Source organism: Silene latifolia, chromosome 9, assembly GCF_048544455.1.
Source record: "Silene latifolia isolate original U9 population chromosome 9, ASM4854445v1, whole genome shotgun sequence".
NCBI classification, from domain to species: domain Eukaryota; kingdom Viridiplantae; phylum Streptophyta; class Magnoliopsida; order Caryophyllales; family Caryophyllaceae; genus Silene; species Silene latifolia.
The window spans coordinates 81,240,750-81,312,838 of NC_133534.1; the positions used below are offsets into that span (position 1 = coordinate 81,240,750).

The window sequence follows — 72,089 nt, forward strand, 5'->3', positions numbered from 1 at the left end:
TTTTAATAAAATAATCATAAAAACATGGAAAAATTATTTTCATTAACTTTTCAATTTTAGATCTGAAAAATATAATAAAATTCAACATTAGACGTTTTTCCTAAGTCATAGATTATGTTTTATTAATTTTTCACTAATAATGTCACTATTTATGCTATTTTTCTTCAAAAATCCATAAATCATGCAAAAAGACTTCTTTATAGCCAATTATTTTACACACATCTTGTAAAATTGCATGTGACAACATATTAATATTCTATGACGAGATTCGAAATTTAACTCATATTAACCTATTTTTCACCTAAATCCGAATTTAATAATGAAAAATTCATTTTTCGAGCATAACAAGTCCAAAAATTATGAAAATTTGCAGGTTATCTCAAAATAATATACTCCCTCCCATCCAGACCAAAGGTTACATTGACTTTTTGACACTATTTATGGTTGTAGAGAATCTTTGATATTATTCTTAATCTATAAGAGAAAATATAGTCATGTGAGATCTTGTTTGATTTATCGTCATAAATGCAATAAGAATATTAAATTTTTATAATTTTTAATAATGTATAACTAAAGATATTCACGTTGCAAAATACGTCTCGACAAGTGTGATAAAGTCAATGTAACCTTTGGTGTGGATGGGAGGAAGTATGTGACAACATATCCAAAAATCAATGGAAAATTCGAAGTATAGCTAATTTTAGACCAAAAATGACATTTTTACTCATAAAATCACATTTAAATGCCATTATTGTAAATTATGAACAATAAAAATCCGAAAAATTAACCAAAATATCCTAAAACATTTTAGGACCAGAAATATTAACATGCATGGATTAATTTCGTGATATATCATAATAACACAAATTTTACAAGTTTTATTTGTTATTCTTATAACTCGGAAAAACTTTTAACCAATTTGCATGCAAACAACCGTGGCTCTTGATACCGATTAAAGGAAATGTATATTCATATACATACTAACATACTCATATATGTCGAAATTAATTTGTCATAAAATTAAATGCGGATTTTATGCATGCAAACAATATGAAAAATAGAAGAGAAATCATGTCCTTACATTGGTGATTTCGGTTTAATGGGCACAAGAGAGATCACCTTTCTCTCTTGTTCTTGAGCTTTCCCTTATGGAAGAACAAAGATCCAAGTATAGGATCTCTCCTTAGGATTAATACCCAAAGCTTTCTCTTAATTTAATTAATATTACAAGAACTAGTATAATATTAATTAGTAGAAAATTGAACCAAAAATATTTATAAACTCTTAAATATTTCGGTTTTTAGAGAGAAGAAGAGGAGAATTTTGTTCTCTCTAGAAATTGTATTTTGGATGAGTGAATGGATGAAAATAATTTACAACATTTTGTATATTATTAGGTAAAAATTATAGAAAAACCATCATGGGTTTTGTCTTTTCAAAACCGTGTAAGAGGAGGGATTTTGGGGAGCCAATGCATGGAAAAATTGTTCTTCACAATAAAACAATAGGCTTGCATGGCTAGTGACTAGGGTAATCATCATGCCCTCCACTAATTACAATCAACATATAATTAGCTTAAAAACCCTCTAATTTTCGGCCCACTTGATAATATGGATTCCATATTATTTTTGTCAATTGTCAATATGTCACATGTCATATGTGACATAAATTTGTTATGTAATTTTTAACATATTAAAAATCAACGTATTATCAAAAAATACGTCACATACAAAAATCGACTTAGTAATATCATAATTACTTGTACCAAAAATTTTACCAATTTATAATTCACAACTGATTGTATTTATAACAATTCATTCAATTTCGATTGTTTCTTTAAACAATAATTTCATCCGAGTAATGATACAATTCAATTACTCAGACCGTATCACATTTAATCACATTTCAATTTGATACGTAAATTTTACTTCCAAAATTCGTCCGTCAATTTTCAAGTAATTTAATTAACTCGTAACATTATACGATTAATTAAATAATCAATTAAGAGTATTGCCCTATAGGTATGACCTAGGGGGTCAATCGATCACCACCGTCGCACGACGATAATGTCAAACTCTAGTCACCAATCATTACCGATATATGTTGACCAGTTGACAGTAACAATATTACTTCCCAATTGTATTCTTTATAATGAGATTTAAACATGTGATCATCATGATCAACAGTCGTGATCGCATTATTGTCGGAGGACACATATTCCAACACTCACCTCCTCGACCGTGAAGATGCTCCTCAACCTCATCAGGAGTCGACTCCTGGAACAACACCCCAGGCGGGTCCACCGGCACGACGAAGGTCTCGGTAAGGCACTGGCGAACTAGGCGCTCGCCCTAGTACCAAACCGGCTCAATCGCCGTCTCCAAGTACAGGCGCAGGGAGCTGCGAGGTCGCAAACGCTCCGTGACGGCAGCCGGCACACCCGTGTAGTTCTCCCAAGGCCGCCCAACAAACTGCACTCGAAACAAAGCTACTCAGCTAACTGGGGGCTTCCTAAGCTACCTAATCATCCTATCTCTAGCTACTTCTATAAAGGAGAAGGGAAAGCAGAAACTTACATCAGCAACCCGAAGCTTGTTCACGCGACGCCTGCAGTCCTCGTAAGTCGACTTAGTCGACTTCTTCCGACCCACCGTCCAACCCCTCACAGCAAGGTAAGCCGAGGGAACACCGTCCGTAGTACCCGAATGCAGAGGAGTGAAGTAAGCATACAACCAAGCCTGTAATCAAACGCAGCAAACACAAATTAGCTAATTTCTTAAAAATTGCCAAAGTCAAAATCAAAATAAAAATAAAAAAAACTACCACAAAAAACGCTTGTACCTCAAAGATGAGGCCGGGACCAACCAGAGCAGGAGCACTACCCGCTCCCACTGTCTCCGGACGCACCGCCGCGTACAAGTACCGGGTGAAACTCGCCAAAGCCGGCGTAATCCAGTCAAACCGACCCAAAGCGTCAAGGTCGGCGAGGAGACGAAGCACCTTGGTCGACAAGCGCTCGCCCTTGTCACCAAAGTACGTGGCACCCAAGAAGTACCATAACCAAAACCGCGCCTCCTCCGCGTCGGCCACAGCCTCTGCCTCCGGGCTCGCCAACGGCGCCGGAGCAACATCTGCCACCCTCTCAGTGAAGTGGTCCTTCACGTATGAATTCGCAATCAGGTACGGGGTGACGTCGGAAGGCTCCGCAAAGCGATGCGATCAAAGCGATGGACCGCAGAGAGGACACCCTCTCCGGTGTCGCGGTAAACTCAATAGGCAGCTCACCACAGGGAAGGCCGGATACCATGGCAAAGTCCTCTAAAGTCACGCCGACCTCCCCAAACTCCATGTGGAACGACGACGTCGTGCCCCAGTACCGATCCAACATGGCGCGTATCAAACACAAGTTCGCCCTAATCGAGGACCTGTGAATGTCCCGCCAAGCGGCCACCAACGGCCCGAACGCTGACCTCTCTATCAACGCCCTCGACCCGGCTCGAAGAACGTCGTAGAGGCCCAAGCAGGTAGAGTAGCCAGAGAAAGTCCTCATGGTGCCGATCTCCTGAAATCAAAAACAGACAACATCAGAATGCCTATTTAGGCTCGACACTTAAAAAATGAATGACAAATTTCAACCGGGGAATGCGACTCACCATGCCCTCGTGAGCACGGTAGGAAAGGTGCCGGTCCAGTCGAAGCAACAACTGGCTACCGTCAAAACCCTCGGCCCACTCTGGCGCCGCCCGTAAAAGCAACCCCCGCGGGGCCGTAACTCGCCTGGCTCTCCAGGTCGCGACCTCAACGTCGTCCTCAGCCGTCTCCGCTCTCCGCCTCTTGTGACCACGAGACTCAACGTGGTGGACAAGGCCCAACTCAACAACCCTGTTGACGTCCCGCAACGTCCGCCTAGTCGCCCGAGGGCGTCGCTCCCTCAAAGAAACCCTCCTCCCGGAGGTACTCGCCTCAGCCCCAGTCTGAGCTCTACCAGCACTAACAGCCCCAACAGCGGGCTCCGCACGCTCCTCGACGGCTCCTGAGGCCCCAACAGTCTGCTCAGGAGGTCTCTCCTCCTCAGTAACGTCCTCCACGACCACGGCGGGCGTGCTAACCGGAGTACTAACCGGGCCCGGCCCGAACAACTCCTCAAAAGTCGCAGCCATGAACCCGGCCTGCTCCGAACACTCTCCTACAACAAAAAAACGTCAGCCGAAATTTCGGCATTACGACGGCATGAAATGGATAAACCCAAAAACAAACAAAAACAACCTGCAATACAAAAAACAAGGGGCAATCCCGCCCCCAAACCACTCACGAAAAAAAGACACAAAAATGACTCGCCCCTCTTTTCAAGCAAAAGACGAGTCAAAACCACAAAAACGGCATTTCAAGACCCATACAAGGTCTGCCAATAACCCAAAATACATTCCCGACACAATGGGGATTTTTCTGCGGCTCGAAAAGGCAATTCATACGCTAATTTGAGCCCGAGCCGGACAAAAATTCAAAAACGACCGCAAAAAGGCAAACGTGATTTTATCACGCTTCAACACGACCTAAATTACCGATAAGGTCCATTTCAAGGCAAACTGACTCAATACAAGCCCAGACAGGCGCTTATTTGGTCAGACGTAAGACCGTCGCAAAAGGCAAAAATTTAATTTTGCCCACAAACATCCAACGAAGGTCCTTAAATGGCAAATACGGGTTTTCCCAACTACAATGCAACCTAGTGGGACCCACTACCCAAGCAAATAAACTTGACATTGTGAAATGAGACGGTTTCTCGCCTCAATCACGTTTTTCGAGCCTAGGGAGCGGGAACGGGGACCAAAATGCAAACTAAAAGCACCCCTATACTCCTAAACAGGTTTCTAACCTAATGCAAACATCAATTTCACTCGAAATTGGCTCAATCAAAAACGCCCAATTCAATTTTTTAGGGCAAAATCCGCCCTAATTCAACTAAGCTAACAATCAACAAATTTGAAAGGATTCAAGAGGAAATACTTACCTTGAGATGACATTTGTTGACAATGGCACAAGTGAAAGCAAGCTTGAAGGTCCTTTAATGGCGATTTTGCGGGATTTGAGGTTGAAGATGAATAATCATCCGCAGCTCAACCTCACGTCTTTTTAACAAGAAATAGGGAAGCCGGCTTGCATCGCCAGGTGGCTCGCGCCTAAACCAGGCCTCCCCTTTGCTTTTCAGCGAAATTTGGGCTTTGGCCCAATTTCCCACAACAAACTTCAAAATTTTCGTTGACGATATGGATGTCGTCATTTCCTCGAAAACAAACAAAAAAAATAGTGAAAATTTAAAACTCGCTATTTTCAAGCAAACGGCGATAAAACCGCCAACTTCAAAAAAAATAATAGCGAAAGTTCGAAAACCGCTATTTTCTCCAAATTTCGAGCAAACGGCGATCAAAACCGCCAATTTCAAAAATAATGGCGAAATCAAAATTCACCATTTTCCTTCAAATTTTCCAAAATAATGGCGAAAATTCAAAAACCGCTATTTCAAGCAACGGCATTTAAAACCGTCAATTTCAAAATAATAGTTGGAAATTGAATTCCACTATTTTCACCACACATGTCAACGGCGACACATAAACCGTCACTTCAATTAATAGTAAAGATTCCAAATTCACTATTTCTTTCAAATGTCAAACGGCGGCACATAAACCGTCACTTCAATTAATAGTGAAGATTCCAAATTCACTATTTCTTTCAAAATGTCAACGGCGGCACATAAACCGTCACTTCAATTAATAGTGAAGATTCCAAATTCACTATTTCTTTCAAAATGTCAACGGCGGCACATAAACCGTCACTTCAAACGCTATAGCAAAACTCAAATTTGCTATTTTCCTTAAAAATTATAGCAAACGGCGATCAAAACCGCCACTGCAAATTCAAACCGAATGGTGAAGATTCCAAATTCACTATTCCTTCAAATACCAGCAGGGGGCTTCCTCGCGGAACCCACTCATTCCAAAAACAGTGATAGTGAGAATCCATACTCGCTATTTCCCCAGCGACATCACGAGTTCGCTACTTTCAAAACAAGCCCATTCGACGCGGCTACTCCCATGGTCCATTAACCGACCATACCACTGGCTGGCGAGCCTTTGTCCGCAACCTTTTCAAGGATACATCCCGAAGATGCCTCGGGTACATTTCCTTACCTTTTCAAGGATACATCCCGAAGATGCCTCGGGTACATTTCCTTACCTTTTCAAGGACGCATCCCGAAGATGCCTCGGGTACATTTCCTTGTCTCGGCTGGCGAGCCTTACAACGCATCGCGGCTGGCGAGCCCTCCTCACATACGCACCATGGCTGGCGAGCCTTTGTCCGCACCCTTCCAAGGACACATCCCGAAGATGCCTCGGGTACATTTCCTTGTCTCGGCTGGCGAGCCTTACAACGCACCGCGGCTGGCGAGCCCTCCTCACGTACGCACCGCAGCTGGCGAGCATTTATCCGCAACCATGCAAGGACATATCCAAAGACGCCTCAGGTATGACTCCTTCTTATGGCTGGCGAGCCTTTGTACGTAGTCTAATGGACTTTAAACGACCCGCACGGACAGTCGACAGACTCTAAACTGTTCCCGACGACAGGTCCTGGACTCGTACCCTCGAGTCGCCTTGGCGTCGCCCTTCCTGACGGCAGGTCCTTGGCCCGAATCCTTTCGAGCCGCCTCGACGTCGCTTGGGTCTTTAGGTTGTAATCTTCGATTGACTTGGGGACTCTACTTTGACTTTCGCCATGTCCAAGCCTCGGTCAAAGTGGGGGCTCAGAGATACCCGATATCTGCTAAGACTCCAACAAACACCCGATGATTATCGGACTACAACATGTTTTGGAATCGCGGCGTTTGATCGACAGTTTGTGTACAACTTTACGTCGGAAAACTTAAAACGATTTCGAAAACAAAACATTTCAAAAATACCTGGAGTGTTTAATGCACGACGACGGGGTCGCAATGACACTAACTAGAGTCAAAACCGACACCGGACCAAAAACCGACTCGAAAATTCAAATCCCGACTCCAACAACGAGTCAAACCGAGTCAAACACAAAAACCAAAATATCTCAAGCCTTCTATACTAAGTTTTCCCGGATTCATGTTGGTCAAGTACCAAACATGTGACTACAAAAACTAGGATAGAACAAATCATGATTGCGTTTGTTGTGATAGTGACAACACAACTCGAAGTGCCGCGACGTAGCTCGCGCCTCTTTGAGCAGCCCAGGTGGCTACGTCGCTCAAAACTCACACAACCACTCATTCTCCTATAAATACCCCTCAAATGCCACCCATTTGAGACTTACGCGAGTGTCTGCCCCCTCTTTTCTCCCTTAAAATTCTCGACTCGACTTCTTAAGTCACAACCCGACGCGTATTTACGACCTACCGATCGTAAATACAAGCCTTACACATTGTTTGGTACCGTCATCGTGCATTAAATCACTTGTCCGACCACTTTGACCACTACACCATCACTAAACTTTTAAAACACTCTTTTACTTACCAAAACGGTTTTAAACCGAGTTTTTTCCGATCAAACGAGTTATTACACTTACGTCGGTCACTCGCCATAACCAAACATGTAAGTATGAGGGTGTAAAAATCCTCTTTTATTATGTTTTTATTTGTTTCATGACTCTAACATGCTAAAACATGCATAACATGAACCAAACCATGGAATAAACGAGCCAAAATTGATTTTTGGTCTGAGGCAGAAGCCCCTTAGGTCGCCAAGAGGCTCGCGCCTAAATGGGGTGCTCAGACCAGAGATCAACCGTGTTTGTTCTCGTCATTTCCCTTAATCCATTTTCATATTTGTAATCGGTTTTTACCATTTCAAGTATTTTCGAAACCTTTTGTTTCATTTCACATGTTTTAACCATAAAGCATTTTTCACCCTTGGTTCTTCATACCATGACGGTTAAATCCGTGTTTCGGTGATAATATTTGGTTAATGACATTTAAGAGGTATTTTAAAGCCTTTTATTTCATTTCTTTACATTTTTCAAACAAACATATTAGTCACCAACACAAAATCATCCTTGGTTCTACATACCATGCCGGATTTTAACCCGGGTACGATGACGAGTATCGACTAATTACATTCAAATGGACTTAAAACAATTAGTCCATAATCATTTTCAAAACTATTCATGTCAAGCTTGACAAATCGAACCCGACACCGAATATTATCAAATAATGATGATTATTCGAGTCTAGTTCTTCAAATCAACAAATGTGGTCTAAACGACTCCTTCAAATCAAACCGGGTTCAAATACCCATTTTCAACACGTTTTATAACGTTTTCTAAAAGGTCAGAACACGGCACATAAACCGTGGGCTAAGCCGCGCCTAAACAGGCTCTCCATTTCTCATTTTCAAAACCAGAGGGAGGCCCCTTACACCGCCGGCTGGCTCGCGCCTCTTATAGCCGTCTGGTACAGGGCATGTTCCCTTCCAGCATTAGTCTAGGACGATCCCGACTCCGGCTAACCCGGATATAGGACGGATCAGATGACTTTTCGATTATTCAAAACCATATTTGCAAAATGCCTTACTAAGACAAATGGATCGTGTTATGCACTCTAAACCTAATACGGTAAATGGATGTTTAATTTCCGTCTTGCATGCAAATCAATCATTAATCCAACTCGACATCTTATACATGATACTTGGATTAAATTAACCGACTTAGAAAGCTCTCACATGTTAGGTTTAAATTATTGGATGCGCATTCATGCATTTAAACCGTTTTATCAACTTTTGCATTCAACCAACCAAGATCGATCAGTAGAGGCGCTAAACGCGGCGGGATTGGGTGTCTGATTAAAGGGCTTCCCAATACGTACCTTCACCTCTTACTCTGAAACTTTGGATAGTGGACGACCTTATCCAGGGCGTACGAGAGTCATTCTAGAGATAGGATGCTAAAGAGGGACGATTTCCGTATCTTTAGTACCTATGTCAAAACGCTGCTTTGTGCTTCGATTTGACCGAGGTATAAAGTGGAATTCGAACGGGTTCCAGGCATCCCACAAATGCTTGGTGGCGACTCCGAACATCTCTAATCGTTTCGAGACCCTTACCGAGACGAAACCGACCGATCTAAAACGATCCGGTCGAAGGCCTTTTTACGCCGCCGAGCGTGGCTTTTAAAAAGACCGCTGTATGTCCACAGATCGGCTGGGCTTGCAGGTGGGCCATGTCCACAGATATGCATTACGACTTATATAATTCAAGTAATGACGAATGACCCACTAACAAACATACACATTATTGAAACTGAGTAGGATAAACCTACCTTTTAGCAATCCCGCTAAACAATAAAGCAATCGGATACAAATGTGCTCCTCCATAAAGTTGTCTTCATTACGATAATAAAATATATAATTACTAACTAATCTAATTAAATTATAATATATAACTTAATATTATTAAATTCAAAATCCCGATTCAAATACTCGCTAAAACCCGTCTTGCTCACAACCGGATACTCCCTCCTTAACCACGGTAGCCACCACCACCTACCACCAGTGGCTACCACCATGGACCACCACCACCAACCATGGTGGCCACGGCCAGCAACGATAGCCACCACGGCTTCCACACTAACAACGAACAACAACACATACGACCCAACCACGGCCGCCATTGGCCACGGACGATTGACACCACCCACCCACGGCATCCCCTGACCACCGTCGCCACCAACAAACACCCACACGACAACAACCATAACAACCACCACGACAACAATCAACAACAACCAACAATAACCCAACCCTTGTACCCTCCTTTAACGCCCATTTCCGACCACCTAACGCCACCCATTCCGCAACCCAAGACTACCGCTAGACTCTCCTCACTTCCCACGACAAGGACCACCCAAGACCTTCCCAAGTGGGCCACGAAAACCAAGGTAAAAATCCGTCTTAAGACGGTCACACAATAACCGCAACAATACCTTAAAACACACGGTTAAACCCCTAAATCCGCGATCAACGGTGGTCTGAGTGGTGGTCAATGACGGGTCAAGGTCGAGACGGGTCAATGGTATAAATTAATTAACATATAAACTAGTATAAGGCGGTTTTACCTTACAATCCCGAGGCGGAGGGACGAAATCTCCAAGTTTCCTTCTTTCTCTCTTCCCTTCTCATTTGTGTGGATTGTGTTGTGATTTTGTGGTGAGGTGAATGGATAATATGAGTGGATAAGGGATATGGTGGGTGTATATAAGGTAGGTGTATATAATACATATGTATACGTATTATTATTATTATTATTATTATTATTATTATTATTATTATTATTATTATTATTATTATTATTATTATTATTATTATTATTATTATTATATAATGGATGCGCACAACTTTCATTAAAAGAAAAATAAAAGTTTACATGAAATTGGTGGGGAGCCGAGAGACAATCTGGGCTCCCACACCCTTAGCAATAGAAAAGCTATGTCTAGTAAAAATGTAAGCGGCCACGCCCCCGCATCCTGAGATACCGAGAATTTCTGGATCCGCTTGAGCAAGGCAACAGCATCCGAACCCAACTCCCCAAGTGAAGAGAAAGAGAAAGGAAGGAAACCATAACCCGCTACCGCGCACAAATCCCCATACTTAGCACACTTTCGCTGAGCAGCATCAGTGACAACCCGGCCAGGCACAAAATCCGTCATCCCAGTCTGAGTCAAAAGAGAAGAACATGTCAAGTCAACGCACACATCACGCCCTCTGTTCCAAGAATAAAGCAATAAATCCGCAGGACGAAGAGAGCCACCATGTCCATCAACCAAACCGATATCAACCTCCTTTCCCGCAGTAATACCAGATCTATAGCAGATGTCGAAAAAAGTGTCCCGGACAAGGTTATGCCGATGTTTAACGCCCACAAGACGGACAAGAAACAGCGTGGTCCCCAAAAACATCCTCAGAAAAAACCCGAGAGCAAGCCGGACAGGGCCTAGATACCGTGAATAACGGAACACCCAGACGATACCCCAAAGACACTACTACGGGTAAGTCCTCCTGTTCATAGTCGACCCAATCCCGAGATAGAACCGCACGTAACCAATCGGAGGAGTGAGAACCTCGCCGAGACCGCCATAAAGCAAGTCAAGCGTGGTGTCAAAGAGAAAACAGACTACGAGGCGCAAAGAAAGAATCGTCAAAATAAATATCTGCCAATTTCTTCATAAGTTTGGGGGCAGCAATTTCACTAGGGTTACCTAAAATACCAGATCCTGTAGTCGCAGTAAACACCTGCGCGACATCATCAAAAGCAGGGCCAGCAGTTATTATTATTATTATTATTATTATTATTATTATTATTATTATTATTATTATTATTATTATTATTATTATTATTATTATTCCGTCTCACACATAACTCATATAAATACAATATAATAATTTTATAAAATATATTTACCCATTTACCGTTGACTAGCCTTTGACCTAGGTAATAAAATACGGGGTATTACAGTCTTATTCAGGTTTGTATCGGTTAGTCGAGTCTTACTCGGGTCGGGTTTTTTCTTGTCGGGTTTAATCGGCTTTGGTATCATGCAATTCGGGTTATATCGGTTATCAGATGTTATTAAGAATCGGGTTATTTCAGATCGGACTGGGACGGTTTCAGGTGTTATGATTCGTTTGTATTTTTGGGTGTCAGACGATCGAACCGGCTGAGTCGGATCGGGTTTTACCAGGTCTAATTGGGGCAGTGGATGGTATTAGAAGGCCGTCTGTGATGTTATTAGATATTGAGGCCCAAAATCCAAAAGCCAAGTTGCAGGATGCACTGTGACGGTAATTGGTGAAGAAGATAGCAACGAAGATAGAACAAGAGCATTACACTGAGTATATTCATTTCTCTAATTTCCGACGATGCTCGGCGTTGGACGACTTACACCGCCACCTCTCTCTGTAATTAGACCCACCACCATTTACAAACACCATTCTTCCTATATTTCCCCATTTTTACAACATAATAATCACACACTTTTCTTACTTTTGGTATGTAACTACTTATTCAACTCATTTTCATCTTCTTGCATTCTTGTTTATTCGGAATCCAACTGGGTTTTGCCTGTTTGCTTTAAACAAATCACCAAAATTCAATCTTTATTACAGTTCGGAGCCACTGGGTTAATGTTGTTGTAATTCATTTGATTTTATTGTCCTTTTGTAGCATCATTAACTTTGTTGCATTATTTTCTCAGAAAACAAGTGGGTTTTGTTTACATGCTCAAAAGGCGCAGCAAAATTCAAGCTTGAGTAGAATCAAGCTAGAAAAACAGGATTTTGATGATGGGTCTGAAGCTGATGAGGATGATTATGATGAATTTGATGAGGAATTGGATGATGAAATAGACGATGACGACGAGTTAATGGTGCCATTTCACAAAATGGATGATTGGCTTAGGAAGAAACCAAAGGGTTTTGGTGAAGGAAAGGTTTATGATACTTCTATTGAAGATAAGCTTCTTGAAGAACTCGAAAAGATTAGAGAAGCCCAGCTTGCTAACGTCGAGAAGCTTAAAAATGAACCTATAATGCCGGAGCCCAAAAAAGAGCTTAAGGAGCTCAAAGGTCTGTAATTTTCGGAACTTGGTGGCTTTTTAATATACTCAATAGTAAATTAATGCCCAAGCTTGGTACAGTATGATTTCTTCTGTAAGAGGAATTCTGGTATTGGCTTCACTTGAGTTCTCTTCGGCTATTGTGCTTTTGCCTTCGTTTTTCAGAGAACATACTTGCTAGATGGATTTAGGCGTTTTTAATTTTCACTTTTTATGTCTTATTGGTTCTTATATTCAATAACTTATGCTTGAATTACGAGGCTGTCAAAATGTCTGAAGAAAGTTTTTCCAAAACGCGCATGGCTGCTCATTCCTTGTACAGTGTTGGAATTGTGAGTTGAATAAGTATGACAATATAGAGAAGTCACCTGAAAGAGGTATGACCTTCTATGGCAGTACTGCAGTGAGGATATGAATTGGGATTTGAGAGAACTCAACTAATATCATGAATTGTTCTATCTGTTTTAATGTTTTATAATAATAGATCCTCAAGCTTGAATTATTCCATGTAATTTGTGTTACATTGATTTTTCCTTTTCTAAAGCGGCATGTTGTAGTATATCAGGTGATTGTTTTTCTCTATGTACAAAACAATTCTCTCTTATTTTTAGTGGATCTAAAAGCCGATGAACTGAATTAAAGTGTAAGATATGGTCGATAAACAGTAGTCTCAAACCATTATTTTGATAGGGCATGTTTATGGAACTTTTACTTGCTTATATACATACCCTTATAGAGTTATAGATCATGTTGCATACATGCAAATTGCTAATGAAAGTTAACACTGAAATGAGTCTGGTTTGCTTGTCCATACATGCAGCTTCTGAAGTTGCTCCGGGATGTGTTCGTGTCCGTATTAGTAACTTACCAAAGAAGAGGAATATCCACAGAGATCTTAAATCTGCTTTTGAAGGAGTCAATGGAATAACTAACATATTACCAGTTGTTTCTGGGACCAAAAAGACAAGGGATCCCGTCTGCAAAGGATTTTCTTTTGTGGATTTCAAATCTCTCGAGGATGCGAACAGGTGTGCCACCTTCTTTTACGATTACTTTCTGGATCCTATAGTTGAGATTGAGTGCAGTGAAACTAACATGCTGAATGCAGTGGCAATTTTTTTTTATTTTTTTTATTTCGTTTCAGTTTCCTGTAAATGACCCCCAAAAAGTCAGCTTACCCGTATCCTGGGACGCCCCTCGATGTAATAAATCCGCTAATGGCTAAATGGTATCTTCTTTCATACAGGTTTGTTCAGCTATTCTCAGGCCAAAACATTGCGTTTGGTAAGACGGAGAAGCGTATAAAGTGTGAAATTTTGAAGCAGCGTATTGCTAATGAAGGATCAGTACATGGACACGACAGCATTTCTGAATCAAGCAGCACCATCATAGAAGAGGATAGAATTCAAGTTGGTGATATTGGTGAACATGATCCTCAATTGGACTCTTGGGAGGACGACGATTTTGATGAATCCAATGAAGACTTTGAGGACGGGGAAATCGTGGGGAATATCAAATTGTTGAATCTCGTGGAAAAGAGTGATATTGAAAGTGTGGAAGCAAGGCTTCTAAAGCAGTCCTTTGATGAATTGCCAACCAAGCCCAAAGAGAAGACTGTGCGTAAAAAGAAACCAGCCCTTAAAAAACCCGACAACCCCACAAAAATTAAAGTTCCGGGTTCTGCAAAGAGGTAAGATTCAGAGGCGCATTCCAGAATTTTTTATTTTTCGGAAAGTCAACTGGATGATTTCCAGGGCCATTCCCATTTTAACATTTATTTTTTTAACAACAATGCAGGTTAAAAGTGCATGAGAAGGCGAAATTAGCAGACGTCTACTCAAGATATGGAGTAAAACAAGAAGCCTTAGCTTCCAAAGAAACGTAATCTTTCACAATGTAGGATTGTAGGAGTATTTTACAATGGTGTAACATTGCCAAGCGTGATCCTTGAATGAATATCTTCACTCTTTCTTGCGTGTTAGATTAAGTCTCTGCTAGATACACTCGTCGCAATGGTATTCATTATCGTTTCTTGTTGTCATAACAGAATCAGTGGTCGTTTCAGTCTTTGCGACCATAAATGTGTAATGTTCCTTCAGAATCCGATTTCTGTAAATTACACAACTTTTTAAAAGGTGATCTCAATTCGCAATGTCGTTATGTGTCCCAGATGTAATGCTATCATCAACTCATCTAGACATTTCGGTTCGCATCTGGTCTGTTTGGTAATCATTTTACGTTGGGGAATATTGGTCGGTCAGGCCGGGTGGTTTGAGTAGTCCTTGCTGTTCTGCTTTACATTTTGGGCTAGGTTACGTCATACTGGGTCGATTTTGATGTCTACTCCGGGTTGAGGTCATTTTTTGGGTATAGGTCACTTGGGGTTGATGGCTTTTTTTTTTTTTTTTTTTTTTTTTTTGGCAATTAGCAAGATAATAAACCGTTCCTACAAAGTTCGGGAAGATCTAGCAAGATAATCAAGACCCTTTGATACCCCTATACGTTATTGGGTTATTTAAATAATAAAGATGCTATTGAAAATGAGGGTAGTTGCGAGCAAGTTTTTCCATTTGTACTTGTTTTTAAATACTCTACGTATTCTATTTTGGAATCTATCTATCTATCTATATTAATAAAGGAAACATTTTCCGAGCAATTCTAGAGACTCCAACATTGTCGAACTACCTAAATTTAATAGATAATGCTAATTAAATCTAAATGGAAAAAAAGGCTGGAAAAAAAATCTTTTATGTCAATACCAAACGTGTAGTGTACAGTGCATCAATCACTTAGGTGGCATAAATTATTCAAATTAAATCTTAATTGGAAACAAAGAAAAAATAAATAAAGAAACTCAAACGTAACGTACAGTGTTACAACCAGCACACCATTGCAGTTCTATTCCCATAATAAGACTGTACAAAAAAATTATCCTATAGCCATTGCAATTCTATTCCTAATATAAGACCTTCACTCTCAAGCTTATTCCCAAGTCCAATCAATCTCCTGCATAACATAAAATTTGTTTCATGTTAGGAGAATTATACACACTATATATATATATATATATATATATATATATATATATATATATATATATATATATATATATATATATATATAGATCTTTTTGTATGTCAAATTCCACACACCAACTATCCCATATCTCATAAATCTTCTTGTGAATAACCTTCAACAATGGCACCATCCAAATCTAGGTTTATCTTGCTTTTCTAATATTCATCATCAGTCATCACATTGATATTAAATCATTGCTATTAATTGCATTTATTTTCTTTGTTTCAGTGCTTACGCAACTATCAACGAACTGAACGAAAGCAAGACAAGTGGAAAAATCAAGGCCCGTGTTTCTCGACTTTGGGAAGTAACGAATCCTTATGTTCAAGGCCATCTAATCTGCATAGATATGGTCCTTATAGACGAAGAGGTATGTTGAAGAAACTCTGAACGTAATATTAATTTGTGATTTATTATTGATCTACTGTAACTTCACCTTAACTACTAATTAATCATAATTGTATACTTACACAGGGCGGCTACGTTCATGCAACCATATATGGCAATTCTCTAATTGAAAGGTTCCGTTCAAGACTTACTGAGGGAGATGTTTATGTGATGAACCACTTTGCTATTGAATCGAACAAATCACTATATCGTGTTGTCAGTGAGAGCAAGATTATGTTAAAGTTTCAGTTTAGCACTTGCATTAAAAAGATTGCATCTGGAAGTTCCATAATTCCATGACACAGGTTTGACTTTGTATCATTCAACACTTTAGAACAACGCCGACTCAAACCAGAAGTTCTCACAAGTACTTCCTAGCATATTTTCAGCTATTAATTATACTTTCTTAGTGTTATCTGTATTTTTAATTTAAACTATTCTCTTTAAAAAGATGTATACGGAGTTTTGATGAACGAATCTGTGGAGAAGGATTCAACCGCTATTGAAATCCGAGACAAGAGGTATCAAACAATCTCATTCTTAGAATTGAATTATATTCCGTTTTACGAATTAATTAACTTCTCTAATCTGATTTATGCAGTGAGAACATTATCAAGTTGAAGTTATGGAGACACTTTAGCGCTGATTACAACGAACAAATGAAAGAATACCGTGGTCAGTATAACATTATTATAGTAGTGACTTCTACTTTTTACTTAAAGGCTACAATATGGGTAAGCAATTCTCTTTGCCATCTTATGGCTTTTATCCTCTTGATCTTAATACACAGTTCGCTGACCTTATTCTTATTCAATGCACAATAAAATATACTCATAGCTTCTATGAAGCTTGACACTTCCTCATCAAGCAAGGTTTACATTAATCTAGACTTTCCAGAGATCAATGAGCTGAAAAGCCTATTAAGGTAAACAACAAAAACACGTACAATGTTTCTGACTATACCTAGCAGAGTTTGACCTTTGTTAATTATTTTTTTTCCTGTATATGGAGAAGAAGGAAGAAATATTTTTGAGAAGAAAGATATCTCAACAATTATCAATCACTGCAAATTACCATATGAGAAGGTATCCTATCAGTTAACCGTATTCTTCTTCCTAATTATCATGATTTACGACAGGAAAAATAATCAAACATTATATACGCAGAATGAAATTTGCTACTGCCAAGCCACAATAAAGGAAGTTATGGGTGAATTACCTTGGTACAATCTTTCATGTCCTGATTGTAATAGGAAGCCCAAGACAGTGAATAAAGGCTTCTTCTACGAGTACTGCACCAAATCTGTAGAAAAATCATTGACGGTGTAAGTATGCATTTATCACAGTCAGCCCAACCATAGCACAAATCTATAGCTTAAACTAATTCACTGAATTCGTGTAGGTATCGTCTGGAGTTATTAGTTAAAGACGCATCTGGAGCAACTATTCTTACTATGTTCAACGACGAAGCTAAAATGATGGTTGGTCAAGATGAAAACACATTATTTGACTCCCATCCATAACAGGTACACCAATTTTACTATGATATGATGTCCTCTCATCAAGAAAACTGGTTTTGGTATTTAATCAACTCATAAAATTTATTGTTTTGTACAGGATCCCTCATCTGAGGATTATGATTTCATCCCAAGCTTACTTTGAAATATTTTTGAAGATAAAACTTTTGTTTTCAAAGTAAAAATTGATAAATTCAATCATCAAAATAGAAAGAAGAATAAGCAGACATTTGCTGTCATGAAAGTATTAGACAACATCTCATCTGAGGAATCAAATATGGACAAAAGTGCACAAATACCTACCCACAAACGGCAACTTAAATATATCTCATCAGATGATGAAGGGTCAAGCACTTCAACAACCACGATTAACCGCAAGAATCGCAAGGTACAATATATAGTGATGTATAACCAACTTAATTGTATACCTATCGTTCACTAAAGTCCTTCTTACATTAATTTATGTACATGCAGGTACAAGATTAAAAGGAAGAGTACAATGACGCATAAGGGGAAGGATGAGAAGATAGTTCGCCAATATAGTTTTCGCTTATTAGTATTTTTATTACTTATATTCATAAACTCTAGAAAAATAAGACTCTTTTACGTAGAGTTGAAATAGTTAGTATTTTAAATAGTTATTCATGTTCTGGCAAAATAAGACTCCTTTTTATGTAGTATTCAACCCATTTCAATACTATCAACATTTTACTTTACTTACTATGAATGTTATAATATCTCTCAGTTACGCAAACCGTATATTTCTCAACTACTTTCCGTGACTATGATTAAAATCAACTATAAACCTTACCAACTCATCACTTATGCTTCCGGCGTCCGTGTTACCCTATCCGTGCTTTTTCTTCATCCTTGACGTAACAATAAAACAAACAATTAATCACCATGAAATGAAACGGAGTGCTCAAGTATATCACCATCAACACACGACAACTAAAATAACAAAAAGGAGTAAATGCCTTTCACAAACTGATTGTAAAAAAGAAGAATCTTATTTTTACTCACCATTACATTCCTTTCTTGCAGTATGAACAATATAAGACTATAATGATTTAATTCTATTCTTTATGGTAATGGAGATACTGCCCTACTCCAACACCACATTTCTTATCATTAATATCTGTTGAAGTATAATAAAAACATTACAGTTTAACGGGTAAAAATCTATCAAATTCTGCAAACTTATATGCACATACGAAGTCTACCTTGCAACCTCTTCAAGACATGAAAAGAGCAGTGATGAATTCAGGAAGAATTGACCGATTCAAATTTCATTTGACATAAAATATAATTGGAATTTAATCTCAATAAGTAGATTACACACACACAATTACTTTTCTGGAACTGATTGTAAATATGACGAATTTTAGTTCAACTCATACTCGCATCTTCATAATATTAGTATAATAGAATCCTAACCTAACCCCTACAAAGCTACATACACTCAAACTCTCCTACTCATAATATTAGTTTAATAGAATCCTAACCTAACAACAACCGTTTCTGCAAAGCTATATATACAGATGGGGTCCACCCTTCATACCCTACACGAGTTTCACATACACATTGCCTTATTCAGGTCAACGAAGAAAAAAGATCATGACTGATAATTTCCCTTTGATTTCGAATTCTAAGGAGAATAGAAAAAACCGTATGCTACAACAAAGACTAAGAAACGACAAAGATTAGTTCATGACAATCATGACCATCATACCTCAATGACGCTGTCTCAATCAGACCTTTCTACACAGTCAAAACAACCACAAGCTTATCAGCATACCGCTAGCAGACGAAATCGTAACCCAAGTCCATTGAATCTCTCTGAACCAACAACTGTAGAACACCAAAAATATATAGAGTCAGCACGAGAGTAATAAACGGGTTCGGAAAAACAACTATCTACACATGCCAGAGGACCAAGTGTGGATTTGGGATACCAAATACAAGACGAATCCATGCAGCTGCACGAAGATAATCAAGGTGTCGAAGCTCAAGACACAGGTAAGAATCAAACTCTATAGCTATTATCAAAAATACAATAGCATAAAAACAGTAAAAGATACATAAATAATACATGCTCAGGATGTTCGACGACATATCCATTAACCACAGATGTTATTCAGTAAGAACAAAGGGACATACAAAAGTTACCAGTAACACTCACAGGGAAACGACAACACACTCACAACCAACCCAACTTGGTAACTCAGAAAGTGGATCCAGAGATGCTAATATATACACACGAACAAGAATATGGTAAACTTGCTATTTCAACCGAAATTAATAACTTTAAAAGAACCATTAAATTGTTTAATAGTCTTTTAATCAGAGAAACTTCAAATATATAATGATTAATGAATACTGACCGTTATTAGTATTACTTCTGATTTGTAGACATTGACACAATACAAACAAGCACAAAATACCTCAGCTTAAGCCAGCCGAACTATTTTTGTAGAACATGTGAGGCAATCATGTGGTATGAGGAAAGAGTGAAAAAAAGCAGTACCATGGCACAAATAAGTTTCAATATGTGTTGTAGGGAGGGAATCATGCGACTATTGAAGATAAAAGATCCGCCAGACTTTTTAAGAAACTTATAGGAGTATAGCCAAGATTCAAAATCGTGAAAGTTTAGAGAGAACATACGAATGTACAATTCTTCATATGCTTTCACGTCGATGGGTGCGAAGATTGACAGATCCGTCTATAACACACCATGCCCCTACACCTTCAGAATCAGCCCCTACACCTTCAGAATCAGCGGTCAGAAGAGTCACTTCATTGGATCTCTACTACCAGTCGGGGATCGGGCACCCTCCTTTTTGCAACTTTATATCTATGACACAACATCAGAATTAGATATGCGTGCGAATGCGGTCCGGAAAGACACAAGCAGAATACAGCTAGACAAAAATATTCTCTCTGGTTTGAAGAATATGCTCGACGAGACCAACCCGCTTGCAAAAACATTCCGCATGGCACAACAGAGGATTAAGGAGGACAAGAATATTAGTGTATCCATAAGAATACTCGGTCATAGAGACAGCAAAGCCATCAAAAACACGGTGTATAACAGTCTGACTGCATCAGAAGTCGCTGCTCTCATTGTGGGCGATCTAGGAGGAGCCAGTGCTGGAAGAGATATCATAGTTGATCACAAGGAAAAGGGTTTAAAAAGAATAAATGAGCTTCATCCATCTTTCATGGCCTTACAGTACCCTCTTCTATTTCCCTATGGAGAGGATCGTAACCTTGTTGACATAGAGTATTATTGTAACACCCCCCATACTCCAAGTGCCTTACCAGGACCACTCAGGTATAAGGATGCCACCATCTCGGTTACCCGAGGCATGATAATCATAAGACAATGAAGAAACATACTTTATTAAATAAGTTTAAGTGATTACATTATAAAACCAAAGCTAACAAAAGGAATTACAAGGTTCTCATACGGTCTACACTAAAACTATCAAAGCTACTAGACTTCGTCGGACACACAAATGAAGACTTCTAACTGCCACGTGATGACTCATCCCGGCTATCCCATACGCGTCATATCACACTCGCTCAATAATCGCTCACCACCCCGAATGGATCACCACGCTTTTAAAACATTTAAACGGGGTCAATACTAATCACACAATTCAATACATATATCAACAATAAGATAAACAGACAAATTAACTGTCACACACACACACACACACACACACACACCAACTCCCATCGTCTCAATACGATCGACCGTCCACCGGACCAGCCACGCCAGCTGGGGGACCGCAGCCGTTCCCACCTAAGCCCCGCTCATCATACGAGCGATAACCCCGTCCCATTAATGTGCACATCCCCTTTCGTGGCGGGTTCCACGAAGGGCGAAACTAGGGCGTGAGATCACTCCCGCAAGTGACCCCACTCGGTAGAGAACGCATCTCGAGAACCATCACAAACACAACCACAATCACAATCACAATTACAATTACAATCATCATATCAATCAACTAACTACAAGACATCACCAATATCCCATTATGGGACTAATACTCGAGTAGAAATCCTACCTGGATAGCACAACACGCAGACGGTATCTACAACTGTCTCAAAACGCCTCTTCTATGAACTCTCCTCCTACCATACAACACATAGATACTACTATTCAATTACTATTCATAAAAACCCCCAATTCCTAAATTAGGGTTTCACTAATCTTAACAAAACATTATATAAATTACATTAAAAGCTTACCCTCGACGCAAGGAATCCAACGACACAAACTACGATGCAAACCGACCGTCCGAACTCCGGGAATTGTCAAGAACGCGATTAGGAAGAAGACAAGTTGCTTTCTCTCTTAAACAGGTTTTAGGTTTTGTAAAAAGTGATTTAGAACAAAGACGAATTGGTTTAAATACCTTAATCGCGTAATTAACAAAACCCGAGAAAACTCCCCGTAAAACCGGACACTCGATCGAGTACCCAAGGTACTCGATCGAGTACCCCCTACTCGATCGAGTACCCCACTACTCGATCGAGTACCCAACAGTCGAAACTATTTTATTTCGCAACTTGCCCTTACTCGACAGAGTAAGGGCTACTCGATAGAGTACCCCAAGACTTATAAATACGGAGTATTACAGTCTTCCCTCCTTAAAAGGAACTTCGTCCCCGAAGTTCAACCCATACATAAAAACAACCATACTGACTCGACCAAGACACAACAACTTAGCTAAGGACTCGAGAACTCGACCGAACATAGAACATGAACTCTTAACCCCCATTCTACCAACTATGTTTACTTCCACAACATGACTCACTATATCGTATCTACCACATATATATCTCTCACGACACCAACTCCACACATAATCAACTACCATCCTCTAATGCTGTTAGCTCCATAATATCATCAACTATCAACATCAACTATCAAACCCAATACCAAGACACTCATAGACATCAAACGGGATGTTACATTCTACCACCCTTAAAAAGGAACTTCGTCCTCGAAGTTTACTCACACTCGCAACCTCATCATCCAACTGTCAACATTATATAAAATATTCCCCCACTCTGAAGCATCACACTACTACGAGCACGGCCATGGCCCTTTTATAAGTATTGTCCACAAAACAAATCCCTCCTTTACGCTACGCTAACACTCTACTTCCAATTATATTACCGCATGCACCACCATGAAACTCTCTTTTATTGCATCCTACTCCTCTTAAGACAAATGTTACGTCCTCGTAACTCGCTAATACTAAACCCTTAGCTATATTATCTCATTATCCTCATCACCACCCTATGTCAAAGATAACTGCCTATAACCTCATTTCCATAATCACTCCTATTTCTCAAGGCTCTCTTACTTCAACAGTTCTCATACTTCAAATCAATCTGCACACCCCTAACCTATACCATAAGGCTCGTAGCAAAATCACCATACTAACTCTCCATTATTACTGCCAACAACATACCTCTCTACGTAAGGCACTTATCTCCCAGAAGCATAACTCACGGTCCGCACTCGTTACGTACACGCACACTAGATCCTCAAGTTCTTTCTTTCATTACCGCAAAATTCATACACAACTTAACATGACACTAATTTCCCCAACACCCTACCCTCACTGTCTCATCAAAAAATTATGAACTACCTGCCGCTTTCAGATCATTACAACACATGTTCCACGAATCATTTTCCATTACCAAGTCTAACGATGTCTCATCTGAAAACAAGATCAAAATTACCGTAACAACCTCTCACAACCGTGTCCCATCAACAGATTATCACTATCCCATGACAACAACGAAACATATACAACTCTATTTCACATCATACTCTACCTCATTCCCAACTTAACTCGGTAAAGAAAACAGAGTAAGCAAGACAACCGTCTATCAAAGACAAATCGAAACTCGCAGAGAGCAACATCAAACAAAACAACAATCTATGTATAACTGGTATGCACTTTCGAAACTCGAATCATAATCACCCCGCCTACTCCACCACAACCGGTGACGGCATCACAACGCCGCCACCAACAGCCACACCGTAGTGCGAAAATACCCGCATCACAACACTAAATATCGAGCCCGGATCACCACCCGAGGCACCACAACCACATCGATAGACATCACAACTACATACGATTCCATAAATACTGCCTCGGAAATAACCTTTCGGACAAGGAAACTTACTCCAATCCACTTTACTCTATCACAACGCAACATATTATATGAAATAACAGATAAGCATCTCATGAACATCATCTCTACCATTTCACGGAATACACGTGTGTTATTAATACACATAAAATTATAACTAGCCATGTCAAATTAATCAAATTATTACCTTTTTGGATATCATTCAATTAAACTACCGTGTCCAACATATATATATTACAGAACATTCATAAAATAGCTTTATAATTATCACACCATACCACTTCTTGTGAGGTCCGAACCTCACACAAACATTTACACATATCATAGACCCGTAATCACAACCAACTAGTCAATCCCGACCACGTAAGTTACCACTCAACAAAGGTTACCTGCCGTCCGAGCTTAACTCGCATGCCCCTCATCACATTCTTCCATTCGCATCACCAAAGACCTTCGCCATACATAACCATACAACTAACACTCATTATGAGAAACCACCTCCTAAGACTATGTCTTATACTTCCTGACAACCATACTTTTATCAATTCAGTCTTTACAAAATCAGCCTCTTTAGAATTGCCACTTTTCTAATATACACTTTTCCTTAACCACTAGTCAAAGACCATAACACTACCACTGTCCGGACATCAAACCTCTTCACTCATCTCTAAATATCATGATTTCTTTTCTATCTTTGGTTAACATCCCAAACAACGAACATCGAATCCATGAACAAAATTATCTCAACATTCTTCCCAATATTTTCCTTAATTGAATCATCATCCATTTCTCCACCAAAATCTCATATCATGCAGATATTCTTCTAACTTCTTACTTTCCTTAATTCCTCGAAACTCATTATCAATCATGTTGTCCTGAAACTCCTATATAACCTTCAGCTAACATCTTCGTGATACTATCACACATTTCGATGATTCCTTACCTTTACATCACATAACTCCGGTGAACATTTTCCTCAGCTTACTTTTTATCCTTCTTTTCTCTTTACACTCAATAATACCAATTTAATAGCTCAACTCCTTATTACTTCTATCTAACCCTTTTGTGCACCAATTACCTTCTCATCGCTCCAAAACTCAAATCCCATTATTTTATATCGATATCATCTCCCTCTTTCTTACCACAAATATTCTCTTATTATGTCATCAATCACCCTTGCCACTAATACATCCATAGAATCAATCAACGTTCTTGTTCAACAATTGCATCTCCTTCTTACATCTCTAGAAATCAAAATTCCTTTCATACCGCCAATTACCCAAGGAACTCACACAGTAGTTTCATCTTTTAATAAACCTCCCAAACTCACTCACTGTCTATAAATACACCTCGCGACATGTCTCCACAAAGTTCACTATATATTACTCTTCTCAACCCCTTTAAACGAACTTTCACTACCTAAATCCATAACCCACACGACTCCTAACCATTTCCCTCCATAACTCTTTACACATCTCAACCCGCCACTATCCACATTCTTACTTTCAATCTTTTCATTCTCACGTTCATTATACTCACATCATCCCTTGTCTATATTCACTTATTTCTACATTACTCAACACACAATCATATCACTCATCCCGTCTCGCAAAACGTGCGCCTTGCCTCAATAAACTATACCAATCTTCCTTTTCTTTTTCCACCATCTATCATAATCACTCATAATTCATGTCCTCCCCACCGAACTCATACTCATCATAGTGCCACTCTTTACAACATAAGATTGGGTAACTTACGCTTCAGGACCAACACATACGTAAAACAATGCATAAAGAAGTAATACAACACCTTTGAATTAAACGTAATATGCAACGAATGTCAAAAGACAAACATACGACCAAAATACGCATATGACCAGTGTAGACCCCACTCGATCGAGTACCATAACCTACTCGATCGAGTTGAGGCTACTCGATCGAGTGCCCAACATGCTCGATCGAGTGCCCCGACTCCAGAACCCAAATAGACCTTCTGATCTCTGACTTACTCGACCGAGTAGCCCGGCTACTCGATCGAGTGACCCCACACTCGATCGAGTGCCCTAGGTACTGATCGAGTGCCCGTAAACACGATTCGGTCAAAATAACGACAAGTACCCACTCGATCGAATCAAACCCACTCGATCGAGTCATGCAGACTTCGTGAATACTACCCGCATGTTATCTCACATACCCTAACGTACTATGCATTCATTATTATTTCAACATGATGATTACAACTACGCATTCAAATCTGCGCGACTCCTCATACAATCAACAAAATAATCTACTTCGTGTTATTAAGTGCCACGTTATAAACAGCCATCATGCTTTTCATCCAATTCGTTATACAAAACACATATCATTGAACCTCTATTCTTCATGTTACTACTTACCAAAAGTCAAACATTACCACCTATCATGCTCATATAACATTCAACTTTCAATCATGTATTACTCGCATGTTTTAAATTTTCATAACTTTTCATAACACAAACCACACCCATACACTACAAATCCTATTTCCATGTTGCTAATACAACAACATTACAAATCCACTTCATCACACATCATCATATACGAACTACATTCTTTTTCTACCATATCATTCATCATTCTCATATACTTTTTCAACGATTCCAACCAACATGTCAACCAACTATCATGCAACATACTTTCAACAAACCATATACAACACAATTAACATACACGTCACACATATACCCACGGACTCCACGTTCCCATACCATGTGACTGGCTTAAGTATCATGGGGCCAAGATTTTGAAGTGAGGGCGCCTACTCACCCAAAACCTAGCATCAGCCGGGGCTCCCATTACACATACACCAGGTTCATTTTATTAGACTCCCTATGTTCATTATGTTCATTTGTTACAGGTTCCAAAATCGTCGCTCTGATACCATTTGTAAAACCCCCCATACTCCAAGTGCCTTACCAGGACCACTCAGGTATAAGGATGCCACCATCTCGGTTACCCGAGGCATGATAATCATAAGACAATGAAGAAACATACTTTATTAAATAAGTTTAAGTGATTACATTATAAAACCAAAGCTAACAAAAGGAATTACAAGGTTCTCATACGGTCTACTGACTAAAACTATCAAAGCTACTAGACTTCGTCGGACACAAATGGAAGACTTCTAACCGCCACGTGATGACTCATCCCAAATATCCCATACACGTCATATCACACCGCTCAATAATCGCCACCACCCCGAATGGATCACCACGATTTTAAAACATTTAAACGGGTCGACTAATCACACAATTCAATACATATATCAACAATAAGATAAACAGACAAATTGAATCCACACACACACACACACACACACACACCACCAACTCCCATCGTCTCAATACGACCGTCCACTGGACCCGACCACCCAGCGGGGGGACCGCAGCCGTTCCCACCTAAGCCCCGCTCATCATACGAGCGATAACCCCGTCCCATTAATGTGCACATCCCCTTTCGTGGCGGGTTCCACGAAGGGCGAAACTAGGGCGTGAGATCACTCCATAAGTGACCCCACTCAGCCGAGAACGCATCTCGAGAACCATCACAAACACAACCACAATCACAATCACAATTACAATTACAATCATCATATCAATCAACTAACTACAGCACATCACCAATATCCCATTATGGGACTAATACTGAGTAGGAAATCCTACCTGGTTAGCACAACACGCAGACGGTATCTACAGCTGTCTCAAAACGCCTCTTCTATGAACTCTCCTCCTACCATACAACACATAGATACTACTATTCAATTACTATTCATAAAAACCCCCAATTCCTAAATTAGGGTTTCACTAATCTTAACAAAACATTATATAAATTACATTAAAAGCTTACCCTCGACGCAAGGAATCCAACGACACAAACTACGATGCAAACCGGCCGTCTGAACTCCGGGAATTGTCAAGAACGCGATTAGGAAGAAGACAAGTTGCTTTCTCTCTTAAACAGGTTTTAGGTTTTGTAAAAAGTGATTTAGAACAAAGACGAATTGGTTTAAATACCTTAATCGCGTAATTAACAAAACCCGAGAAAACTCCCCCGTAAAACCGGACACTCGATCGAGTACCCAAGGTACTCGATCGAGTACCCCCCCTACTCGATCGAGTACCCCAGCTACTCGATCGAGTACCCAACAGGTCAGAAACTATTTTATTTCGCAACTTGCCCTTACTCGACAGAGTAAGGGCTACTCGATAGAGTACCCCAAGACTTATAAATACGGAGTATTACAATTATGAGGATGTGAATAAAAAAAAAAGTCAGGCAAAAGAAAGTGTGTAACAATGAGGGAGTATTACGCTTATCGGATACAACAAAGGGTTAAAGGAGGGTATGCTTTGCTTCATGGAGGGAATTTACTACACAAATTTATTGTCGATTGTTATTGTGCAATTGAAAGTGAAAGACTGTTATTCATAAGATATAACCAGCCATCTCTACGTTGTGACCTGCTAAACAACATTTGTGATGCTGTTAGCAAAGGTAATTATGTGGGGGCGACGGTTGGAACCAGAACAATACTACCCGCAACATTTACAGGATGCGCAAGGTATATGCAACAAAATTATCAGGACGAAATGGCAAAGTGCAGGTGGTTTGGTAATCCACATTTATTTATTACCTTTACTGCTAATCCAAAATGGCCAGAAGTAGAGAGTATGTTAAAATACATAAAAGGACAGAAGGCTGAGGTCAGAGCAGATATTGTAGCCAGGGTATTCAAACTGAAACTCAGACAACAAATGGACTATGTAAAAAAGGAACGTTATTTTGGAACGGTAGTTGCAGGTAAGCCTTTAACTTAACCTGCTCATTTAGCACAAATCCTAAAACCGTATATTTTACAAAGCACCTAACTGTTATTGTATTAAATAAATTATTTGTTAACAATTTTATCAATGTAAGGTATCACTGACGCATCACTTCTCTGTCCTAAACAGATGTATATACAATCGAGTTCCAGAAGAGAGGGCTACCACATGCACACATACTTTTATGGTTAAAGCCAGAGGAAGTGGACCTAACCACCCAGTTCATCGATAATATTATTTGTGCTGAAATACCAGACAGAGAGAAAGAACATGATCTATATAAAGCCGTGTCTCGATATATGGTTCATGGACCATGTGGACGGATGAACCCTAACTGCTCGTGTATGATCAATAATACGTGCAGTAAAAAGTTCCCGAAGAAATCTAATCAGGAAACGGTGATAGATAATAATGGCTACCCAATATACAGAAGGCGAGAAAATGGCAAGTACGCTACATTTGATTATAAATTTCACCTTTAATAACAAACTTCAATGTATAAACATTACTACCATTTTCCTCAGGTACATACAAAAGGGAGACCACCGCTTAGACAATAGGTACGTCGTGCCATACAATCCGGGTTTTCTTTTAATGTTTAAAGCGCACTTAAATGTCGAATGGTGCAACACGGCTCGTGCGATTAAGTATCTCTTTAAGTACATTTTCAAAGGACCAGATAAGGCAACTATGGTCCTGACATGAGGTCTAAGATGATGAGATTAAATCATATCTCGATTGTAGATACCTATCAGCCTGCGAAAGTGCATGGAGAATCTTCGAGTTTGACATTTTAGAGGGAAACCCAAGTGTGATACGATTACCAGTGCACTTGGAGGTAGAACAAGTTGTAGTGCTAAGGGATCATGAACATTTAGAAGTTGTTATAGAACGGGCCAGTGAGAAGGAGACAATGCTAACAGCATGGATGACTACAAATACTCTCCATACGGAGGCAAGAGCTCTAACATATGCACAGTTCCCCACAAAATATGTGTGGAACAAGGGGTGGTTAAAAAGGAAGCAGGGGATGAGCATATGTTGGATTGTTTTTGTGCATTCCACTGATGGAGAGCGTTATTATCTTCGTTTACTTCTAAATATCGTCAAAGGTGCCCAAAACTTCGAGGATGTAAGGACAGTGAAGGACCGTGTGTACCCAATGTGGGTTAATATCCGTATACTACCCCTTTAATTGTAGGACTATAACGTAAAATATACATGTGAATATAGTCATAAAACATAAAAACGATAAGGAACAAGCAATCAACCTCGGGTCCTTGATGAACGGCGTAAAGAACAGAAATCAAACCAGATTCCCTCCTAATTGTTGCACCCAAGACCTTGTCCGAGATATGCCCTTGTGCTAGAACAGTGTTCTCCGATTGCCTTGCAATATAGGGAGAACTGATGTGAGTTTGCTTGAGATGTGAGATCTCGGTTTCTACAGAGAAAAATGCTCTCTCGAAACCCTAGTTTTTTTACAAATGTTTTGATTAGGTTAGAAGGGAGGAGAAACCCTCCCTTTTGTTCCCTCTCACTCGGCCGGCCATGGGCTACCTAGGGAAGTGGGCTTCCACTTCCTTTTAGTCTTGGCTCATGGTCTGGTTCGCAAAATCGCTAAAATGTATATGACGGGTTTATATTATAAATCATTATCGGTTATCGGAAATTAAGGCATCAGCTAATAATACGAGTTAGCTGAATTATTAATACGTGTCCGACAAAACAGTATTGTATAATTTATTTTAATATACATTTAATTAAATATAAATCACGTATATTTAATTTTACGAATTAACTGGTTAATTCGCCTTAGCCCATGATATTTAATCCGTATTAAATATAATATCTCAACATCACATATTTGACTAATTACTTAGTCAAATAACTCGACTAACCGGTTAGTCAATTTTGGCATCTACATGACAAGATTTTCATCTTGTCACATCTCTCGAACGTATCCTATAGGTGTGACTTTTAGGGACCAGTTGATCACCGCCATCCGTATGACAATAACGTCAAACTTATCTAGCAAGCCAACCGTTATTGATAAACGTGGATCAACTGATAATAATACCAAAGTATGCCCTTTGATCCTTTTAGAGGTTTATAAGTCCTTGCACTAATTGTTAAGGACACCAACCCCAACAAGCTCCCACTTGTCCGTACAAGTGTATGTGCAATGACGTTATCCGCACTAACCGGAGGACACAAGCTCCAACAAACTCCCACTTGTCCGAACAAGTGTAGGTGCGATAACCGATTCTCATATTCATTTAAAATCTCTCCCACTCAATGTAAAACAATTTGCAGATCTGGATCCACAAAGGTCGTATTTTACAATCGATCCGTATCTAGAGTGGTTTCCCCGACTAGAGAGTAACTTAACCGATAAAACGAATCCGTATCCGAGCATGGCCATGCATTTCGATTCTGACTCCTCGAGTGGCCCCGAGAAATATCGAGTACCTGATAAAGGCTGAATATTTCCTTCAACTCGACTCCTTCCGATCTAAGCACAAAGATGAAATGACCCAGAAAAAATCTACTTGGCCCCCTGTTACGGATGACCGTGAGATAGAAACCAAAGTCACCCAAAATCTGCCGTAGTCTCAAGAGACAAATCGATAGTCTAAGAATCGACTCTTAGGATCACTATGGAAGTCCTATCCACGACCGGGCAACGAATGTTATAAAACATTTAGGACTCCACGTCGATGTCACAATTGTGTCCTACGAAATATCCGTATAAATCGCCTCTGTGATTGGTCGACAACCCGTTGACTTATGGCTCGTTGAACCCACCATCAACCAACGTCACGAGAATAATTGCCGAGTTATCACTCATGTGGGTAATTAAGGACTAACAAGATATGATGTTTGTTCAATTCACTTTGTGGTGTTCAAAATTGTCGTACAATTCCACATGAAAAACAAAATATATATATAAAATATCAAAACGATGATGTCGTATAGAGTACAAAGGAGAATGAATCTGATCCATAAAAGAGTACTACAACTGAGGAACACGTTTGATTCCCATGGAATTTACGTGCCCTTCATGCTTATCTTGTCGTAATGCTTTAGTGAGAGGATCTGCTATGTTATCATCTGTAGCAATCTTTTCTATCACTACTGTCTTTTGCTCCACGTAATCCCGGATTAGATGAGCTTTCCGTTGTACATGTCTAGACTTGTTGCTAGACTTTGGCTCCTTAGCTTGGAAGATGGCACCACTATTGTCGCAATAGATGGTGATCGGGTCATTCGAACTAGGCACTACAGAGAGCCCATGTAAGAATTGACGCATCCATATCGCTTCCTTTGTTGCTTCGACGCGGCATAGTACTCGGACTCGATCGTAGAATCTGCTTTAATGCTTTGTTTCGAACTCTTCCAGTGATCGCAGCGCCATTTAAGAGTAAAAACGAATCCCGACCGAGATTTCGAGTCATCACGATCCGTTTGGAAGCTAGCATCTGCGTGTCGGTTCTGCGCATAGCTTTTGTTCGCCTCCATAAGTCAAAGCCCAATCTTTAGTCCTCCGTAGGTACTTAAGAATGTTCTTGACAACAACCAATGTGGTTCACCTGGTTCTTTGTTGGAATCGACTTGTCATACTCAATGCATATGCCACGTCCGGACGTGTGCATATCATGGCATACATGATTGATCCTATTGCCGAAGCATAAGGAATCCGTGTCATGCGCTCTTTCTCTTCCGGTGTCTCTGGTGCCCGAGACTTGCTCAAATGCACCCCTGGAGCCATAGGAAGGAACCCTTCTTGGAGTTAGTCATGCTTTGAATCTCTCTAGGACTTTGTCTATGTAAGACTCTGATCGAGAGATAACATCCGTCGTGATCTATCTCGATAGATACGGATGCCTAGAATTCTTTGTGCCTCTCCCAGATCTTTCATCCGGAAATGGTTTTTCAACCATACTTTCACCGAAGTTAAGAGAGGTATGTCATTCCCAATCGGGAGTATGTCGTCAACATACAATATTAGGAAGACAATCTTGCTCCCACTCGACTTGATATATAGACATGGTTCCTCGACCGATCGAATGAATCCATTTTCTTTTATCACTTGGTCGAAGCGATGATTCCAACTCCTTGATGCTTGCTTAAGTCCATAAATGGAACGCTTAAGCTTGCACACTTTCTTAGGATGTGTTGGATCGATGAAACCTTCGGGTTGTACCATGTACAACTCTTCCTCCAAAAAGCCGTTTAAGAAGGCGGTTTTCACATCCATTTGCCAAATTTCATAGTCATGAAAAGCGGCGATCGCTAAGATAATCCGAATGGAACGAAGCATGACTACGGGTGCAAAAATCTCATCGTAGTGCAAACCTGGCACTTGGGTGAAACCTTTAGCAACTAGTCGTGCTTTATAGATATCTTGTTGACCTTCCACGAAATGCTTTATCTTGTAAAGCCATTTGCATTGAAGGGGACGAACCTTAGCAGGTAAGTCAACAAGATCCCACACGTTGTTCTCATACATGGAGTCCATCTCGGATTGCATGGCCTCAAGCCATAGCTTTGAGTCGAATCGGTCATGCCACCTTTATAGGTTGCGGGTTCACTACTCGTTAAGAGTAGAACGTCATCTATGTCATGTTCCTCGACCATACCGATGTATCTGTCCGGAGGAATAGAGACTCTTCCCGACCTCCTAGGTTCCTCTGGAATATTCACCGCAGCCGGGATTGAAGGAATTGGTTCCTCCAATGGTTGCTCGGTGTTTGGTTCTCGGAATCTCCGACAGTCGAAGGTTCTATCACTCTTTGCATTCTCGAGAAATTCCTTCTCTAAGAATGTCGCACTAGCCGCAACAAAAACACGTTGTTCGGTTGGCGAATAAAAGTAATGACCACGTGATCCTTTAGGATAACCTATAAAGTATGTCTTGACCGATCGCGGGCCGAGCTTATCTTCATGTCTCCACTTGACATAAGCCTCGCACCCCCAAACCCGTATAAAGGACAAGTTAGGGACCGTTCCTTCCATAGTTCATATGGAGTCTTGTCAACAGACTTTAGACGGACTTGGTTAAGTATTAGAGCGGCTGACATAAGAGCATAACCCCATAATGAATCCGGTAAAACCGTGTGACTCATCATGGATCGAACCATATCAAGTAGTGTTCGATTTCTCCGTTCGGACACACCATTCAACCGTGGTGTTCCAGGGGAGTTAACTCGTAGGGCAATCCCACAAATCCTTCGGGTGTTGATCAAACTCGTGAGAAAGATACTCGCCACCACGATCCGAACGCAGTGTTTTAATCTTTCTACCTAATAGGTTCTGCACCCTATTTTGGTATTCCTTGAATTTCTCAAAGGATTCACTTTTGTGCTTCATTAAGTAGACATAGCCATATCTACTCAAATCGTCCGTGAAAGTGATGAAATACCTATAGCCTTCTCGTGCGGTGATTGACATAGGACCACATACATCCGTGTGTATGAGCCCTAATAGGTCGGCAGCCGCGCATTCCAACACCTTTGAAGGAAATCCGAGTCATCTTACCGATGAGACATGATTCACACGTGCCAAATGATTGAAAATCAAAGGCCGAGATAGCTCCATGTTTGATGAGCTGTTTTTCGCGCGTTCTCATTAATGTGTCCCATACAGCGGTGCCATAGATACGTTTGATCTTTGTCACCAACCTTTAACTTTTTATTCATTACGTGTAATATTTCGTTGGTCTGATCTAAAACATAAATTCCATTCATGGAGACTGCCTTGCCATAAATCATATTGTGTAATGAGAAAATGCAAGAATTATTCTCTATTACAAATGAAAAACCAAGTTTATCAAGCGCAGAAACCGAAATAATGTTTTTGGAAAGACTAGGTACATAATAGCAGTCATATAATGACAACTCAAATCCGCTTGGAAGTGGATCACATATGTCCCCTTGGAGATGGCAAATACTACTCTTGCTCCATTCCCAACACGCAGTCCACCTCACCCTTTACGAGGGGTTCGATGTTTCGGAGCCCCCGCACATGATTACACAGATGAGAACCACAACCAGGATCAAGTACCCAAGTTCCGTAACTTGCGTGGTTAATCTCAATCATATGAATAAAAGTAGAAGAGAGAGAAGACATACCAACAGGTTTAACACGACCCGCCTTTAAGTCCTCATGATAAACAGGACATGTGCGTCTCCAATGCCCAGTCTTGTGGCAATGATGGCATTCCATGTTTTCACTCTTGCTCTTTGTCATGCCCGATGAGTTACTCGCCTCACCAGGACCACTCTTCCCCGAACCCGACTTCTTGAACTTCGCCTTACCTCATCGTTAGGTTTGCCGGAGCTTTGCCCTTACCTTTCCCTTTGTTTGACACAACGAGGACATCCTGTTTCGAGCTCCCACCGCACTTCATGTCCTTCTCGGTCTGTACGAGAAGGGAGTGCAGTTCATGGGGAGTTTTCTTCAAATCATTCATATAGTAATTCGCTCTAAATTGCGAATAACCATCGTGGAGTGAGTGAAGAATACGGTCGATAACAATATTCTCGCCGATGTTACGATTAAAGGTCTCCAACTTCTCGACATTCTCAATCATGCTGAGAATGTGTGGGCTAACCGGTTGGCCCTTCTCGAGTCTCGCATCAAAGAAGCGAGTGGTATGCTCATAGGTCACGATTCTCGGTGCTTTCGAGAATTCCTTAGTGAGCGTGGTGAAAATCTTGTTTGCACCTTGGGCTATGAAGCGTTTATGCAAATTGGGTTCCATTGCAAAAATGAGCACGTTTTTAATCGCACCCGCTTCCATGACGAAATCGTTATAAGTAGCGATCTCGTTAGCTCCACCGTGGGACCCGGGTGTGGCGGCATGGGCTCAAGTAGATATTTGAGCTTTCCGTCGGCCAGCCGCGCAGATTCCGTAATCTTTGCCGCCTCCCGCCTCCGTTGGATCCATCATTCTTCATCGAGTGGACCGATTCATCCGACTCATGAAGATCCTAAGCCAGGACTCACGGTCCAATGTGGCACTTGGCATTGGGTTATTACTTGAACCAGCCATTTGATGTTTAGCGATTTAAAACGTGATCTACACTTTGAAAAAGAAAGAAAAACAAAACGAAATAAGCAACTCATCGAGGTGATTTAAGTCTATTTTAAAATTTATTTTAAACATGTAGACTCTCGCACTTGCATAATTGATCTCCCTCAAGAAAGACACAAGTGATCCCAAGACTCAATTTCAGTAAATTGATAAGCCAACTGTTTAGCTAATTCTTCCGGAAGAACTCTTGGTCGATAGATTTCCGTAAATCCTATCTATAGTCCACCATGATCACAGGGATCGTTTAGTGACCATAGTGTTGAGATAAAATAGGTCAATCGGTTCCAACTTACCCGACGTAGAAGGGGTCATAGTATGCCTACCGACGAAGAAGGGACTCATTGGAGTTTGACCTATAAAGACCGTTCTCAATTTTGGTTTATACGAGGAAGATCCCATCAACAAAATTATAATTCATTTTAAGTGAACGAATAACTAGCGTCTGTCGTGAATGAATTTATTTGGATGATGGCTTAAAACGTGTGACATGAGAATGTCAATGAAAACTAACTCGTGACCTCTATATGTGTCAGTTTTCATGCAATAATTAGGTGGTTTGGTTTTTAGGCGGAATATGATGCAAATTATCGTTGCGAAAATAAATAAAGGAATGCAAAAAAACGTAAATAAAATTTTCCTAGTGTGGCCTATCCTAGTGTAAGAACATAATACAACTTTGGAATCCACCGTTGGACCCGAAAAGCTTGTCTTGATGTTCCATCTTGATCCAAGTAGCGGGAGTGAGCATCCGGTCTCCATCTTTAGTCTTCTCAAAAATTACAATTAAAATTACAAAATATAAACCTATTTACATTCTAATTAAAACTGTAATTACAAGTGAAAAAACAAAAACGGAGATACAAGATCTCAAAATACAACCAAGACCGTGTTCCATCATTACGGTAACACGTTCTACTAAGGCCACACTAAGTTACAATCGCTTGTAAAAATTAAATACGTAATTAAAAAGCATTCACGGCATTCATAAATTAACGATAAATAAAATGCATCAACTAAAAACAAAACAAATTTATTCATGACATAATTCCGTAATTATGTTAAATTTATCCAAACCACCTTTTAATGATTAAAATTCGTGTGATAAAACCGCTTCTATCATTTAATTTTAATCCATTATAATCCGTCATTTTAAAGACGCTTTAAAACAACTATATGGTACGTGAGTGAACCGATTCACTACTAAGCGAGTGTACTATATCCGTGTAAAGTACATATTGAAGCCAAAAGAAAATTTAAATCAAAAGAAACAAATTTTCAAAGCTGTTAAAGACGAAATCCCTCGATCCAGGGACATAAGTGCTCGATCGAGGAACTACGAGGCTCGATCGATCAACTCGCAAGTCGATCGAGGGGTATGCTAATCAGAGGTGCTCGATCGACTAAACGGTGGTCGATCGAGTACCTATATCAGAAAAACTACTCGATCGAGTACGAGGACAACTCGATCGAGCGGAGGGGTTTTGTAAGCGGTGTCGATCGAGTGCACAAGAAGGACTCGATCGAGCAAAAAGGTTTTGAGACAGGGTCGATCGAGTACAACAGGGACTCGATCGATCAAAAACAAGACAAAACAGCACTCGATCGAGTAGAAATACGCTCGATCGAATGCAAAAGTGGCTGAAAACCTCTGGAAAAACCAAAACCCTCGTGAAAACAAATTTCGAGACAAAAACAATTGCAAATTCGATCAAAATTGCATCAAAACAAATTTGACAATTTACAAAACATGACATATTGTTATAATCTCCGTATAAAACAACAATATGCAAAAACCAAATGATGAAAACGTGTAAAACATGTCACGGTTTCATAAAAACGCAATGTGACCAAATTAAAAAATTTCTTAGTGAGAAAAATATGCTGATGCAGCACGGATTTTTAGACAAAACAAAATCGTTTCAAGATCGTTTTATGAAAAACACATGAAAAATTCACGTGGCCTCGCTCTGATACCACTTGTGGGTTAATATCCGTATACTACCCCTTTAATTGTAGGACTATAACGTAAAATATACATGTGAATATAGTCATAAAACATAAAAACGATAAGGAACAAGCAATCAACCTCGGGTCCTTGATGAACGGCGTAAAGAACAGAAATCAAACCAGATTCCCTCCTAATTGTTGCACCCAAGACCTTGTCCGAGATATGCCCTTGTGCTAGAACAGTGTTCTCCGATTGCCTTGCAATATAGGGAGAACTGATGTGAGTTTGCTTGAGATGTGAGATCTCGGTTTCTCTACAGAAAAAATGCTCTCTCGAAACCCTAGTTTTTTTACAAATGTTTTGATTAGGTTAGAAGGGAGGAGAAACCCTCCCTTTTGTTCCCTCTCACTCGGCCGGCCATGGGCTACCTAGGGAAGTGGGCTTCCACTTCCTTTTAGTCTTGGCTCATGGTCTGGTTCGCAAAATCGCTAAAATGTATATGACGGGTTTATATTATAAACTGTTATCGGTTATCGGAAATTAAGGCATCAGCTAATAATACGAGTTAGTGAATTATTAATACGTGTCCGACAAAACAAAGATTGTATAATTTATTTTAATATACATTTAATTAAATATAAATCACGTATATTTAATTTTACGAATTAATCGTTAATTCGCTTTAGCCCATGATATTTAATCCGTATTAAATATAATATCTCAACATCACATATTTGACTAATTACTTAGTCAAATAACTCGGACTAACCGGTTAGTCAATTTTGGCATCTACATGACAAGATTTTCATCTTTGTCACATCTCTCGAACGTATCCTATAGGTGTGACTTTTAGGGACCAGTTGATCACCGCCATCTGTATGACAATAACGTCAAACTTATCTAGCAAGCCAACCGTTATTGATAAACGTGGATCAACTGATAATAATACCAAAGTATGCCCTTTGATCCTTTTAGAGGTTTATAAGTCCTTGCACTAACTGTTAAGGACACCAACCCCAACAAGCTCCCACTTGTCCGTACAAGTGTATGTGCAATGACGTTATCCGCACTAACTGGAGGACACAAGCTCCAACACCCAACCTACAAGGAAGCATGCTTTGCACACGGCCTAATAAGTAATGATAAAGAATGGCACTAACCCATGGCAGAAGCAGGTCGGTGGGCAATGCCTTCACAACTTCGGGAGTTATTCGTCACGATGCTTTTATTCTGTGAGGTAACGGACGTCCTAAAACTATGGAATGGCAGTTATGAAATGATCTCAGAGGGCATCGAGAGGCAGAAAAGAAGACTCTTCTGTCATCCAAACCTCGAGCTAACAGAGGAAGCCAAAAAATCATATACATTAATTGAGGTCGAAAAAATACTTCTAAGGTATGGAAAGACCCTGAAAGACATTAATAATATGCCTCTTCCAAAGATTGAAGATATAAACGGCTTGGAAAATAAGCTAATTCGAGACGAACGTCTATACGACCGCAAGGAAATGGCCAGTGAGTGGACACATAAGGTGCAGCAACTCAACGTTGAACAATGATTAGTGTATGACAAGGTAACTGCAGCAGTAGAGAATGGGACTGGTGGAGTAATATTCTTATACGGACACGGAGGCACAGGAAAGACGTTTTTATACAGGGCCATCTCAGCAAAGGTAAAATCAGAGGGTAAAATAGTTCTCATCATCGCGTCATCAGGTGAGTAAGCAAATAATTATCATAAAACCTTCAGTATAAAGAATAATTATCATTAATTGCACTTTAAAAACGGTATGTTTAAACTTTCTTAAATTAGGTATTGCAGCATTACTACTACCGGGAGGAAGGACAGCTCATAGCAGATTAGCCATCCCAATTGACTTATTCGACAACTCTACATGTAACATAGGGCAAAAGAACCAACTGGCTGAGCTCCTTAGGGATACGTCATTGATAATATGGGATGAGGCACCCATGGACCACAGGTTTTCTTTTGAAGCAGTCAATCGCACAATGAGAGACATAATTGGATTTAAAGACATAGGAGCTAGATCTAAGCTCTTTGGCGGAAAGACGATTCTACTTTGGGGGGGGGGGGCTTCCGACAAGTATTACCTATAATAACCAAGGGAAGAAGGCAAGATGTTGTACAAGCATCAATTAGTAGATCGTACATATGGAATTAATGCATGGTATACACGCTAAAGAGAAGCATGAGGGTTTCAGAATGTAACAGTGACCCAGAAAAGCGAGAAAGAAACCGAGCATTCAATGACTGGTTCTTAGCCATGGGAGATGGAACGTTAGAAGCCAAGGAAGATCAGAATGACACGAAAGAAACATGGATAGAAATACCAGAACAATACATCGGTAGTAAAGCAGCATTAAACATTGAGGTCGTAGTTAACCAGATGTACCTGGATTTTGCGAGCAGCTATAAAAACGAAGACTATCTAAGAGAAAGAGCAATACTCACACCTTTATTTGAAACTTCCGACATGATAAACAGCCACATGGCAAAGTTGGTGCCGGGTGAGGAGGTTCTCTACCGGAGTTGTGATGAGGTCTGCACGCCATCAACTGAATCCGAAGACCAGTTTACATCTTATCCAACAGAGTACTTAAACCGTCTAAACTTACAGGGGTTTCCACACCATGAGTTAAGGCTTAAGGTAGGGATGCCAGTAATGCTGCTGAGAAACATAAACCCATCACATGGGTTATGCAATAGTACACGTCTGATTATAACTCACCTTGGAAAATTTATAGTCGGAGGGAAAATAATAACGGGTTCAAAGCTGGGTGAAAAGGTTCTTATACCAAGGATAATAATGACTACAGCGGACATAAAAATCCCATTCGTACTTAAAAGAAGGCAATATCCCCTAAAACCCTGTTATGCAATGACAATTAACAAGAGTCAAGGACAAACCCTAACGCATGTAGGGATCTATTTGCCAAAACCCGTGTTTAGTCATGGCCAGTTATATGTAGTAGCTTCAAGGACGACATCCCCAGAAGGTATACAATTCTTCATCGACGATTCAACCCAAGAGTTCAAAGGTCACACGAGGAACATCGTCTATAAAGAAGTATTTAACAATCTACAATCTCTATCGTGAATAATCAATGCTATGCAGATTTATTATTTGGGCGGTCGTGTAGACTTCTGACCACCAAACTAATAATTAAAGCTTTAAGTTTACGAATTATAAACATCACTACCACTGACGTAAATTTTATAGAAAATAATCTTTCCGATATTTACCTTTTATATCTAAAATCGTAAGTTCTTCATTTATTTAGGTATTTTTATGTGCAATTGCAATAATAAAGATAAAGCATAATCTTTCCACTTTGCATTTACAGCGAAGCTGTTCAAGGTATTGGCATATCTTCCATTATATCAATACATATAACTCACAAATACCCGGAGAAAAAAGGAAGAAAAACCTTTAAATTCGATCAGCTTAGTTAATTGATGATATGTATATTTTGCATTTAAGGAAAAATAAAAGTTGTAAGAGGTTTATGTTAAAACATCAGGAAAGAAACACAAAAGGCTAGCCCTATACTTTATATTCATTATAGAACATGAAAAACAATCTTCACAAACTACACCATAGCAAAATCAATTCAAAATTAGAACATTCTAACGGAAAAAAGATACCTAAAAAAATGAAAAACCTTACCTCGTTAGAGTTGTGCGAGGGAAGCAACCTCAATAATAGCCTTATCAACCAATTTCATCAAATTCCTCGGACAAACTCCCGGTACTATCAACATATTTGGATTTCCACCCGCTAATAACCAGCCACTTCCTCCGTCGCTGAACTACTCCCTCTCTGCAGCCTCTCCCTTTTCTCCTCCCGGAATTGCATGTCATTCCGTGAATTAGATAAGCATATGAAAACAACTAACAAGTGAAATTAAATCAATCATAAAGATGAGTCATGGTTTGGGTAACAGATAGATGAGGAATTAATCGGAATCCGAAAACATTAGTAAGATGGGGATTCAATATTTAGAGATTGAAAGTGGAATGATAAGAGTGTAGAAAGTAAACAGATCTGAGGTTGGGAAGGCGATTGGTGGTGGTTGATTTGATGGGCGTGGTGTTAGATTAAGGTTGGTGTGCGGTGGTGCATAGTTCGGCAGACAAAAGATGAAGATTAATTGTGAGGATGAGGGGTATGATACTGTTGGTGTATGGGGGAGTATAAGAAGTAGAGTGGAGATTAGTTGTTAGTTTATTTGATTGATTAGTTGAAGGTTGATTAGTTGGTGTTTAGTTTGAAGGAATTAGTTTTTGTATTGATTTGTTGTGAATTCAGGATACACTTGGGTTCATAGAAATGGGAGGGGAGGTCCTCTATTTATAGAGCTCCTCCTCCTTCTCATACATCCTGAGAACACTCTAGAATAGGACATTCTAGAGTGGCCTAGACACGGAACTCTCTAGAGTTCCCTCTCTAGAGTTCCTTACCACTTATACACATGTCTAGAAGGTTCTAGGTTGTTCTACATAAACCTAGAACATACATGACTCTTCTAGATCCTTCTAAACTCTTCTAGACTCTTCTAGTTGTTTCTAGATTATTCTAGCACATTCCGGATAAGTCTAGAACTTTCCGGAAACGTCTAGAATACACTAAAAGTCTCATACTTCAACACTCCTCCTTGAGACTTTTGGTGTAACACTTAGCTTGAACATTCCTCTTCTTTTTCTTTTTTCTTTTGTATCGCCAAACTCGGAGGTTGCTCAATGTACGTCTCCTCCTCGAGCTGGTAGCATGACAAACAATTGAAGCAAATGTATCTTCGTAGTGAATTCCATCTTGTTGGGAATATCCTTTGCCGATCATTCTTGCTTTGTGCTTGTTGATAGAGTCATTAGAATTCAACTTAGTTTTATAAACCCATTTTACACCAATTACCTTTCGATCTCTTGGCTTGTCAACCAACTCCTCTATCATATTTATCTCCTTCTCCATAGGTTCTTGCCACTCCTTCTGTTTGGAAGCCTCATCAAAGTCTCTTGGCTCCTCAGAAGTGAAGTAGCATCTTTTGCACTCTTCTGTATCTTGAATGGAGAGACATTCTACATAAATTTCAGAGAGATTTCTCTTACCTTGTGCTCCTGTAACATTCTCCACATTGTCATTCGGGGATGGAGAATGTGCTTTAGGAGTTGATGGAGGAATAGGAGAATCATTGTTGTTGGTTGTGTCAGCATTACCTTGTGGATGCTGGGGATGATCAGGGAGTAAGGTCACATTTGTTTCTACCTTCTTTTCCTCCCAGGTCACATTTGTTTCTACCTTCTTTTCCTCCCAATGCCTGGCTGCTTCATGGGAAGATGTATCTTCGAAAGAAGATTCTTGAGTCTTGAACTTCTTATCATGAGCGTGTAAAGATTCAATTAGCTCTGTCACGGTGAGCTTCGATAGATCCCTTGATTCTTTAATAATAGTGACAATCATGTCGAATTTTTTTGTCAAAGTTGTGAGAATTTTCTGCACAATCCTCGTTTCAAATGACTTCTTCACCATATATTTTCATTTGGTTAATTGTCTCCATTACTCTCCAAGTGTAGGTTGTTATGTCTTCATTCTCCCCCATTTTCAAATTTTCGAAATGTTTTCTTAAGGCATTAAGACGTAATGCCCTTATCCTTTCATCACCATAGAATTCTTTTTGGAGTAAATCCCATGCTTCTTTTGCGGTAGAAGCCCACATTATTTTTGGAAAAATGATCTCCGAAACGGTATCAAAGATGAAACACAGGGCTTTGGCGTCATTTATTTCATCCTCTTTTATTTTCTTTAAGGTGGCTTCGGTGGTTGGAACACCTTCTTGTTGTTTTTGGGGACCATTTTCCACTATCTCCCATAGTGCATTTGCTCTTAAGAAGAGCTTCATTTTAATGCACCAATGGTCATAATTTTCTCCTCTAAATAAATCTAGAAAATCTAGAGGAGCGGGTAATAGAGTGTTTGATGCGGAAGCCATAGTTTTATTTTGTTGCCCTAAGATCTTTAGAGCTCTTGATACCACTTGTTGGTGTATGGGGGAGTATAAGAAGTAGAGTGGAGATTAGTTGTTAGTTTATTTGATTGATTAGTTGAAGGTTGATTAGTTGGTGTTTAGTTTGAAGGAATTAGTTTTTGTATTGATTTGTTGTGAATTCAGGATACACTTGGGTTCATAGAAATGGGAGGGGAGGTCCTCTATTTATAGAGCTCCTCCTCCTTCTCATACATCCTGAGAACACTCTAGAATAGGACATTCTAGAGTGGCCTAGACACGGAACTCTCTAGAGTTCCCTCTCTAGAGTTCCTTACCACTTATACACATGTCTAGAAGGTTCTAGGTTGTTCTACATAAACCTAGAACATACATGACTCTTCTAGATCCTTCTAAACTCTTCTAGACTCTTCTAGTTGTTTCTAGATTATTCTAGCACATTCCGGATAAGTCTAGAACTTTCCGGAAACGTCTAGAATACACTAAAAGTCTCATACTTCAACAGATACTTATTAAATTAATTAATTTTAAGAAACAACTACATAAAATTTGTTTAAGATGAATTGAAATGATTAGGAAAATACTTTAAGTTTGTTCTATTACGTCATAAGTGAAGAACATTCACCTTATGCTCAGGATACCGGTTAGTCGGTTACTATGAGACCGTCTTTCACTAAATTAGTGGAGTCATAACAAAGAGAAAAGAAAACAAATAACATCCTACTCCCATCATATGCGAGATCTTAATTAAGTCGGTCTAAACAAATTTAACGCTATTAAAAGACTGTCTCTCCGAAATTTTTGTGAACTTCGGATAAGTTTGGGACAAAATGTAGATTGAAATATTCCTCACAAGGAACCAAGTTATTTGTCACTTACATAAGGTAAACGCTCTCATTTAGTTTATACGAAAAATCTTAATTAAGTCGTTCTAATGAAATTAAACGTCAAACTGTTACTTGTTTCAAATTCAGCAATAAATGGTCTATTTATATAATGAGAATCTGAAACAACGTAACAAAATCGATCCCTCAAACCGCCATATGCAAAGACGAAGATAAGTGCAGCTACTTTAACCCAAAATTCATGAGAGCATATGCTTGGATCGCGTCTTTTCATTCCTACAAAAGCACCAAACAATAGGCCCGTGCATCGAACGAGCATTAAACTTAGTCTATATTATTAAAGGAAGCTTTTTTCAAGCGATTATAGAGAGTCCAACCTTTATGAAATACTCAAAGTAATAAATTAATGAAAAAATAACTAAAATAAAAAGGAGTTGTGTCGATCTCTAATTCTCTATAGCAATAGAATTTCAACTTTACGCATGTCTATCCTATAACAATATTATATTAGTGAATAATAATAATAATTAAAGGAGTTATTATGACTTCCAAATACTTCCATGTTTCCCATTACTTATAAAAGAGACAATATTATAATCCATTCTACCCCTATCTAATTTCTGCGAGCTTTTTTCTGGTTTCTTTTTTTCTTGCACTTTAGATGAACCATTTGTTTTATAATACTATCCCTAAGAAAATACTAATAGTATGTTTTGTTCAAAATTTCAGGTACAATTTGTTTACTTCGTGCGTGGAAGAAATCTTCATATTATTTTATTGTAAGCTAAGTTCAATAATTCACATTGTGTTAGCAACTTTTATAGGTGTGACACAATTATTCAGTTATAACTTACATCATACGCTTATCTTACACAAGATTAGTAATGCTATAGAAATATTATCTCTAAAATTCAAGAATCCTAATTTCTCTCATAATCTATCATTGCGTTGGCCTACATACGAGGCTAACCAACATACTTCCATACAGATTCTACTCATGTATATATATAAGGGACTACCAGCATAATTGATACGAACTTTGTATGTGAATTGTATTGTAGAGAGGACTTTAATCTATCGTATCTACGCATATATAGTTTCCATTGTTCGTATTATTAGTTTATAATCCCTCCATTTCGATCCTTTGTTTTAATCAAAAGTAAACAAATAGTACGGAGGGAGTATATATTGTGACGGTGCCGACATCGTCATCGATTTTTTTATTATTGTTTGATTGCATATGATTTGTTATGTTTACGCTGTCTTTCTTTTTTTCTTTTATATTGTTCATTATTATGTTACTTTTATTACTTTGTTTACGTAATCTAATATTTCGATAATTTCAATGACCAGGTCACGTTTATTTATTCTCACAGCTGAATTCACCGAGTTCACGAAGGTTTGGCAAACTTTAATGAAACAGTTTTGAGCGACGTGAATAAGTTAATAAATAAACAGGATATTATCTGAATTTTACTTCAATACCTCAAACTTGAAAAAAAGAAAGAAAAGAAAATCGTGTCTCACAATTTGGCTACAACAAGTAGTTGATTAACTTATTATTTTTACATTATGTTGACTTATATTATAAAACATATAAAATATTCATATATCGTAGAGTTTGCATAGGAAGATTGTTTAATCTCTAACCAATTACGTACCAATTCGGAGTGTGCATATAATAAGGCTCTTATAATCACAATGGAGTTTAACTGTTTTTGGTGCGAACAATAGAGTTTAACTTTTTTTGTTCATGAAACACATATTTCATTCTCAGTGCAGGAACATGAGCTCCCGCTATATAATATGGAGTTTAGCTGCATTACATGTTGACCCGCTAGATAATATGGATCTAGCAGCAAAATTGTGTAGGTTACTGATCTTCTTGACATGTAGCGTATTCAATATGCGATGCAATAACTCATGCAGTATGAAGGCAATCAGGGGTAAATTTAGATCGATCTAGGAGAATTTTTAGACATGTGATTGTTTTTTAAAACTGTAACTTTTTTTTAGGAAGAAATGTAAATATTTAACATTTGCCGTCATATTTCGAGCGACGTAAATTCCAACTTTTTTGTTTCCAAAGGCTTGGGAGTTTCGGTGGGATTGAAGTACTCCTCCAACATTGCGTCCCAAGTTACCTTACATTTACAAGTACGAATGAATCAAAGAGTATGTACATACAAGGTCGCCCTCATACAATCACAAATATGATCTTATAACTTGTGGGACTTTGAACTTATTGCATTGGGAGATTCTTCACGCACTAAAACTTTGAAGAGATGGTTTCTCGTTAAGTTAAAGAAGATTAATACCACTACGAGTAAATTACTACTCCCTCTTTGACTTAATGAGAGACCGTTTCTTTAAATACCACTTTTATCCCCAATTAATGAATTAATCTGTATATTTTACCGCTTACACCTTAATATCGCCTTTTGTAACAATCTACATCTTTATCTCTTATATGAACTAAATATATTAGCTTGGATCTATATATATATTTTTTTTTGGTGAAATGTGAGATATATATATATATATATATATATATATATATATATATATATATATATATATATATATATATATATATACACACATATATATATATACACATATATATATATATATACACACACATATATATATATATATATATATATATATATATATATATATATATATATATATATATATATATATATATATCAAAATATAAGTGTCATGAATACAAATCAACTAAAACCAGATTACATTACTCCAACTTTCTTAAACCATTCTAGTTCTAAGGAAGGATCTATATATATTTAAATGTGTACATATAAGATAATTTAATTGGTAAAGTCATAAAATTTGATATAAATTTATACTCGATTAACATCATATTTACCGTATGCTCTCCTCCCTAAAAAAAACATTAAAAAATGTGGGATCCCTATAAGGCAAGTATGTATTAGTGAGCATTTATCCAATTTGGGAGAGAAGTACTACGAGTAGTCAACGAGCTAACATTAGTATGTCAGGGTGCGTTAATTTTGTCAACATTTAGTGAATTATAAATGTATTCGGATGAGTAATTTTGTCAACTTAAAGTTAGAGTTCGCATCGGGCCTCTTTGACCCTGTTCTTTTCAGCTTAATTTCACCTCTTATTCACCTCGCCCCAGTTAACTTCAACTCAGTTCAGTTAAACTCCGCTTATTTCAGCTCAATTCATATGAGCAGATTTCAATTCAATTAAGCAGTTCAACTCACTTTAGCTCAATTCCATTCAGTTCAGCTTCATTCAATCCAAAAGAACAGAGCCTTTGTAGATGGGAGTTGACAGTTGTATTTGTTATTTTATAACTTAACGTTTAATGGTAGTTCAATAGACAGAATATTACAAATGGCCCGAGCATCGCCCGGGCATTAAATCTAGTACATATATATAAAGCAGGAGTTTTTTGAGCGATATTAGAGAGTCCAACTTTTTTAGAAATCCTATAATTTAAAGAAAAATTTAATAAATTATCCTAACAAGAGTAGATTTCTATAAAAAAATATTAAAATTATAAAATTATCCTAATAAGACTAGATTTCTTAAAAACAAAACAAATTTAATTTAATTTTATATCCTAATATAAGTAGATTATATTTATTAAATCACACACATATATATAGAGTTTGGTGAGTATAAATTTATAAGTAATTGTAAGTAACAACTTCTCATTCTATCTTAAGTTGAAAATAAACTAAAATGTTATTAAATGTATCCTAATAATAGTAGATTTCTTTAGAAAAAAAATAATAAGATTATCCTAATAAAAGTAGATTTCTTCAGAACAAAACAAATTTTATTTAATTTTATCTTAATATAAGTAGATTAAATTTATTAAATAACACGCATATATATATATATATATATATATATATATATATATATATATATATATATATATATATATATATATATATATATATAGAGAGAGAGAGAGAGAGAGAGAGAGAGAGTGAGCATCCCATGAGTCTAGCATCTTAGATGAGTCTAGCATATCAATAAGAACCGTTGGATCTTTAGATCCAAGGACTCTCGTTCAGCCACGTCGCCCCAAATATTAGGCGCACCTAATAAAAGCTACAAACTGATTGTTATGTCTCACTATAATCACATTTTTTTCTCTCTCTACAAACTCTCTCTCTCTAGTCAGTTAAGACATTTATTCTTCAACAACATAAGAAAAATAACGCGCATCAATTGTTTTGGCAGTAAATAATTAAAGTTTCTTCAATCGACTTTTTTTCCAAAAAAATCTACCATCATCTTGTAAAACATTCACTAAATCAAGCATAGATCTATAAAAAATCAACTCTAGATCTTCAAAAACGTTCAGAAAACAAGCGTTTCTCCCATAATGAAAAGGTATAGATCGATCTCTAATTCGTGATTTCGTTTAAAATTTTTGTCGCGATTGACGTTGCTGCATGTTGTTGTTGTCGTCGTTGTTATTGTTGTTGTCGTTGTTGTTGTTGATGATGATGATAATGATAATGATTATATTGATTCATATGAAGAAATTATTAATTGATTTAGGATTAATGTTTTTCTCAAACTGAGTGATTGATTTTTCGGCAAAAAATTAGGTTTAATTTACATGTTGTTGTTGTTGCTGATCTTGAATTACATAACTAAACTGTCAATTGATTATATCTTTGCTTTTTCGAACTTATAAATTGAGAAATTAATTCTCATTTTTGATTCCCTAACTATTAAATTTTCGTTGTGATTGATGTTACTTCATGTTATTGTTGTTCTTATTGTCGATTTTGAACGATATGAAGAAAATTTTAATTGATTTCCGAGTTTTTTCATATTTTAGTTTTTTTGCCCAAAAAAATTAGGGTTAATGATTTGTAAAAACTGAGTAATTAATGTCCGGTTTTGTTTTGCTCACTACTGATTTCGGTGTTTTCTTCATGTTATAGTTTTCGCCTAAAATTAGGGTTAATGATTTGTAGAAACTGAGTAACTAACACTCATTTTTGTTTTGCTTGCTATTGAAATATGCGTTTCTTCATGTTCTACTATTCGCCAAAAAATTAGGGTTACTGATTTGTAGAGACTGAGTAACCATGAGGATTAAATTAGCTTTCGTAAAAAACTTAACACTTGTTACTGTAATAGTATTACAAGAATAAATAAGCTGATAACAAATTACATAACATTATTTATTTATCGTGTGTAATCAACTTGATATATCTTTGTTACAACATTGTATATTTGATGTTGTGTGATATTTTCCAATTAAATTTGATGGTTTAAAATTGTCATAAACTCACAAATGATGTTACTGTAATATTTTTACTATAAATTATCACTAATGATGGACCACCGTCTTTCGCATATGTTTTAGTTAGTAATGACCGAATGTTTTGTTTTGAATGTCGAAAATTCAAGAAAAAGGTTTCAGAAATCAACCAACACAAAAAGGCGCGCAAGGAGATAGTATATACAAAAAAGTGTTTGCAACTAACTAATCAGTCATGAAGAAAGGCGTGAAGAAGGCAAAAGTTATTGAAGTTGAAATGCTAGTTGAGACTGCTAACATTGTTGTCAGATTTTGATATCTGATTATGATGTATACTTCTTGTAAACTTTTCGCATTACTACGATATGGTCTTGTAAATCATTTTAGCATATGAGGATCAGCTAGACTGGTCTGCATTCACTTGATTTTTATTATTGAAATAATTAAAGTTGGAACTTTTAACATTGTTTTCGTGTTACTTTGATGAATCAATGATGTTACAGTAACATGATTTCTGTATCATTGTTACTTTTTGAGTAATGATGTTACAGTAATATTGTTACTTTAAAACTGGAAAAAAATTATTCTTTACCTTTACATTTTAGAACTACTTTATACAACATCTTATATTGTAAACGGACGAAATAATTATTAAAGTAACATTGTTGCCATGTTATGTTAAAGAATCAATGTTGTTATAGTAACACTGTTACAGCAATATTGATCCGCCTTTGATGAATTAAATAATGAAACGAAGATGTTACAAAGAACACAACATTACAAAGAACACTATATTACTCGATGAGTGACTGATGTTACAATAACACTATTACTATAACGCTAGCGGAACAAGGATTAATGGTTGTATCAAAAATATGAGGAACCGCATACAATAAACAACATTAGACTTTATGGTCTATTTGAAAACTTGACAATACAATCTTAAAGTAACTAAATAGGCTATATGGGATTCGAACCCATACCTTTGTACAAGCTTTGCACATTGCTCTCCCATTTGAGCTAATAGCCTTTAAACTAACTACTCAAACTTTTAAATGAAATGAATAACAATAGATGTTCCTCCTCCTACAAACTTAAACTTCACAATGATATAATAATACCCATTATTCATATGGAGTTAAATTCTTTTTTATATGGCATAAATGTCTAATGTTTTATAATAAATGATCATTATAATGAAACAGCTTCATCAAAAGAAGAGGCTAAGTTAACATAATACAATTATAAAAATATTAGTATACAGTTTCACTATTACTGCAACACACTTACACAATTATATAGTAACACTTTGTTACACAATTATTTCAAATTCAGATTCATCATGCGCTTTTAATGTTACGATAACGTTATTACAAAGATATCAAGTGTCGAATATTTTACGAAAGCTAATTCTCCAAGTGAAGTTCAATTAATCAACTTGTAAGAGTGTAAAACTTAGAGAACAAAAATAATGCAGTATTACACCATCAAGGCAAATCACAATTGTACAAGAAATCAGTGTAATCACACGCCAACAAATTCTCCATTATTGTAACACAAGGCCAACAATTTCCCCATTAACGTAACACATTAAATCATATCAGAATCGTAACACATTAAGCTGTTATTGTAACACTATTACACCATTACCATAATAAAGTTAAACGAAGCACACAATTTCGTCAGAGAATAATCTAAATCGAAGAAAGAAATATTCAATCTTACATGATTTGCTAAAAATCTTATCTTTTTATTTATCATTTCGTACAACTCCACCATTATTGGAATAATTATTAGTATAACATAGTTACATTGTTCTCGTAACACACTTACGCCGATATCAGAATAAAGTTAAAAACAAAACAAAAACTTAAGATTACTATGCGCTCTTAAGGTCAAGTTCGTAAACAAGTTAAAAACAAAAACAAAAATCGAAATGAAATCAGAAAAAATTGTAATATATCAAACTTGTACGCATACTATTTTTGTTATCCCCTTGCTTAATTGAGAGTTAATGTCAATGTTAAATCAATAAACCTAGAATTCAAAAAATCTAGCAAATTGACCAAATTAATCTGAAGCAACACAATTTATGCAGATTATACTAACTCACCAAATTATATGATAAATTAAAAAGAATAACAATAGTTTACGTTATTTAGGTGACCGTCGAATCACTTTTAATTCGCTTCCTCCGAATGTCACACAAAACCTTGAATGCTTGTTACCTTAATTATATGATAAAAATTGGAAAGAAAACTCAAGTGATAAAAATCGATAGTAAAACAAATTGAATTTGGAAGAAAACTCAGATCCAATCACAAAATCAACGACCTAAATGTTGTAATAATAGGCCAACAATTTCTCAAATATAGCAGACAATGATGAAATACTCAAAAACAAAGCCATCAAAGATCTCAAATATGACTAAAATTCATAATCTAGGGTTAAATAATTGTTCATCAAAGATAGTGGCAAACCTTACGAACAACATCAACAGCAAATTGATCTGGTGTTAGCGCTAATTAACTTCCGAGAATCGCATATCGTAGAAACCGTCGTCCGAATCTTCGAGCTTAAATTTGTTTTGACATGAGAGAAGTCGTAGGTTTGACAGGATTATGAGATTTAGATAGAGAAAGTTGAGATAATAATAAAGAGGAATGAATGACTCTGACATAAGGGGAAAAAGGGGGGTTTTATATGGTATCAGTAAATTACAAATATACCCTTAGTAACTCGCGTCAAATCTGAGCCATTGATTAAGTTTGATTGGACGGCTTAGATTGGTAGGACGGACTCACCTAAGATACCTAGACTCACTTGATGCAATTTCTATATATATATATATATATATATATATATATATATATATATATATATATATATATAGGGGCGGGTTCGTACGAACCGCGCTTAACGTCTGAACCGTACAAACTAGCTGAGTTGTACCTTTTTTTTTTTTTTTTTTTTTTTTTTTTTTTTTCAGATACACTTTATTAGCTTGTCATATACACTTCTTATTTAGATACATTTTATAACATAACTAGATACATTTTTTTCACACTAAAATTCTATATACACTTTTACACTTTTTTAATACTAATTCTTTTTGCAGATACACATGTCACTAAAGGCAGATACATATCTTATATTTTGCAGATACGTTTTATATTATTTGTGGATACATTTTATACTTTTTGCGGATACACATATCACTATTGTTAGATACACATGTCAATACTCCCAGATACTAGTACAGTCAGATACGCATGTCTATACTGCCCGATACACATATTGTATGTGTATCTAGTAGTTTTCATATACGTATCTAGTAGTATTCATACACGTATCCACCCCAAACACTACTTCCCACCACCACCGACTTCCACCACGCACTGCCACCACCGACTGCCACCACGCACCACCCCACCGCCGCCACAACTCCACCGGTAACCACTCACCCAGACCCAACGTCGGCCACACCGCCGTTATCAAGCCCACTACAGCCATTATCAACACACACTATAGCCGTTATTGAGCCCAACTCCACCGGCTCATCCTCACCTCACACCCACCATTGCATCGCTCCATCATCTTCGAACCACCAAATCGCCTACAATAACTCCACCGTGACCAGCAGCTACCAAATTCGATCCCGCGAACTCGGAGATCGAAACCCGAGTTAACTTTCAAACCTTCCTCACCCCAGATTCGGTGCCGAACCCGACTCTGCCGCACAATCAGCCGTCCTCCTCAACTCGTCTCAGCACCAATCAACCCGCACCTTCCTAGCTTAAACCACCTTGTCCCTGCAACTCCGTCAATATCCAATTTCCCTCATCTCCAAACCCCTCACTATCTCCTCTTTTCTCATCGTCGTGACTCGTTCACAACCACCAAAAGCTGTACCAACACACCAGCACACCTTGCTCCACCTTCGATCAGCCTCCACAATCTAAAAAATGAATTTCAAATTCTCAGATCTACACCAAAACCAAAGGTGTTGTTTGACGAGTAGACGGAACGACGGCGAAATACGATGGCGTGGTTAGAGGGCGATGATGTGATGAAGAAGTGTGGCTCACCGGAGAAGGGAAGCGACGGTCGGACTATAGCGTGTCAGAAAATTATTAAATCTGGAATAGTGATTTGGGGAAGGAGTGATTTGGGGTTTGGGTAGTGTTAAGTTCGTGAGAGAGTTAAAGAAATAGAAGGTGAGGTTGGTGCTGGTGATGACGACGGTGCTCAGGGGGTGCTGTCGGCGATGTAGGTCCACCGGCAGTAAGAGTGGTGTTGATGGTGAGATATGAGAGGAGATGTAAAGGGGTAGGTAGAGATAAGGGTTTGATTTTTAAATGTAATCACAGCCATTTATTCCTATCTAGTGATTAGCGCGAGTCTTTTCTTTTAGGTGATTTAAGTCAGTTCGTAACTTAATTTGGTTCGTACAGGATCCCGATTATATATATATATATATATATATATATATATATATATATATATATATATATATATATATAGAGAGAGAGAGAGAGAGAGAGAGAGAGTGTGAGCATCCGGTGAGTCCAGTATCTTAGGTGAGTCCGTCCCGCAAATCTCTACCATTAAATCTTTTAGATCCAAAGGCCCTTAATAATCAAAGAGAGAGAGAGAGAGTGTGTGTGAGCATCCGGTGAGTCCAGTATCTTAGGTGAGTCCGTCCCGCAAATCTCTACCATTAAATCTTTTAGATCCAAAGGCCCTAAATAATCCACGTCGCCCCAATTAAAAAAAAATATGCGCGCTAATATAAGGGAAGATATCACATTGTACGTTTCATAACTGTCAGATATTTTTCTCTCTCTAGAAATCCCTCTCTCTATTCACTGAATACATTAATTTTTCAACAAGAAAAACAATCACGCATTAATTCATTGTCATTAAATATTCAAAATTTTCTCATCCACCTTTCTTTCCCAAAAATCTTAAAAAAACAAGCGAATTTTCACTAAAATCAAGCGAAGATCTTCAAAAACTTCCAAACAACATCCGATTTCTCACACAAATAAGAGGTATAAATCTCTCTCCGTTTCGTTATATTTTGAAAAAAATTCGTTGTGCTTGAAGTTACATCCGATTACTGCATCCACTAATTTTTCAACAACAAAAATCGACGCGCAACAAATCACTCGTAGTAAATATTAAAAACTTTTCTCAATTTCCCGATCAGGCGAAATTTTCACGCAAATCTAGTCAAGATTTTATTACCTCCGTTTCGCACACAATTAAGAGGTGTAAATCGCTCTCCTTTTCGCTATTTTTTTTAAATATTTGTTGTGATTGATTTTATTGCGTGTTAATGTTGATGTTGTTGTTGACTTCTTGTTGTTTTTTATTGATATGAACAAATTTTTGACTAACTTATATTTAATTTAGATTTTCTTTTTCAACAGGTTTAATGTTTTGCTAAAACTGAGTATATTATTTTTCTCCAAAAAGTTGTGTTTAATTTGCATGTCATTGTTGTAGATCTCGAATTCTTGAATGATATAAGTAAATTGTTAATTGATTTCCGTTTTGTATGTTTGCTTTTTTCTGTTTTTTTTTTTTTTTTTAACTGTAACAATTATGTTGATTTAGGAATGTTTCTGGTTAACTAGTGTTTAACAACGATGTTAAATTGTTAAAAATAAAAGTGTGTTTTTCAAAATTGTATAACATGTTAGCATGTTTAATTTGTATGAGTTAACTTTTAAATTAATTCATGTTTTCTTATATTGCCTTTTTTTCTAGCTTTCTATTGAATTGTACTATTTTTCATGTAATTAGTGTAGTGATGTTACTGTAATAACGTTAAAGTAAAATTATTACTGCATGACATAACTGAACACCATATACTGTTACAACATTGTATATTTGATGTTGTGTGGTTTTTTCCAATTAAATTTGATGGTTTAACGTTTTCATAAACTCTCAAATGATGTTACTGTTATATTGTTACTGTAAATTATCACTAATGGTAGACCACCGCCTTTCTTATGTGTTTCATTTTGAATGTCAGAACATTTGAAGAAGGCTTGAGAAATAAACCAACATAAAAAAAGTGCACAAAGAGAGGAAGACACTAAAATCAAGACAATTGCATGAAAATGAAGATGTATCAGTGCAAGAGGAAGGGAAAAAAGTTGACACTAAGATACTTGTTCTTTGTTTAAAAGTTGAATTGGCTTGTATCCTACAATATGCCTCTTGTTAGTGTAATGAATTATAAATGAAACTATTAGCAATGTGCAAATGTTACAATAAAAGAGTTATAATCTTCGTTATAGTAACACTGTTACTATATTTAGCATAATTACGATTAGCAAAATAGGTATTACTATAATGAATAAATGATGTTACAGTAACAATGTTACAGTAGCAATGTTACTGTAACAATGTTACAGTAACACAGCATTACAGTAACACTATATTACTCTGATGAGTGACTGATGTTACAGTAACACAATTACTATAGCGCGACAGAATAAGGATTAATGGTTGTATTTAAAATATGAGGAATCGCATACAATAAACAACATTAGACTATATGGTCTGTTTGAAAACTTGACAATACAATCTTAAAGTAACTAAATAGGCTATATGGGATTCGAACCCATACCTTTGTACAACCTTTGCACATTGCTCTCTCATTTGAGCTAATAGCCTTTAAACTAACTACTCAAACTTTCAAATGAAATGAATAACAATAGAGGTATCCTCCTCCTACAAGCTTAAACTTCACAATGATATAATAATAGCCATTATTCATACGGAGTTAAATTCTTTTTTCATAAGGCAAAGATGTAAACATTGAAACAACAAATCACTTCTCTAATGTTTATCTATAATAAATGATCATTATAATGAAACAACTTCATCACAAGAAGAAGCTAAATTAGCATAATACAATTATAAAAATATTAGAATACAGTTCACTATTACTGTAACACACTTACACAATTATATAGTAACACTATTTCACAATTATTTCAAATTCAGTTCCGACATAAGCATTAACAGTAGTACAGGAATATGCACACAGGTGGTACTGCAATGAGAAACTAATGAATGTTACAGTAACCGTGAGACTGTTACAATGTGGTGACATTAGCATTGACAGCAAAACAAGAATATTCACACAGGTGGAGCAGGGAGAAGAGCTCAAAAGCAAAGGAGTAATGAAATGTTTTGCAACATTAATATCAGCGTAGCAGCGTATTGCTAATTTCAACGGGAACACCAAGGACGATTTTAATCTACGGAAAGAATAAAGCGAATTTGCAGGGAAACAACGATCACAAATCAAATTCGATCGAATTTAACGGAGAACAACACCGATGATAATGAAAGCAAAGGATAAAGCGAAATTGCAAATTCAAGAGAGAAAACAAAGATTATAATCAAATTCGATCTAATTTGACGGAGAAAACTAGGACGATTAGAAGCAAAGCAAAGGAAAAAGCGAATTTGCAGGAAAACATAGATTATAATCAAATTCGATCGAATATGACGGAAAATAACAACGATTATCATGAAAGCAAAGGATAAAGCGAAATTGAAAATTCAAGAGAGAAAATAACGATTCTAATCAAATTTGACAGGAAAAACAACAACGATTATAATCAAAGAAAAGGCTAAAGCAAAAACAGAAAGCGATTACCTGCGCGCAAACTATTTTCAGTAGAATCAACATCCATAGGAGTAGCAACCATAAACCAAAAACTTAGAACTATTGAACTGTTGAATTAATTGAATGATGAATTGAAAAGTAAAATTATTTGTGTATATTTTTTGCTGGATTTGTTTTACGCGAGAACGAAGAAAAAAAGAGGGAAATTCGTAGAGAGAGAAAGATTGTGAATGAAGAGAGAGAAAGTGAAATAGAATTGTAAGGTTAGCAGCGTGAAATCTGAGCCTTATATAGTCTAATTATAATTTTTGAGATTTAATCTCAGCCGTTGATTTATGTTAGATCTAATGGTTGAGATTCGCGGGACGGACTCACCTAAGATACCTAGACTCACCGGATGCAATATATATATATATATATATATATATATATATATATATATATATATATATATATATATATATATATATATATATATATATATATATATATATATATATAGAGAGAGAGAGAGAGAGAGAGAGAGAGAGAGAGAGAGAGAGAAATAGGATCATATGAGTTGGGTTTTTTTGGTGAGTTACCCCTCTGAATCTGAACCACTAATCTATTCTAGGGTCTTTTTGCCAAAATAGCCATTTCTATCAAAGTATTTGCTAAAATAGCCGTTTCATAAAGTATTGTCCAAACTAACCATATGACAATTTTAATTACTAGAATAATCATTGGATTATTAAGTTGCCTATGAAATAATACTAGCTAGTTTGGTTCGGTTCGGTTCGTTATGGTCCGGTTTAATTTGATTATATATTATACACTATTACAGATACAGGCTATAACAACGGTTAAAAACCGTTGTTATATAAAAAAGCGGACGTTGTTAAAGCGTCCGTTGTTAAAGGTTTTAACAACGGTTGGTTTTTTTAAGAAACCCGTTGTGAAAACTATTAACAACGGTTTAAAGTAGAAAAAACCGTTGTGGAAAGTGTGACTAAATTTTGGTGGGAAAGTTATAACAACGGTTACAGTAGAAAAAACCGTTGTTATAACTAAAGACAACGGGTTTTTTTTAAAAAACCGTTGTTGTTGATTTTAAAAAAGAAAAAAAAATTATATATTACTATAGATGCATGCATTATTACTGCAATTCCGATGCATAATATGCATTATTACTGCCAAATCCCTGCATATGAAAGGACACAATAATATATGGAATGAGAAGGTATAAGATTTGACACAACTTCCTAAACATATATTAATTAAAAAATAACTCAAAGGACACATTACTAAGTATAAATTCATGCATTATCTCAATAACCATTCCATTATCTCACTATCTCATGTCCTAAACTGCTCCAAACCCTAAATCTTTAAAACAAACTCCAAACTTCCTTCAACACTTCCTTCAACAATGAATGATACCATCCGTAATACATGCATTATGACCGAGTACAACAAGAGTTTCATCCGCCGGTTGCTGGACATCGAGGGCAGGTACATGAGCTACCTGAGAACGCTCTGACCGCACTCAAGGACGCCAAACAAAATGGCTTGACAGAGCAGAAGATGTTGCAGCTATATGACGATATAGCAACTGTGGAACGAAACCTCCAAATAGTAAAGGAGGAGGGGATGGATATCATAGAAGAGAATAAGACTCTCTATGCATATCTAAGAATTGCATTTTTAGCAATGTAATTCGTTTTTTTATTTATTTATATATTTATTAATTAAGTTTATTATACATTCCTCTCCATCATCTTCTTCTTTTGTTTTATTTTATTTAATTTGTTTTACAAGCTAATAAACGCAGAAAAACAACAGTAACCATTCACTAATTAAGCGAATAATACTTAGAGAAAGAACAATAATGATCGATAAAAACACATGCAAATGAAATAATTAGAGAAAGAAAATAATGACTGAGATGATTACAAAACCTAAAGCCATGCATATAAATTAAAGCGATACCTGATAATTAGAGAAAATAAGAGACGACAACAACAGTGACGGAGATGATAAAGCGACGATGAGAAAGAGAGAAAGAGACGATGAGAAAGTGTGTGTTTGTGTTTGTGATGTTTGTGTTTGTGTTAGGTTTGTGTTTGTGGCTGTAGCTGAACTGCTGTGTTTGTGTGGTTTATATTATGGAAAGTATTGACAACAGTTTTTACACAAAAACCCGTTGTCATTAGAGAATATATTAACAACGGGTCCTTAGAAAATCGTTGTTAATAAGTATTAACAACGGGTTCTAATATAACCGTTATAATTACTTTTCACTAACTTTGCGCCAAATTATTAACAACGGTTATAATGTATTACAGAGTAAACGTTGTTATTAGTTATTATATTAACAACTGTTGTGAAAGTTTGACCCGTTGTTAAAACCTATAACAACGGTTATCAACACATAACCATTGTAATTAAGTTTAGTAAAATTTGCGCCATCCATTCTACAACGTCTTATGGTGATTTTCGTGAATAAGCGTTGTTAAAGGGGCGTTGTAGTTGCCTGGATTTGTAGTAGTGATATGAAAAATTCACATGTTACCCCGATGGTTGCCATTTTCTCCATGGTACCCAAGATTATATAAATTTATTTATGTGATACTTTTAAAATTTGTATTTTTCTCCGAGTAGATGACAAAAACATTTATACATATATTAAAATTACTTTTTATAGTTAAAATTCAATAATTAAGAAAGAAATACAATTAACAAGAGATAATACTTTGAAACAAAGTGAAAGGAAACTAAAGACATATACAACATAATTGGGAATTCAACCTAACCTAAACAAATCACAAGAAGCAAGTACTACCACAACATCGTTTGATTGAGATTAATGCAAATCACAAGCAAGCAATGAAGCACTAGCCTAGAATTTGATGGACAATACAATTGATTGATAATGTATTTATGCCTTTTATAAATAATACGAGTTCTCCTTGCGTCAGTATTTTCAATACAATTATGTTTATAAACTAGTTTGTAGTTGAATGGGAGAATTCAAGGATGTGGGTGTGAGTTTGTTTTTTCCTAAATGCATTTTTTTTGGGTCAATCTGTCTAGGTTGTTTGGTTTTTTTTTTATTTTAATATATGATTTAAATAGTTTGGTCAACAAAATATATTTTCAACCATAATATGGCTAGTTCGGACAATACTTTAATAAAACGGCTATTTTGGCGAATAGTTTGAGTGAAATTGTTATTTTGGCAAAAGACCCTCTATTCTAAGATGGATGATTGAGATTAAATCTTGACCTATAAATACTCACTTTTCTTTCAATATCCCTCATTATTAGAAAAATCATTCTCTCTCTTCTCTTTCTCCCCCCTAAAAAGCTAGAACATACAAAAAAAAAGAACGACGCACTACATCGTTCAAATTTCTCGAATTTAGTCTTCATCAAATCCGTTCAAATTGCAGGCTACAAACTCAATCTTCATCCTCAATCTTCATCATACTCATTCAAATTCGTCATCATTTAAGGAGATTTCGTTGTCTCTTTCGCTTCATCTTTGTACTTCTCTTCAATTTCACTATATAGATAAGTACTAATTTTGTTTTTCTAGATCTGATTTGTTCGTTTTCATTATTGTTCTTATCTAATATCCATTTCATTTTCGTTCTTTCGTTGTATATCCGTTTGTACTTATATCTTTGTTGTTAAATTACTTGTTTTCTCATTTTTTTTCCCCAATAATTTATAGGGTTTTGAGTTTCATATGAGAATTCTAAATGATTTTGCTCATTTTCATGTTGTTTGTAAGGTGTTTTAGTAGTTTTTTCATTCAATTGTGTTTCCGTATCTTTCATAATTTCTAGGGTTTTGTGATTATTCTATTAATAACAGTTATTGTATTACTTTAACCGAGTTATTGTATTATTCAAACTCAGTTATTGTATTTTGTAGTTACTTCTTGTTCGCTATATTAGAATATATTTTGTTAATAATAATTATTGTATTGTTTTAACCGAGTTATTGTATTGTTTTAACTTAGTTGTTTCAAATTAGAGTTGTTGTAAGATGGTCTCTTCTTAAGTAATATGTTTAATTTGGTTATAATAATATTACATCTCAATTATTGTATTGTTTTAATTTAATTATTTTAATTTGGAGTTATTAGTGTGGTCTTAGACAATATGCTTATAATCGATTATAATAATATGCTTTATTTCTCTAAAATATGTAGTTATTTTATAGTGGTTTTACGGTTATTTCAATACTTATAGGTGGTTATTGATATCAGTTGCATAATTATTTATAACTTACCTCTTTTTTTTATTTCTTTCAGTGAGCTTTTGTTGTCTGCTGGTTCAGCCCTCATCAATAGGCAAGACATGGTTCTTGTCGGAAAGAAATACTTGTTGAAGAAACGTGAAAACAACGGCAAGACACGGTTCTCGTTGGAAGAAATACTTTTAGACGTTGTATTGGAGATAAATATATGTAATATTTGTGATGTTACTATTGTTATATGTATTATTTGAAATTCTTAGATGTACTTATGATGATGCTTAGATATAATTTGTTGGAGATGTTTAAGTGTAATGTGTTGGAAACAAAATAGTTATATTGAAAATAAGTGGGTTTTTTTTAAAACCTTGTTATATATTATTATTTTATTTTTCAGATTTTGCTATTGCACTAACCAATCTCAATTATTGATTGAATGAAAATGACTAGCTATGCAATTAAATAAGATGAAAACAAACACAAGATAGAAATTTGAATATATTTGAGTTTCATCTCAATACAACAACACGATTTACTCATTATTACAATAACTGAGTTTCTACATTACAATAACTACAAATACCAGAGTTTTACATTACAATAACTGAGTTTCAACATTACAATAACTGAGTTTCAACAGTACAATAATTGAGTTTCTATATTGGAATAACTACAAATACTAGAGTTTCTAGATTACAATAACTGAGTTTTTCTACATTATAATAATTGAATTTCTACATTACAATAACTGACATATTCAATTAAACAAGATAAAAACTAACAAAAAATGACCAAGTATATATCAATTTTTCCATTGAACGTCAATAATCCGCGTCTATCGTGATTCAACCTGCAAATCATCAAAAAGCAAAATATAACTTAACAGAACACTCAAGAAATAACTGGATTGTAAAATAACTGGATTGTAAAATAACTATTACTGACGAGTGAATAACTAAATCACATATAGAATAACTGACTTTATTCATTACAATAACTGAGTTTCTACATTACAATAACTAAAAATACCAGAGTTTCTACATTACAATAATCGAGTTTATACATTACAATAACTGAGTTTCTACATTACAATAACCGAGTTTCTGCATTTGAATAACTATTAAATAACCACGTTTCTTCATTAAAATAACTGAGTTTCTACATTCAACTAGACATTTTAACAAACGGTTGGTGTGCTAATCTACATTACCAACAATTTTTCAGGATTATGATAATACATCATCAATCAAATGCCAACGGTATTATAAACAAGCATAATAACGGAGTAGCAATTGAAATAACTCGCAAAATAACATATATTGACTTATATAATTTACATTCTACGCTTACCTCGATATGTCGATTTGCGCTAGGGTTTCTGCAAATTTTGGGCAAAAAATGACAATTGATGCGTGTATCAATCAAATTGAACGAAGATAATGAATTAATTTCGTGTTTTCGACTTGAATTATTTCAGTTTTGTGAAAATTTGATTGGATTATGCCATGGATTTGAAAAAAATAGGGGAAAAAGAGGGGAAGAATGAAGAAAGCAGGAGGAATAAGGAAACCGTAAGAATGGGTGGAAGAGAGAGGAAAAAAGATGAGTTTGTGTATTTTTTGGGGTCTAATCTTAGCCCTTGATCTTGTTAGATTTAATGGTATATAAATACGGGGGTAACTCACGAAAAGTGGCAAACTCACTGGATCTTGCCTATATATATATATATATATATATATATATATATATATATATATATATATATATATATATATAGAAGAAGGATCAAGTGAGTCCACCCAAATCCATTGAGTCCATAAGTCCTCTTTAAGACCCTTGGAAAGATGAGATGAAGGGTTGAGATTGAAGAGGAAAAACAAGGGATTAGTACCAAAAAGAGGGGATCAATGATAATTAAACACTTTCCCTCACTACCTTCACTAATCAACCACTAATTTTACTATATAGCATATATTTTCCACTCACTTCTCTCTCATCCCACATAATTACCATTCCTTTCATCTCTCTAAAAAAACAAAAAACCCAAAAAAATAAATCACTCCTCTCATCCTCACCCACCACCACAAACCCAAAAAATAAAAAATTCTTCTCATCCTCACCCACCACCTCCCCACCCCGACAACCCTCACCTCCCTCCTGTCCCGCCGCACCCCATCTGCCACCACCACACCCTCACATCCCTCCTCACTCCACCACCACCACGTACAACACCACTACAAATCAACCACCTCCGCCACCACCACCTACAACCACGCACACCAACACAAAAAGCCGATCTTTCCCACCTCTTTTTCGAAACCACGCACCCTTTTCAGATCACCACGCCACCACCACCACCTTCAATATCCCAGCCGACCAACAACCACCTTCAACTTTTTTAAAAAAAAAAATTCTGATCTGAAAATAAAAAGGTACCATGGAAAACCTTTGTTTTAAAGAAAGGGGAGGGGTTTGTGTTTCTCTCTGATTTTTAAAAAAATGGTGGTGTGTTGTAGACTAAAAGCCGTCGTGTTTCGTTCTGAATTTTTTTTTTTTTTTTTTCGAGATCTATCATTTTTTGGATCTATAAGTATATTTTTTTCAAATATCGTCTTATAAAAAATCGTCTTGTTATACGGTTTTATATTTTTTTCAAATTTCTTCTTGTGTCTATATGTTTGTATTTCATGTTTGTGTCCTTGTATTTCATGTTGATCTTTATTGTTTTTTGTTTTTATTGTTGTCCTTGTATTTCATGTTGATCTTTATTGTTTTTTGTTTTTATTGTTGTCCTTGCATTTCAATGTTTCTGTCGTTTTTTTTTTCTTTTTTTTTTGTAAAAGTGGTGTTTTAATAATATAAAAAGGTGGGTGGTGTTTTGTTTAGTTGTGGGTGTTTGTTTTATAAATTTTCAAATCTCATCTTCTAAAAAATCTGGTTTTGTTGTCGTTTTGTGGGTGTTATATATTTTTTTCAGATCTAGTTTTGTTGGGTTTCTTTTTCATTTTTTAGATCTGGTCTTTCTTTACATTTACACACTCTTATTTCTTTAACTTTACACTCATATTTCTTTAAATTTACACTCACATTTCTTTACATTTACACTTGTATTTGTTTACATTTACACTCATATTTCTTTACATTTACATGCATTTTTCAGATTTACACTTGTACTTCTTTACAGTTACACTCGTATTTCTTTACATTTACACTCATATTTTTTACATTTACACTCATATTTCCTTACATTTACACTTGTATATCAGTACATTTACACTCATTAAAATTATATAGATTCGCACTCATATTTTGTGTGGATATGAGTTGGTGGTGGAGGACGACGGTGGTGGTGTTTTTTGGTAGTCGGGCTAAAGTTTTACTCGTAAAGGACAAAAGTTACACTTATAAAGGACCAAAGTCACACTAAAAGGACCAAAGTTACACTCTTAAAGCTTCAAATTTACACTCGCAGACCTTCAAATTTACACTTAAAATACTACATTTACACTCGTAAAACATCACATTTACACTTGGTAACATGTTAAGATTATATAAATTCAAATTTGGATATAGAAAATTGCCTAAAGTATTAAATTTACAATGCTAAAATTATATAAATTCAAAAATTCCGTCACAAAAAATTTAAAATTACACTCTTAAAATATTACATTTACACTCGTAAAACATCAAATTTACACTTGTAAAATGTTAAAATTATATAATTTCAAAATTTCCGTCACAAAAAATCAAATTTACACTCTTAAAATGTTACATTTACACTCGTAAAACATCACATTTACACTTGTAAAATGTTAAAATTATATAAATTCAAAATTTCGGTCACAAAAAAATCAAATTTACACTCTTAAAATGTTACATTTACACTCGTAAAACATCACATTTACACTTGTAAAATGTTAAAATTATATAAATTCAAAATTTCCGTCACAAAAAATCAAATTTACACTCTAAAAATGTTACATTTACACTCGTAAAACATCACATTTACACTTGTAAAATGTTAAAATTATTTAAATTCAAAATTTCCGTCACAAAAAATCAAATTTACACTCTTAAAATGTTACATTTACACTCGTAAAACATCACATTTACACTTGTAAAACTCATACAACATTACATTTACACTTCTGAAATCTGAAACTCAAAACTGATTAATTAGGGGCTAGAGAGAGAAAGAAAAATTAATTAGTGTATAGAAATTTGATTAGTGGTAATTGTTTTTGGTAATTTTCAATCTCAACCACCCATCTCAATCCAACCATCCACATTTTTTACCTTTTCTTTTTAATAGCCTTTAATCAAATGCATCTCAACCATTTATTGAGTCCATCCAAAGGCCCTTAGAGGGACTTATGGACTCAATTTGAGAGGAGGACTCATTAGAACTCCTCTCTCTCTCTCTCTCTCTCTCTCTCTCTATATATATATATATATATATATATATATATATATATATATATATATATATATATATATATATATATATATATATATAAATAGGATCATATGAGTTGGGTCATTCTTGGTGAGTTACCCTTCTAAATCTGGACCATTGATCTAACATAAAATGGATGGCTGAGATTTAATGTAAAAGCCACCTTATAAACCTAAACTCATAACTATCTCATTCATTTATCTTGTGACATTTTCTCTCTATCTCTCTCATCTCTCCATAAAACCTAGAAAACTCTACCGCGATTTTATACATTTCTACTTCTACTTCATCGATTACTACTTCTACTTCATCAATTTCTTTCAACTACTCATCATAGTCACCTGCAATTCCATCTTTTTTGCGATTTAATCTTCAGTTTTGCGGTATGTTAATCTACATCGATTTTATTTTTTTCGATTTATGACCTAATTTTCGTTTTTCAGTTGTTTATTCTCTTATGCTTATGTCATCATCGTCAAATTTCTTGTTCCATCAGTTTTTTCAATAATTTCTAAGGTTTTGTGTTTGATAGTCTATTTCTACATGATTTTATGAATTTTCATGTTGTTTATAAGGTGTTTTGTCTACTTGTGTTATTTCAATTGAGTATTTTTGTACGGATTAAACAATCTTCAACATTTATTGTTGCCGCAATGAATATATTTGTGTGAAATTACCTGAGTTATTGTATTATTCAAACTCAGTTATTGTATTTTGTAGTTACTTTTTGTTTGTTAGGTTAATCTGCTAATAATAGTTATTGTATTACTTTGACTGAGTTATTGTATTATTCAAACTCAATTATTGTATTTTGTAGTTATTCTTGTTTACAGTGTTAATCTGTTAATAACGGTTATTGTACTACTTTAACCGAGTTATTGTATTATTCAAATTCAGTTATTGTATTTTGTAGTTACTTCTTATTTTCTATGTTAGAATATAGTTTGTTAATAATAGTTATTGTATTGCTTTAACTGAGTTATTGTATTAATCTAACCTAGTTATTGTATTGTTTTAACTTAGTTATTTCAAATTAGAGTTGTTGTAATATGGTGTCTTCTTATATAATCTGTTTAAGTTGGTTATAGTAATATTACATCTCAATTAATGTATTGTTTTAACTTAGTTATTTCAATTTGGAGTTATTATTGTGGTTTCATATAATATGCTTATAGTCAGTTATAATAACATGCTTTATTTCTCTAAAATATGCAGTTATTTTATAGTAGTTTTACGATTATTTCAATATTATAGGTGATTATTGTATATCAGTTGCATAGTTATTTATAACTTACTCCTTTTTTGTTTTTATTTCTTTCAGTGAACTTTTGTTGTCTGCTGGTTCAGCCCTCATCAATAGGGAAGACATGGTTCTCGTTGGAAAGAAATATGGTGGAAGAAACGTGAAAACAACGACAAGACATGGTTCTCGTTGGAAGAAATACTTTTAGACGTTGTATTGGAAATAAATATATGTAATATTTGTGATATTACTATTGTTACATGTATTATTTGAAATGCTTTGATGTAATTATGATGATGCTTAGATATAATTTGTTGGAGATGTTTAAGTGTAATATATGAGAAATAAAATAGTTATATAATGAAAGTAAGTGGGTTTTTTTATCCTTATTATATATTATTATTTCATTTTTTAGATTTTGTTATTGCATTAACCAATTTCAATTATTGATTGAATGAAAAAGACTAGTTATTCAATTAAACAAGATGAAAACAAACACAAGATAGAAATTTGAATATATTTGAGTTTCACTTCAATACAATAATACGATTTACTCATTACAATAATTGAGTTTCTACATTACAATAACCACAAATACCAGAGTTTTACATTACAATAACTGAGTTTCTACATTACAATAACCGAGTTTCTACATTGGAATAACTGTAAATATCAGAGAACGTCAATTATTCCAGTGAACAACAATTGTCCGTGTTCATCGTTATTCAACCTATAAATCACCAAAAAATAATGAATTATTTCATTGAATATAGTATATACATCCAAGAAGTAACTACAAGATGTTGTTTCTTTTGTTTACAATTGGCTTGTTCTTGTTGGGTATAAGTCTCTTCCCACTGCCTTTGTTGTTCGAAATCTTTGATGGAAGAATAGTAACGTTTGATGATGTCGAACAACCTAACATCATTTCCAGTTCTTGTTCCTTTGACAAATTTCCTTCGGTTGGACTTAGCTTTTCTCGGAATTATGCCAGCATGACACTTAGTTCCTTCATATAATTTTCAGGCATCAAGTCACTTATTGTTGTATAAAATTCAGATCATATTGTTGACATTTCCATCTTTCTTAAATCAGTAGAATCATAGTCTTGCAATAGCTTTCCATCGAAACCATACAAAGGCTTTTTGTACGATCTCTTTGTCCATCTACTTAGGATGTACTGCTCCGGTATGCTATGTAGCCCCTTTTCTGACATAATCCATATAATGTTTACAAAGGATTCCTTTCCTCTCAAACATCTTCCATGCACATGTTGTTTCTTTTGTTTCAACATTGTGAACAACCTGTATTGTAACAACAATTATTTCAATATGAAAACAGAGTTATTATATAGTTCAAAACGGGTTATTGTATTCAGAAAACAAATGAACGACTAAGTAGCCGCATTTAAAATGGGATTTGTTATTTCTATGTAAACATGGTTATTGTATAGAATTAACCCAGTTATTTCAATGCATAAAAACAGCTATTGTATATTGTTTAACTCAAAATGAATTTCAATTATATTCAAAAAATGGAATAACATGGTATAGTCTAAACTACTTGAAGGCAACTGAAATATCTATTATGTGAATAATACCGTTTTCTGCAAATCCTCCAACACCACAAGAACAGGCAGCCGCTTGCACCTCCTTTCGGAAGTCGTCGAAAACAACGTCTAAATTTTAGAGGCATGTTTCATTATAATACTCCAGTTATTCCATTATTACCTATTAGTTATTAGAATGAATTAAGTATACTAGTTCACTATAACACTAGCTAGTGGATGATATTATTAATAGAATGCACAAGCAGTTATTGTAATATAATAATGTAGTTATTCCATTATTAACTAGTAGTTATTACAATGAATTAAGTGAACTAGTTCAATATAACAGTAGTTATTGAATGATATTATGAACAGAATATAAAGGCAGTTATTGTAATATAATAACATAGTTATTCCATTATTAACTAGCAGTTATTATAACAACCTTATTCATCTATTAAACAACATAACGACGAATAACATAACTAATGTAATCAACATAATGAAAAAAGTGATTGGTCATCTGAATTACACATATTTTCACCTGAATTCATCGTCGTTTGATGAGAAAGAAATCGATCATCAAAATTCATCATTCGATCATCATAATTCATCGTTCTCTTTATTAGAATATATTAATATCTTGTATTAATATATTCATATATTGTATATTAGTGTAAAATAGGATTAGCTAAAATCATGGGATATAATCCTCTAATTTAGGTTAGTTAATATTTGTCTCCCTAGAATCATGGGATGATTGAGCTAACTTAGGTAATGATGTAACTATATAATGCGTACATTGTATGATATGCTAATCAGGGAATATACTACTTTCATGGTATCATTAGCCAAACCTTGATCCCCTGCTTCCGCCTACCCCTATCAAACTCTTTTTTTTTTCTTCTTCTTCTCTATTATAGAGTCCTTCTTTGTCACAATGACAAACGACTCAACCCCTAAATCTGGCTTTCATCCCGCTTACTCCGTTTCCAACATCAAAAATGACGTGCAAATTACCCTCGAGACAGAAAATGTCCACTATGCGTCATGGGCCGAGATTTTTCTCAATACTGCTCGTGCTTTTGATGTTCTCGACCACATCGCCCCACAAAAAGATGGTGTCATTATGAAGGACGCCACCTGGGACCGTCTCGACGCCATTGTTAAGCAATGGATTTACAGTTCCATCTCTCTCGATCTCCTCCACACCATCCTTGAACCCGGTTCCACGGCACAAAAAGCGTGGGATCGTCTCAAGGACATTTTTAATGAAAAATCAAAATTCTCGTGCCGTAATGTTGGAATAACAATTTACCAATATCCATATGGATAATTACCCAAATGTTTCATCCTACTGTCAGGCTCTCAAAATGATAGCCGACCAGTTAGCCAATGTCGGGGCTCTCGTCTCCGAGACTCGCCTCGTTCTGCAACTTGTCACCCATCTGTCCAATGGTTATGATGATGTTGCAACCATCATACAGCAAAGTGATCCACTCCCGCCATTCTACAAAGCCCGTTGCATGCTCACCTTGGAAGAAACCCGACGCGCAAAAGCCACCATTGCCTCCACTGATTCTGCCCTTGTCGCTAATCAGTCCCCATCCCCCCACCCCCACTGATTCGAAACAAACCAAACCCACCTCTCACAACAACTCCTCCAACTCCAACAATTACAAAGGCAAAGGTAAGAACTATCGTCATCATTATAAAGGTAAGAACCAAGGCGGAAATGGGTCGCAAAAATAGACTGGTAGACAGCAAGGCCCCGCCACTCCCTCCACCTGGACGTGGGTTCCGTACCCACAGTGGCCCGCACAGCAGCAGCACGGGTGGACCCCTCCACCCTGTCCGTACCCCACTAGCTCGTGGACTGCTCCATCCAATCGTTCCCCTGGTATTCTCGGACCACAGCCTCAACAAGCATTTATGGCACAACCAGCCATGGTCGGAACACCGCAAGGAGCCTTCGTACCCACGGACATAGCAGCTGCGATGCAAACTCTTAATCTTCAACAGCCGGACGACAACCTGTATATGGACACCGGAGCGTCGTCACACATGACCTCTAATAATGGTAATCTCATTTCTCATTCTCTTTTGAGTGGTAATCGACATATAATAGTCGGTAATGGTAATACGATTTCGATTCGTGGTATTGGTAATACCTCCATCCCTTCTCACCATAAAAACCTCACGCTTAAAAATGTGTTACATGTTCCAAGCCTTATTAAAAATTTAGTATCGGTTCGAAAATTTACCATTGGTAATTGTGTCTCTGTTGAAGTTGACCCGTATGGGTTTTCTGTGAAGGATCTCAAGATAGGGACGCCGATTATGAGAAGTGATAGCACGGGGGACCTTTACCCTCACCTACCAGCTAAACCAGCAGCTGCCCTCTACCCTCAAGCCCTTACTGCCATTTCGTCCGACACATGGCACGGACGCTTAGGTCATCCCGGTCATAGCATTTTTAATTCCTTGTGTAATAATAACGACATTTCTTGTCGGCCTCGTCTTTCCGCGTCTTTATGTCACTCGTGCCAATTAGGCAAACATGTTAAACTTCCCTTTCGTGAATCTTTATCTAATACGTTGAGTCCATTTGATATTTTACATACTGATTTGTGGTCGTCACCCGTCGTAAGCACTAATAATCACCGCTACTATATTTTATTCCTAGATGATTTTACAAATTTTTTGTGGACATTTCCACTAACCCAAAAATCACAAGTTTACGACATTTTCCATAAATTCCACAATATGATAAAGACTCAATTTCATTATTGCATCAAGACATTACAATGTGATAACGGACGCGAATTCGACAATTCCTCGTTCCATAATTTCTTTACTACTCAAGGCATGCTCTTTAGCTTTTCTTGTCCACACACTTCCCCACAAAATGGTATGGCCGAGAGAAAAATTCGCACAATAAATAATCTTGTCTGAACCCTCCTCTTACACGCACACATGCCACCCTCCATGTGGCACCATGCACTAGCCATGGCTACTTACCTACATAACATACTCCCTAGCAAAGCCAACAATCTCACCTCTCCAACATCGAGCCTATACC

General features: G+C 36.6%; 5 protein-coding genes across 5 annotated transcripts; all 5 read left to right on the plus strand.

The window, feature by feature from the left end:
* Window positions 1-11,807: 11,807 nt before the first annotated feature.
* LOC141599946 (uncharacterized) lies at window positions 11,808-14,611 on the plus strand. The gene is made up of 5 exons (XM_074420089.1): window positions 11,808-12,064; window positions 12,271-12,640; window positions 13,451-13,658; window positions 13,877-14,320; window positions 14,428-14,611. Exons 1-5 carry the CDS (start codon window positions 11,936-11,938, stop codon window positions 14,513-14,515), a joined length of 1,239 nt encoding a protein of 412 aa, XP_074276190.1. The 5' UTR covers window positions 11,808-11,935; the 3' UTR covers window positions 14,516-14,611.
* A 1,217-nt stretch (window positions 14,612-15,828) lies between these two features.
* Window positions 15,829-17,756, plus strand: LOC141601279 (uncharacterized). Its single transcript, XM_074421548.1, has 9 exons — window positions 15,829-15,848; window positions 15,937-16,078; window positions 16,183-16,378; window positions 16,547-16,616; window positions 16,697-16,770; window positions 16,933-17,020; window positions 17,348-17,419; window positions 17,497-17,575; window positions 17,712-17,756. Exons 1-9 carry the CDS (start codon window positions 15,829-15,831, stop codon window positions 17,754-17,756), a joined length of 786 nt encoding a protein of 261 aa, XP_074277649.1.
* Window positions 17,757-20,310: 2,554 nt separating this feature from the next.
* LOC141601280 (uncharacterized) lies at window positions 20,311-39,822 on the plus strand. Its single transcript, XM_074421549.1, has 7 exons — window positions 20,311-20,897; window positions 28,325-28,635; window positions 28,788-29,106; window positions 29,403-29,822; window positions 38,975-39,219; window positions 39,268-39,420; window positions 39,518-39,822. Exons 1-7 carry the CDS (start codon window positions 20,311-20,313, stop codon window positions 39,820-39,822), a joined length of 2,340 nt encoding a protein of 779 aa, XP_074277650.1.
* Window positions 39,823-39,914: 92 nt separating this feature from the next.
* On the plus strand, window positions 39,915-40,823 carry LOC141601281 (uncharacterized). Its single transcript, XM_074421550.1, has one exon. The coding sequence runs from the start codon at window positions 39,915-39,917 to the stop codon at window positions 40,821-40,823; it is 909 nt and encodes a 302-aa protein (XP_074277651.1).
* A 29,124-nt stretch (window positions 40,824-69,947) lies between these two features.
* On the plus strand, window positions 69,948-70,343 carry LOC141601282 (uncharacterized). Its single transcript, XM_074421551.1, has one exon. The coding sequence runs from the start codon at window positions 69,948-69,950 to the stop codon at window positions 70,341-70,343; it is 396 nt and encodes a 131-aa protein (XP_074277652.1).
* The last annotated feature ends 1,746 nt before the right edge of the window (window positions 70,344-72,089 follow it).

Bases quoted from the DNA above. Each gene is read 5' to 3' on its own strand.
- LOC141601280 (XM_074421549.1), top strand. From the start codon at position 20,311: ATGGGTGCGAAGATTGACAGATCCGTCTATAACACACCATGCCCCTAC. The intron at 29,823-38,974 runs GTGGGTTAATAT...ATGGAATGGCAG, and splicing joins AAGGACCGTGTGTACCCAAT to TTATGAAATGATCTCAGAGG. The intron at 39,220-39,267 runs GTGAGTGGACAC...AACAATGATTAG, and splicing joins CGACCGCAAGGAAATGGCCA to TGTATGACAAGGTAACTGCA.
- LOC141601279 (XM_074421548.1), top strand. From the start codon at position 15,829: ATGGCACCATCCAAATCTAG. The intron at 17,420-17,496 runs GTAAGTATGCAT...GAATTCGTGTAG, and splicing joins GTAGAAAAATCATTGACGGT to GTATCGTCTGGAGTTATTAG. The intron at 17,576-17,711 runs GTTGGTCAAGAT...TGTTTTGTACAG, and splicing joins ACGACGAAGCTAAAATGATG to GATCCCTCATCTGAGGATTA.
- LOC141601281 (XM_074421550.1), top strand. From the start codon at position 39,915: ATGAGGGTTTCAGAATGTAACAGTGACCCAGAAAAGCGAGAAAGAAAC.
- LOC141601282 (XM_074421551.1), top strand. From the start codon at position 69,948: ATGACAAACGACTCAACCCCTAAATCTGGCTTTCATCCCGCTTACTCC.
- LOC141599946 (XM_074420089.1), top strand. From the start codon at position 11,936: ATGCTCGGCGTTGGACGACTTACACCGCCACCTCTCTCTGTAATTAGA. The intron at 12,065-12,270 runs GTATGTAACTAC...TTATTTTCTCAG, and splicing joins ACACACTTTTCTTACTTTTG to AAAACAAGTGGGTTTTGTTT. The intron at 13,659-13,876 runs GTGTGCCACCTT...TCTTTCATACAG, and splicing joins TCTCTCGAGGATGCGAACAG to GTTTGTTCAGCTATTCTCAG.